The 70599-nt window shown below is 48.3% G+C and overlaps 1 protein-coding gene and 1 pseudogene across 1 annotated transcript; both read left to right on the top strand.

The window, feature by feature from the left end:
* Positions 1 to 2329, top strand: part of LOC101124314 (POU domain, class 5, transcription factor 1-like) — a 2373-nt pseudogene extending 44 nt beyond the window's left edge.
* Positions 2330 to 25534: 23205 nt separating this feature from the next.
* Positions 25535 to 56597, top strand: RPN1 (ribophorin I). The gene is made up of 10 exons (XM_004036256.5): positions 25535 to 26408; positions 32000 to 32064; positions 38614 to 38920; positions 44413 to 44622; positions 46432 to 46624; positions 49742 to 49841; positions 50559 to 50697; positions 50917 to 51036; positions 54152 to 54397; positions 55969 to 56597. Exons 1-10 carry the CDS (start codon positions 26148 to 26150, stop codon positions 56149 to 56151), a joined length of 1824 nt encoding a protein of 607 aa, XP_004036304.1. The 5' UTR covers positions 25535 to 26147; the 3' UTR covers positions 56152 to 56597.
* Positions 56598 to 70599: the final 14002 nt, after the last annotated feature.

Raw genomic sequence — 70599 nt, 5'->3', positions numbered from 1 at the left:
AGGTGGTGGAGGTAATGGGTCAGCGGGGCGGGAGCTGGACTTGGCTAAGCTTCCAAGGCAGGAATTGGGCCGGGTGTTGGGCCAGGCTCTGAGATGTGGGGGTTTCTCCCGTGCCCCCCACTGCATGAGTTCCGTGGGCAGATGGTATACTGTGGGTCTCCGGTTGGAGTGGGGCTAGTGCCCCAAGGTGGCTTGAAGACCTCTCAGCCTGAGGGCGAGGCAGGAGCCGGGTGGAGAGCAACTGTGAGGGGCCTCCCTGGAGCCTTGCACTGCCCCAGCTGGTGCCATGAAGCTAGAGAAGGAGAAGCTGGAGCAAAACCTCAACGAGTCCCAGGACATCAAAGCTCTGTAATTTGCCAAGCTCCTGAAGCAGAAGAAGATCACCCTGGGATATATCCAGGCCCGTGTGGGGCTCACCCTGGGGGCTCTTTTTTTAAATGTTTGTTTATTTATTTATTTATTTATTTATTTATTTATTTATTTATTTTTGAGACAGGGTCTCACTCTGTCGCCCAGGCTGGAGTGCAGTGGCGTGACCTTTGCTCACCGCAACCTCTTGTTGTGCCCAGGGGTGTTAGAGAGAATGCCGCACTTTGAGACTAATTAAGAGTCCTTTATTAAGCCGGCGGCCAAAGAGACGGCTAACGCTCAAAATTCTCTTGGCCCCGAGAAAGGGGGTTGATTAACTTTTATACCTAGGTTTAGGAAGGGGAGGGGAACTCAAATGCAATAATTCTACAGAAGTAAAAACATGCAAGAATAAAAAAAAATGGTTACAAAGAGATAAACAATTTAAAAGACAAATGGTTACAAGAAGAGCAACGGTACCAGATGCAAGGCTTTAAATCTTTCATTATAATTAGATATGGGGGTATGCTGGACAGGAACTCAAGGCTTTATGTTGTTATCTCTTTGAGAAAAATCCTGGGAGCTTCATACATTGTTGGTGCTAGTACCTTATCAGTTAATTGGGCTACTTTGAAATGCTGAGGATCTGCTTACACAGGTTAACTTCTTGCGGAAGGGGGTTGGGTAAGGAGCCCTTAGTGTCTTGTAAATTAAGGGGTCAATTGGAGTTTGTCTGGCTTTCCCACCTAGAGAGAGTCTTATTTACATGAGAAGCAAGGCTAGGTGATTAAAGAGACAAGCAGGATAAAATTCAAAGTAACGAGTTAGAGTAAAAACAAGGTTAGGTGTTTCACTCTGCCTCCCGGGTTCAAGCGATTCTCGTGCCTCAGCCTCCCAAGTAGCTGGGATTACATGCATGTGCCACTATGCCCAGCTAATTTTTGTATTTTTAGTAGAGACGGGGTTTCTCCATGTTACAGGCCAGGCTGGTCTTGAACTTCTGACTTCCCACCTTGGCCTCCCAAAGTGCTAGGATTACAGAAGTGAGCCACCACGCCCAGCCTCTGGGGGTTCTATTTGGGAAGGTGTTCAGCCAAATGACCATCAGCTGCTTTGAGGCTCTGCAGCTCAGTTTCAAGAACATGTGTAAGCTGCCTCCCTTGCTGCAGAGGTGGGTGGAGGAAGCAGCCAACAATGAAGATCTTCAGGAGATATGCAAAGCAGAGACCCTCAGGCAGGCCGAAAGAACAAGAACACGGGCCAATCGCGGTGGCTCACACCTGTAATCCCAGCACTTTGGGAGGCCGAGGCGGGAGGATCACGAAGTCAGGAGATCGAGACCATCCTGGCTGACAAAGTGAAACCCTGTCTCTACTAAAAATACAAAAAAAAATTAGCTGGGTGTGGTCACGGGCGCCTGTAGTCCCAGCTACTCAGGAGGCTGAGGCGGGAGAATTGCTTGAACCCGGAAGGCGGAGCTTGCAGTGAGCAGAGATCGTGCCACTGCACTCCAGCCTGGGCGACAGAGCGAGACTCCATCTCAAAAAAAAAAAAAAAAAGAGCAAGAACCGAGTGAGAGGCAAGCTGGAGAACTTGTTCCTGCAGTGCCTGAAACCCACACTACAGCAGATTAGCCACATTGCCCAGCAGATCAGCCACATCAGCCAGTGCGCCCACAAACCCACACTGCAGCAGATCTCCAGGTTAGGCTGGAGAGGATGTGGCCCCAGTGTGGTTCTGTAACTGGCGCCAGAAGGGTAAGTGATGAAGCAATGACTATGCACTACGAGAGGATTTTCAGGCTGCTGGGTCTCCCTTATCAGGGGGCCAGTGTTCTTTCCTCCAGCCCCAGGGCCCCATTTTGATACCCCAGGCTATGGGAGCCCGCACTTCACTATGCTGTGAGGGGAAGCCTTTACCCCGTCTCTGTTGCCACTTGGCCCTGCCATGAATTGAAACTGAGGTGCCTGCCCTTCTAGGAATGGGGGACAGAGGAAGGGAAGAAGCTAGGGGAGGAGAACCTGGAGTTTGTGCCAGGGCTTTTGGGCTTAAGTTCTTCATTCACTAAGGAAGGAATTGGGCACACAAAGGGTGGGGGCAGGGGGTTTTGGGACAACTGGTTGGAGGGGAGGTGAAGTTCAATGATGCTTTTGATTTTAATCCCTACATCATGTATCACTTTGTTCTTAAAGAAACCTGGGACACAGTAAAAAATAAATAAAATAAGGCCGGGCGTGGTGGCTCACGCCTGTAATCCCAGCACTTTGGGAGGCCGAGGTGGGCAGATCACGAGGTCAAAAGATTGAGATCATTCTGGCCAATATGGTGAAACCCCATCTCTACTAAAAATAGAAAAATTAGCTGGGCGTGGTGCCACGTGCCTGTAGTCCCAGCTACTCAGGAGGCTGCGACAGGAGAATCACTTGAACCCAGGAAGCGGAGGTTGAGTGAGCCAAGATTGTGCCACTGCACTCCAGCGCGGTGGCTCATGCCTGTAATCCCAGCACTTTGGGAGGCCAAGGCGGGAAGATCACCTGAGGCCAGGAGTTCGAGACCAGCCTGGCCAACATGGTGAAACCCTATCTCTACAAAAAATACAAAATATTGGCCGAGTATAATGGTGCAAGCCTGTAGGCCCAGCTACTAAGGAGGCTGAGGCAGGAGAATTGCTTGAACCCGGGAGGCGGAGGTTGCGGTGAGCCGAGATCACACCATTGCACTCCAGCCTGGGCAACAAGAGCTAGACTCTGTCTCAAAAAAAAAAAAAAAAAAAAAAGTGATGCCCTCTTAGAAGCCAGAGACCACTAGGCTGCCTTAGGTGGGGTGAATAGGCCCAGGTCAGAAATGGAGCAGGTCGAAACTCCTGTGCTGATCAGTAGTGGGATAGTGCCTATGAATCACCACTGCACTCCAGCCTGGGCAACATAGTGAGATTCTGTCTCAAAACAAAAGTTAGCTAGCTGGGCACAGTGGCTTATGCCTATAATCCCAGCATTTTGGGAGGCTGAGGCAGGAGGATCACTTGAGCCTAGGAGTTTGAGACCAACCTGGGCAACATGGTGAAACCCCATCTCTACAAAAAATACAAAAATTAGCTGGGCACAGTGGCTCACGCCTGTAATCCCAGCACTTTGGGAGACCGAGGTGGGCGGATCACTTGAGGTCAGGAGTTCGAGACTAGCTTGGCAAACGTGGTGAAACCTCATCTCTACTAAAAATACAAAAATTAGCTGGACGTGGTGGCATGTGTCTGTAATCCCAGCTACTCAGGAGGCTGAGGCAGGAGAATCGCTTGAACCTGGGAGGCGGAGGTTGCAGTGAGCTTAGATCACACCACTGCATCCAGCCTTGGTGACAGAGCAAGACTCTGTCTCAAAAACAAACAAACAAACAAACAACAACAACAACAAAATATATATATATATATATATATATATGTATATATGTAGCTGGGTGTGGTGGGTATATATGTAGCTGGGTGGGACTCCCCTGTAGTCCCAGCTACTGGGGAGGCTGAGGTGGGAGGATCTTGTGAGCCCGGAAGCTGGAGGTTGCAATGAGTGCCCCTGCACTCCAGCCTGGGTGACAGAGCGAGACCTTGTCTCAAAAAAAAAAAAAGTGCGCTAAAGACCTTAATAGACACCTTAGCAAAGAAGGTCTACAGACAGCAAATCAAGCAGAAGAAAAGATCCTTCCTATCATCTATCATCAGGGGAATGCAAATTAAAACAATGAGATACCACTGGACACCTATCAGAATGGCCCAAGTGCTGACGAGGATGTGGAGCAACATTAACTCTCATTCGTTGTTGATGGGAATGTAAAATGGCACAGCCACTTTGGAAGACAGTTTGGCAGTTTCATACTAAACTAAACATACCCTTACCATACAATTCATACAATTGTACTCCTTGGTATTCACCCAAAGGAGTTGAAAATTTGTGTCACACAAAAACCTGCACATGGATGTGTATTCATTTATTCATAATTGCCAAAACTTGGAAGCAACCGATGTCTTTCAGTAGGTGAATGGATAAGTTCCTGTGGAAAATCCAATGTAATGTTATTTAGTGCTAAAACCAAAAGACATAGAAGCATTTTTTTTTTTTTTTTAGACAGGGTCTTGCTCTGTCACCCAAGCTGGAGTGCAGTGGTGCCATCACATCTCACTGCAGCCTCAACCTCCTGGACACAAGCAGTCCTTCTGGTTCAACCTCCCAAGTAGCTGGGACTACAGATTTGCCACCATGCCCACATAATTTAAAAAAAATTTTTTTTGGTAGAACCTGGGCCTCACTATCTTGCCCAGGTTAGTCTTGAACTCCTGGGTTCAAGAAATCTCCCCACCTCAGTCTCCCAAAGTGCTGGCATTACAAGCGTGGACCACCACTCCTGACCAAGGAAACTTAAGTGCACATTACTAAGTGAAAGAAGACGATCTGAAAAGCCTACATACTGTATTATTCCAACTATATGACATTCTGGAAATGGCATAAATTATGGGGACAGTAAAAAGATCAGTGGGCCGGGCATGGTGGCTCACGCCTGTAATCCTAGCACTTTGGGAGGCCAAGGTGGGTGGATCACCTGAGGTCAGGAGTTTGAGACCAGCCTGGCCAACATGGCAAAACTCCATCTCTAGTAAAAATACAAAAATTAGCTGGTCGTGGTGGCACACACCTGTAATCCCAGTTACTCGAGAGGCTGAAGAAGGAGAATCCCTTGAACCCAGGTGGTGGAGGCTGCAGTGAGCCGAGATCGCACCACTGCTCTCCGGCCTGTGGGACAGGAGGGAGACTATCTCAAAAAAAAAAAAAAAAAAAAAAAAGATCAGTGGGTTCCGGGGGCTAAAGCGAGGTGAGGTGGAAGAATGGATGAATAGGCAGAACACAGAGGACTTTTAGGGCAGTGAAAATACTGTGTAATGCTAAAATGGTGGACGATGTATGTCATTATACATTTGTCCAAACCCATAGACTGTCCAACACCAGGACTGAGCCTCATGCAAACTATGGACTCTGAGTGATCAATGATATGCCCGGGTGGGGTCATCCACTGTGACAAATGCACCACTCTGCTGGGGATATGGACAGTGGGGAAGGCTGTGCATACGTGGGGGCAGGAGGCATATGAGAACTCTCTGTACCTTCTGTTCAGTTTTACTGTGAATCTAATACTGCTCTTAAAAAATAAAGGCTTTAAAATGCAAATGTTAGCTTTACAGTCACATGATGTGGAGGAAGCCAGTCATATCACGTGAGTAAAATGACATGACAGTATGAGGGAAGAGGTGGAGGGGAAATATGATTGGGAGAGTACGCAAGTCACAGCCACCTCTGACATGGGCAGGCAGAAGGAGATATACACGCAGCACATACACAGTGAGCTCAGAGGTCATCATGTTTGGCCAGGGGTGGTGGCTCATGCCTGTAATCCCAGCACTTTGGGAGGCTGAGGCGGGTGGATCACCTGAGGTCAGGAGATAGAGACCATCCTGGCCAACATAGTGAAACCCTGTCTCTACTAAAAAAAAAAACAAAAAGCCGGGCGTGGTGGCAGCCGCCTGTAATCCTAGCAACTTGGGAGGCTGAGGCATGAGAATCCCTTCAACCCGGGAGGCAGAGGTTGCAGTGAGCCGAGATCACACCACTGCACTTCAGCCTGGTGAAAGAGTGAGACTTTGTCTCAAAAAAAAAAAAAAAAAGAATGAAAAAAAGAAGAGATCATCATGTTCTGAGTTATTGGTAAAAATAGAAATAAAACCCATTTATGTAATTTTAAGGTTCTTTTTTTTTTTTTTTTTTTGAGATGGAGTTTTGCTCTGTTGCCCAGGCTGGAGTATAGTGGCGCAATCTCAGCTCGCTACAACCTCTGCCTCCCGGGTTCAAGCAATCCTCCTGCCTCAGCCTCCTGAGTAGCTGGGACTACAGGCATATGCCACCACGCCTGGCTAATTTTTTGTATTTTTAGTAGAGACGGGGATTCACCATGTTGCCCAGGCTGGTCTTGAACTCCTGACCTCAGGTGATCAGCCCGCCTCAGCCTCCCAAAGTGCTGGGATTACAGGTGTGAGCCACTGCGCCAGGCTCAATGGAAAACGTTTTTCTAAAAAGAAGTGTTCTTATTTGAAGAAAAATAGCCGGGCGCAGTGGCTCAAGCCTGTAATCCCAGCACTTTGGGAGGCTGAGGCGGGCGGATCACGAGGTCAGGAGATCGAGACCATCCTGGCTAACACGGTGAAACCCCGTCTCTACTAAAAATATAAAAAAAAATTAGCCGGGTGTGGTGGCGGGCGCCTGTAGTCCCAGCTACTCGGGAGGCTGAGGCAGGAGAATGGCATGAACCCAGGAGGTGGAGGTTGCAGTGAGCCAAGATCGCGCCACTGCACTCCAGCCTGGGCGACAGAGCAAGACTCTATCTCAAAATAAATAAATAAATAAATAAAAAATAATTTTTGTCTAATTCAAAGGTTATTTAAAGATTATTTATGAAATGAAGTAAAAGAAATGAGTAAATAAGGGACATATAAAGAAAGTATGAACCAAAAAGTATTTGAGACAAGTCTCAATCAATTTAGAAGTTTATTTTGCAAAGCTTAAGGACACAGGAGACAGGTCTGTGTATTTCTCCAAAGATGAGTTTGGATTCCAAGTCTGGCATACTTTAAGTGTTACATCAGGAGTGTCTAACAACAAAGCCTGATATTTCCATAAGTGTCCTCCTGTCATCCACTGGTGTCCTTTAGCTTCTAGGACTCCTTGTACTTGGTGTGGGGTTAAAACCTCCAGATGTTGTCCTAAAGCCAGTTTATTGGTTTCATCTACTAAAAGAGCAGTTGCTGCAACTGTCCTGAAGCATCCAGGCCTGATAAGAAAGGTGTGTGAGGAAACCAAAGTCCCTGAAGAACAGCTTAGATGATAGGTAAAATGCTGTCTATGGGCTTGTCCATCTACCCTGTGATCATACAGTTTTGAGGTGACAGAGGCCCATTATAATGGGCCAAAACAGAATAAGCAGCCCAGAAGGAAGTTAATATTCTTACCTGCCAAAGTCAAGGGTTCCCGAGGCTCCTCCAGAGATATGGCTAGTTGTCTGATGGGAGCTGTGGCGGAAGGTCTTGGCCCTGTCACTCCTGGACTTGCCTGGCTATTTCGTGGTTCCTTTCTTTCTTTCTCTCTCTCTCTCTTTCCTTTCTTCCTTCCTTCCTTCCTTCCTTCCCTCCCTCCCTCCCTCCCTCCTTCCCTCCTTGCTTTCTTTTCTTTTCTTTTCTTTCTCAGACAGAGTCTCACTCTGTTGCCCAGGCTGGAGTGCAGTGGCACCATCTCAGCTCACTGCAACCTCCGCCTCCCAGTTTCAAGAGATTCTCCTAACTCAGCCTCCCGAGTAGCCAGGATTACAGGCATGTGTCACTATGCCCGGCTACTTTTTGTGTTTTTAGTAGAGAGGTGGTTTTGCCATGTTGGCCAGGCTGGTCTCGAACTCTTGACCTCAGGTGATCCACCCACCTTGGCCTCCCAAAGTGCTGGGATTACAGGCATGAGCCACCGTGCCTGGCCTTGCCTGGCTATTTCAGCCATCATTGGTTCGGGCGTGGATGGCTCCTTCCAGTGCGCTGGGCAGTCCCTCTTCCAATGGCCAGTTTTCTTACGGTGTGCACGCTGATTCATGCCCAAGACACAGTGACTGGAGCACCCAGCTTTGGGCTTCCTGCCTTTCTGCTTCCCTTGTTCAGTCCAAGAGCAAGGAAAGCAATCCCATGTGGGAGGTGAGCTTAAGGCTGCAGCCAAGAGCTACACCTTGTGGGAGGTCCTTCTTGCTCTTTCTGCTTCCTCTGCTTTGTCCCTGTTATTAAAAACTAAAAATGCCAGCCTGGGTGCGGTGGCTCACACCTGTAATCCCAGTACTTTGGGAGGCCGAGGTGGGCAGATCACGAGGTCAGGAGATCGAGACCATTCTGGCTAAAATGGTGAAACCCTGTCTCTAGTAAAAATACAAAAAATTAGCTGGGCATGGTAGCGGGCACCTGTAATCCCAGCTACTCAGGAGGCTGAGGCAGGAGAATGGCGTGAACCCAGGAGGCAGAGCTTGCTGTGAGCTGAGATCGTGCCACTGCACTCCAGCCTGGGCAACAGAGCAAGGCTCCATCTCAAAAAAGCCCACAAAAAACAAAAAACTAAAAATGCCATATCCAAAAGCTGTTCCATAGGAATTTGGGGACCCATAGCTGCTTTTTGTAGTTTCCTACGGGTGTCAGGGGCAGAATGGGTTATAAAATGTACTCCGAAAAGGGTTTGTCCTTCCCTTGAGGCAGGATCAGTGTTACTGTAGTTTCTGATAGCCTCAATGAAACGCCTTTGAAACAAAACTGGATTCTCATCTTTACCCTGAGAAACTTCCTTAACCTTTTCAGAGTTAACAGGCTTTTTCATACCTTTCTTCATCCCTTTCAACAAACAAGTGACCATATGATCTTTCCTCCCCAAGTCCTCACTGCCCCTTTGATAGTTCCACTCTGGATCTTGATCTGGAACTGCTATACCTCCTGCCTGATATATGTAATGGTTTGGGTTGTGAGCCAATACCTCGTCTGCATGGGTCCTAGCTGTCCCCAAAATGTGTTGTTTCTCTTCCACTGTACAACACAGAGACAAAAAGACATGCAGATCCTGCCAAGTTAAACTATAGGTTGGAGTTAATTTCTCCAACTCATCTATGAATTGTCCTGGATCTTCAGAGAAAAGACCGAACTTCTCTTTGCGTAGAGCCAAATCAGACATAGAAAAGGGAACATGTACTCTCACAGTGCCTTCTTCCTCATTTGCCACCTCTCTAAGTGGATAAAGGTTTCCCATTGGAGGTTGATAGGAGGCTCCAATATAAGTGGTACTTGCTGGACTAAGTTCCTCAGGGAGTGGTGGGTACAGAGTGGGACTAGACGGGTAAGAAGGAGGGGATGAAGCGTTCTCAATAGAGTTTTCAGGTGGACTAGAGGGAGAAATGACCGACACATCCGAACCTTCATAGCTGACAGAAGGAGGTTCTGCTCCATCCAAAAATGCCTGCTGTCCCTTTGTGGTCACCAGAAATATGTTACAGGACAGGGGTCCCCATCCAGGCCCCAAGAGAGGGTTCTTGGATCTTGTGAAAGAAAGAATTCAGGGCGAGTCCATAGTGCAAAGTAAAAGCAAGTTTATTAAGCAAGTAAAGTAGTGAGCCCGGTGTGGTGGCTCACACCTATAATCCCAGCACTTTGGGAGGCCGAGGCGGGCAGATCACCTGAGGTCGGGAGTTCGAAACCAGCCTGACCAATGTGGAGAAACCCCGTCTCTACTAAAAATACAAAATTAGCTGGGCGTGGTGGTGCATGCCTGTAATCCCAGCTACTTGGGAGGCTGAGGCAGGAGAATCGCTTGAACCCGGGAGGCGGAGATTGCGGTGACCCGAGGAAGTCCAGCCATTGCAGTCCAGCCTGGGCAAGAAGAATGAAACTTCGTCTCAAAAAAAAGTAAAGTAGTGAAAGAACAGCTACACCATAGACAGAGTAGGACATTCCCGAAAGTAAGAGGAGGAATGCATCCACCCTAGGTGCAATGCTTGTATATATGTGGGGAGATGTGCTCTGCTACAAGGGTTTGTTATAAAAGATTAATTTTTTAAATTACTATATTTTGCAAAAATCGATACTATTATTGATTTGCTTTAAAGCAAAATTAGGAACTATGTCTTTGTTCTCCAGATATTGGGATATCTGGACACTCTCAAGTCTGGGTCTGTTTAGTAAACTTTTTTTTTTTTTTGAGATGGGATCTCGCTCTGTCACCCAGTCTGGAGTGCAATGGCGTGATCACGGCTCACTGCAACCTCTGCCTCCCTGGTTCAAGCAATTCTCCTGCCTCAGTCTCCTGAGTAACTGGGATTACAGGGGCACAGCACCCCACCCGGCTAATTTTTGTATTTTTAGTAGAGATGGGGTTTCACCATGTTGGTCAGGCTGGTCTCGAACTCCTGACCTTGTGATCTGCCCGCCTCAGCCTCCCAAAGTGCTGGGATTACAGGCGTGAGCCACCACACCTGGCCCCCCCCCCCTTTTTTTTTTTTTGAGAAGGAGTATTGCTCTGTCTCCCAGGCTGGAGTGCAGTGGCGTGATCTCAGTTCACTGCAACCTCCGCCTTCTGGGTTCAAGCAATTCTCCTGCCTCAGTCTCTTGAGTAGCTGGGATTACAGGCACGCGCCACCCGCCCAGCTAATTTTTGTATTTGAGTGGAGACGGGGTTTCATCATGTTGGCCAGGCTGGGTCTCGAACTCCTGACCTTGTGATCCGCCCGGGCTAGTAATGCCTAATTTTCTGAGAATGCAGCCCAGCAAGTTCCAGCCGCATTTTCCTAGCCCTCACTTAAAATGGAGTCACTCCATCCTGGCTAACACGGTGAAACCCTGTCTCTACTAAAAATGCAAAAAATTAGCCGGGCGTGGTGCCGGGCGCCTGTAGTCCCAGCTACTCGGGAGGCTGAGGCAGGGGAACTGCGTGAACCCGGGAGGCGGAGCTTGCAATGAGCCGAGATCGCGGCACTGCACTCCAGAACAGAGCGAGACTCCGTCTCAAAAAAAAAAAAAAAAAAAAAAAAAAATGGAGTCACTCTGGCACTCTGGGCCGGGCGCGGTGGCTCAGGCCTGTAATCCCAGCACTCTGCAAGGCCAAGGTGGGCGGATCACCTGAGGTTGGGAATTTGAGACCAGCCTGACCAACATGGAGAAACCCCGCCTCTACAAAAAATAAAAAATCAGCTGGGCGTGGCGGTGCATGCCTGCAATCCCAGCTACTAGGGAGGCTGAGGCAGGAGAATAGCTTTAACCCAGGAGGCAGAGGTTGTGGTGAGCCGAGATTGTGCCATTGCACTCCAGCCTGGGCAACAAGAGCACAAGTGTGCCTCAAAAACAAACAAACAAACAAAAAACCGGAGTCACTCTTGTTCGAACGCCTCCAACACTATCATTAAGTAAAGGAGAATTTATAATAAAGGAAAATTTACATCCTGTCTTTAAGTGGTAAAGGAAGGGCGAGGATAGAAAGACCTTTTTTCTTTGTCCTGCTCTAGGCAAACAGGGAAGGCAGAGAGCTCCCCCACATGTTTCTTATCTTTAATTCAACATCCTTTATGTTTTGGGGAAAAATATTCTGGCTTCCTTCAATGACCGTGCTAATAATGTCTGTTTTGTAGTCTTTTTCTGATAAATCCAAATTCATAGGCAATTTCCTCCTTTTTTGTTTTCTTCTGGTGGATCATGAATACATTTCTGTTTCTTCGTATACCTTGTACTTTGTTGGAAATTGGACATTTTGGACAATATGCTGTAGGGATTCTGGATCTTGACCCTCCTCCCCTTTAGGGTTTAATTATTTGCTTTTGTATTTGTTTAGTGACTTACTGAATTTTTTTTTTTTTTTTTTTTTTTCTGAGAGTCTCTCTCTGTCCCCCAGGCTGGAGTTCAGTGGCACAATCTTAGCTTACTGCAACCTCCATCTCCCCGGTTTCTCCTGCCTTCTCCTGCCTCAGGCTCCCAAGTTGCTGGGATTACAGGTGCCTGCCACTGCATCTGGCTAATTTTTGTAGTTTTAGTAGAGACGGGGTTTCACCATGTTGGCCAGGCTGGTCTCGAACTCCTGACCTCAGGTGATCCACCCGCCTTGGTCTCCCAAAGTACTGGGATCACAGGCATGAGCCACTGCGCCCAGCTGACTTACTGGATTTTTTTTTTTTTTTTTTTTTTGAGACGGAGTCTCACTCTGTCCCCCAGGCTGGAGTGCAGTGGCGTGATCTCGGCTCACTGCAACCTCTGCTCCTGGGTTCACGCCATTCTCCTGCCTCAGCCTCCCAAGTAGCTGGGACTACAGGCGCCCGCCACCACGCCCGGCTGATTTTTTTTGTATTTTTAGTAGAGATGGGATTTCACCATGTTAGCCAGGATGGTATCCATCTCCTGACCTCGTGATCTGCCCGCCTTGGCCTCCCAAAGTGCTGGGATTACAGGCGTGAGCCACCGCACCTGCTCTGACTTACTGGATTCTTTTAGTGAAGCCTGTCTTTTCTCTCACAGAGTAAATCCTCTTTCTTTCTTTTCTTTCTTTTCTTTCTTTTTTTGACAGAGTGTTGCTCTAGTTGCCCAGGCTGGAGTGCAATGGTGCGATCTCAGCTCACCACAACCTCCACCTCCCAGGTTCAAGCGATTCTTCCTTCTCAGCCTTCCCAAGTAGCTGGGATTATAGGCATGTGCCACCAAGCCTGGCTCATTTTGTATTTTTAGTAGAGATAGGGTTTCTCCATATGGGTCAGGCTGGTCTCCAACTCCTGACCTCAGGTGATCCTCCCACCTCAGCCTCCCAAAGTGCTGGGATTACAGGCATGAACCACCGCGCCCGGCCACTTTCTTTTTTCTTTCCTTCTTTCTCTTTTTCTTTCTTTCTTTCTTTTTTTTTTTTTTTTGACAGTCTTTGTTCTGTCGCCCAGGCTGTAGTGCAATGGTGTGATCTCGGTTCACTGCAATCTCTTTCTCCTGGGTTCAAGCAATTCTCATGCCTCAGCCTCCTGAGTAGCTGGAATTACAGGTGACTGCCACCATGTCCAGCTAATTTTCGTATTTTTGGTAGAGACGCCATGTTGGCTAGGCTGGTCTCGAACTCCTGACCTCAGGTGACACCTTGGCCTCCCAAAGTGCTGGGATTACAGGTATGAGCCACCGTGCTCGGCCAATCCTCCTTGTTTCTTAAGGAGGTACAGCTATGGGTAAATCCATAGCTGTCTTGGGATGACAGTTGCCTTGATAGAGGTGTTGTCCTGTCTTTCCCTGACAGCATCCTGCAGTTTATTTAATTAAGTTAAATTAAGCAGCTGATTGCTTAAGAGTTTTCAACAATGAGGGGGGCAGGGCATAAATTGCTCTTCAAAGTAATCCAATCAAATGTGCTCCTTTGAAGGAATAGTTTCTGATCTCAATGTTTTGCATTTGTCCTAATCCTAGGAGGCCTCTTCTCACCTGTCTTATTCACCATTCCCTCTTATAAACTAGCGGTTCTCCAGTTCTGCCTTTCACTTTAACCTTCATTGTTTAATTGCTTTTCATTGAGAGCAACCATGATCTTGCAAATGGGAGGAGATTAGAAGCTACCTGTTTTACTGCCTGCTTCTCTCCCCAGGCAAAATCTCAGAGAACAGGGTAAAGACAATGGCAAGTTCTTGCTGAGTGACACCTGGACGCTAGGACCTAAGCACTCAGTGGGTGGGGAAGTGTGGGAGAAGCCAAATTCCTCTCCACTGGCCTCTCTTGAAATGCAAAGTACCGGGACAAGGGTGACCAGGGCTCCAGTCTCCTCAGTGCACCATGCCTAAGGTAGCACCTTTGTCCTGCAAGTTGGGACTGAATAGCAGAAGAGAAACTGCTACTCTCAGCTGTACTTGCCTACTATCTTAGATTAAACAACAGGTAGCTGGAGGCAGGATGAGAAACGCTGACCTTTTCCTCATCCCAAAGATAAAGCCTTCTTTTTTATTTTTATTTTTTATTTTGAGACGGAGTCTCACTCTGTCGCCCAGGCTGGAGTGCAGTGGCAGGATCTCATCTGACTGCAACCTCCGCCTCCCAGGTTCAAGCTATTCTTCTGCCTCAGCCTCCTGGGTAGCTGGGACTACAGGAGTGCGCAACCAGGCCCAGCTAATTTTCATATTTTTAGTAGAGACGGGGTTTCACCATTGTTGGGAACAAGCCCCCCAAAATCTGGCCATAAACTGGCCCCAAAACTGGCCATAAACAAAATCTCTGCAGCACTGTGACATGTTCATAATGGCCCTAACGCCCGCACTGGAGGGTTGTGGGTTTACGGGAATGAGGGCAAGGAACACCTGGCCTGCCCAGGGCAGAAAACCGCTTAAAGGCATTCCTAAACCACAAACAGTAGCATGAGCAATCTGTGCCTTAAGGACATGCTCCTGCTGCAGTTAACTAGCCCAACCTATTCCTTTAATTCAGCCCATCTCTTTGTTTCCCATAAGGGATACTTTTAGTTAATTTAATATCTATAGAAACAATGCTAATGACTGGCTTGCTGTTAATAAATACGTGGGTAAATCTCTGTTCCGGCCTCTCAGCTCTGAAGGCTGTGAGACCCCTGATTTCCCACTTCACACCTCTATATTTCTGTGTGTGTGTCTTTAATTCCTCTAGCGCTGCTGGGTTAGGGTCTCCCCCACCGAGCTGGTCTCAGCACACCATATTGGCCAGGCTGGTCTCAAACTCTTGACCTCATGATCCACCTGCCTCGGCCTCCCAAAGTGCTGGGATTACAGGCGTGAGCCACTGCACCTGGCCAGATAAAGCCTTCTGACTAAGAGCTGCAGGGAGAGGGAGCCCTGTCTGGCAGCAGCAATCTGCGGCAGATTCTCTGCCTTGCTGATCTGATAGGGAGGAGAGTGGTGGCAGTCTTGGTTCAGATACCTGAGATGCTTGCTTTTCCTACAGAATATTCATAGATTTTATTGAATAAGTGTTTCTGCATTTTCCTGTTGCCCTTATGACAATTTCTAGAGTTTTTGTTTGTTTGTTTGTTTGTTTTTGAGACAGGATCTGCAGCCTTGACCTCCCAGGCTCAGGCAATCCTCCTGCCTCAGCCTCTTGAGTAGCTGGGACCACAGGTGCATGCTACCATGCCCAGTTATTTTTTAAATTATCTGTAGAGACGGGGTCTCCCCATATTGTCCTGGCTGGTCTTAAATTCCTCGGCTCAAGCAATTCTTCCACCTGAGCCTCCCAAAGTGGTGGGATTATAGGTATGAGCCACTGTGACCAGCTCGTTTCTAGAGGTTTTAAGTAGTTGGGTCTTTATAGTTTTCACAAGTCTTACTGGAGAATAGGTCATGGAGCTCCTCATGCTTTCATGCTGGAATTTGGTATTCTACTCATGTCTGGTCTGGTTTTTTTTTGTTTTTTGTTTTTTTTTGAGATGGAGTCTCACTCTGTTGCCCAGGCTAGAGTGTAGTGGTACAATCTCAGCTCACTGCAATCTCTGCCTCCCAGGTTCAAGCGATTCTCCTGCCTCAGTCTCCCGAGTAGCTGGAATTACAGGCATGTGCCACCATGCCTGGCTAATTTTTTGTATTTGTAGTAGAAATGGGGTTTTACCATGTTGCCCAGTCTGGTCATCAATTCCTGACCTCAGGTGATCTACCTGCCTTGGCCTCCCAAAGTGCTGGGATTACAGGTGTGAGCCAATGCCTAGCGTGTTATAGTCTTTTTGTTAAAGTCCTGAAAACATTGATTTTTACCATTTCTGCCAGTATTCTTATGGCATTAGTGGATGTAAACCAAAAATAAAATTCTAAGCCCCCCAACCACCTGAATGGATTCCTCCTCTTGGCCAAGGGCATTCCAAAATAAACCTGAAACATTATTTCAGACCATCATGGGAATGGGTGGTGGGACAGGCCACATTATACCTTCCTCTCGTTGAAATTCAGGCACAGCTGACCAGCATTAACATTAAAACAGAGACCTTGAGACGGAGAGAGCAGACTCTGTAGCAATAAGATACCAACATGACAGATTGCAGTCACAAAATAAATAAAAAGGCCGAGCGTGGTGGCTCATGTCTGTAATCCCAGCACTTTGGGAGGCTGAGGCATGTGGATCACCTGAGGTTAGGAGTTCGAGACCAGCTTGACCAACATGGTGAAACTCCATCTCTACTAAAAATACAAAAAATTAGCCAGGCGTGGTGGTGCATGTCTGTAATCCCAGCTACTTGGGAGGCTGAGACAGGAGAATTGCTTGAACCCAGGAGTCGGAGGTTGCAGTGAGCCAAGCTTGTGCCACTGCACTCCAGCCTGGGCAACAGAGTGAGACTCTGTCTCAAAAAAAAAAAAATAAATAAATAAATAAAAATATTTTATCCCAAAATATATTGCTTCGACATATTTTGAAATGGGCCTGCAAAACTGTCTGTTTAAGTCTGATAAAAACATTTACAATCTATTCTCTTTGAAGCCTGCATAATAGAACCTGAATTTCATCTGCATAATAAGAACCCCTTATTTTAACCACAGACACTCCCTTCTATTGATTCCAAGGCTTTAGATAAACTCTCAACCAATAACCAATCAGAAAATCTTTGAGTCCACCGATAACCTGGAACGCCCCCCCTTCCTGCTTTGAGTCATCCCACCTTTCCAGATGGAACCAATGTACATCTTTTGTTTTTTTTTTTTGAGACAGAGTCTCACCCTGTTGCCCAGGCTGGAGTGCAATGGTGCAATTTTCGCTCACTGCAACCTCTGCCTCCCAGATTCAAACGATTCTCCTGCCTCAGCCTCCCGAGTAGCTGGGATTACAAGTGCCCACCACGACGCTCATCTAATTTTTGTTTTATTAGTAGAGACGGGGTTTCACCATGTTGGCCAGGCCGGTCTCGAACTCCTGACCTGGTGATCCACCCGCTGCAGCCTCCCAGAGTGCTGGGATTACAGGCGTGAGCCACCACGCATGGTGGAACCAATGTACATCTTACATATATTGACTGATGTCTAAAATGTGTAAAACCAAGCTGTAACCCTACCACCTTGGCACAGGATCTCCTCTCGCTGTGTCACAGGCCATGGTCAATCACATTTGACTCATATTTCAAATATTTTACAAAGTTTCACACTTTTTGTTGACTTGGAGGACAGAATTTTTTAGAGGTCCTGACTTTCCCATTCCTACTGATATTGTCTTACCCATATAATACTCACAGAAGTCTTTACCTTTCTTTTCATCTAGGATGTTTTCGCTTTTTGGTATTATAGGCAACACTTCTGCGTATATTTTTGTCTATGTAGCTGGGGGTACATGTGCTCACATTTCTCTAGGGTATATGTTTAGGAATGACATTGGTAGGCCGCAGGGTTTGCATATCTTTTTTTTTTTTTTGAGACAGAGTCTCGTTCTGTAGCCCAGGCTGGAGTGCAGCAGCATGATCTCGGCTCACTGCAAGCTCCACCTCCCGGGTTCACGCCATTCTCCTGCCTCAGCCTCCCAAGTAGCTGGGACTACAGGTGCCCACCACTGCGCGCGGCTAATTTTTTGAATTTTTAGTAGAGATGGGGTTTCACCATGGTCTTGATCTCCTGACCTCGTGATCCGCCTGCCTCGGCCTCCCAAAGTGCTGGGATTACAGGCGTGAGCCACTGTGCCCGGCCGGCTTTGCATATCTTTAGCGGACTATTCCAAACCGTTCCTGAGTGATGATACCTATTTATCTCAGGGAATGAGAGTCCCCTTGATCCTCAACCTCAGCAACAGTTGGTACTATGAAACCAAAATTTTTGCCCATTGTGCAGAGATATTAACTTGTAATAAAGAAAAAGTTTTGGCCAGGCACGGTGGCTCACTCCTGTAATCCCGAAACTTTGGGAGGCCAAGGCAGGCAGATCACCCGAGGTCAGGAGTTTGAGACCCGTCTGGCCAACGTGGAGAAACCCCGTCTCTACTAAAAATACGAAAATTAGCCATGCATGGTGGCAGGCGCTTGTAATCCCAGCTACTTGGGAGGCTGAGGCAGGAGAATTGCTTGAGCCCAGGAGGCGGAGGCTGCTGTGAGCCGAGATCATGCCACTGCACTCCAGCCTGAAAGATAGAGTGAGACTCTGCCTCCAAAAAAAAAGAAAAAAGAAAAAGTTTTGCTAGTTGATGAGCATATATTAGTATCTTATTATGGTTTTAATATGCATTTCCCTAATTATTCTTATTATTATTTTTGAGACAGAGTCTTGCTTTGTTGCCCAGGTTGGAGTGCGGTGGTACTATCTCAGCTTGCCACAACCTCTGCCTCCTGAGTTCAAGCAATTCTCGTGCCTCAGCCTCCCGAGTTGCTGGGATTACAGGCGCATGCCACCACACCTGGCTAATTTTTGTATTTTTTGTAGAGACAGGGTTTTACCATGTTAGCCAGGCTGGTCTCAAACTCCTGACCTCGGATGATCTACCTGCCTCAGCCTCCCAAGGTGTTGGAATTACAGACGTGAGCCATCGTGCCTGGCCTGCATTTCCCTAATTATTAATGACATTATATGTCCTATAACCCCACTGGCCATTTGTATACTCTTCTTTTTTTTTTTGTTTTTTGAGACAGAGTCTCGCTCTGTCACCCAGGCTGGGGTGCAGTGACGCAATCTCGGCTCACTGCAACATCGGCCACGTGGGTTCAAGCAATTCTCTGCCTCGGCCTCCCAACTAGCTGGGATTACCGGTGCCTGCCACTACGCCCGGCTAATTTGTTTTGTATTTTGGCCAGGCTGATCTTGAACTCCTGACCTCATGATCCATCCGCCTCAGCCTCCCAAAGTGCTGGGATTACAGGCATGAGCCACTGCGCCCTGCTGTATATTCTTCTTTTAGAAGTACGGCGTCAATTCTTCTGCTCATTTTTCTATTATCTTTTTCTTAATAAGTTGTCTTTTTGTGTATATTTTGGGTATGAGTCTTCTGCCTGTTAGATGTATTTCAATTATCTTCTCCCACTCTGAAGCTTTCTTTCTACTCTGTTAATGGTATCTTTTTCTCTAATTTTGAATTTCTGATATATAGGAATTGAAAAAATAATAGAGAGAATTCTTGCCTGATCTAGGAGTGTCTGCGCAGCTGCCAATTTGCATCTGGCATCTTTCACCCAGCATTCCCTTATGTGAACATCTTACAAAATAATAAAGAATTGGGTGGACATCCTTTTTTCTTTTTTTTTTTTTTTGAGACGGAGTCTCACTCTGTCGCCCAGGCTGGAGTGCAGTGGCACGATCTCGGTTCACTGAAAGCTCCGCCTCCCAGGTTCACGCCATTCTCCTGCCTCAGCCTCCAGAGCCTGGGACTACAGGTGCCCCCCACAATGCCCGGCTAATTTTTTGTGTTTTTAGTAGGGACGGGGTTTCACTGTGTTAGCCAGGATGGTCTCGATCTCCTGACCTCGTGATCTGCCCGCCTCGGCCTCCCAAAGTGCTGGGATTACAGGCATGAGCCACTGCGCCCGGCCTTTTTTTTTTTTTTTTTTTTGAGACGGAGTTGCCACCTCCTCCTACCGGGTTCAAGCGATTCTCCTGCTTCAGCCTCCCCAGTAGCTGGGATTACAGGCATGTGCCACCACGCCCGGGACATGTTGGTCTCCATGTTGGTCAGGCTGGTCTGCAACTCCCGACCTCAGGTGATCCGCCCGCCTTGGGCCTCCGAAAATATTGGGATTACAGGCATAAGTGACCGCGCCTGGCACCCCCTCTTTTTTTTTGTTTTTTTTTAGATGGAGTCTTGCTCTTGTCGCCCAGGCTGGAGTATGATGGCATGATCTCAGCTCACTGCAATCAATGCCTCACGTTATCAGTGTCTGTGAAGGAGAAAGCAGAGAGAAGCAATAGGGCAACTGATGGGCTTGAGAACAGCAGAACCCCAAAACACACAACTGGGACTCCCTAGCGAGCACAGCAGGCCAATGTGAGGAGTGGCTGAAACTCGGAGCAGTTGTGCCCTGCCTAATGGTGAGTGAAACAGGCCTGCAGAAGGTCTACGAGTCTGCAGCAGTCTAGTCCCTGAGAGCAGAACTCCCCTTCTGTGACAGTGCCCTACAATGAGGAGAAACTACTCAACAGAATCAAAATTGAGCATGACAGGGACAATGGAGCTCAAAAACCGAGCAGGGGAAAGCTTAGAAAGCAAGCCACATGTTTTTGCAGTATACTACATGGAAACAGCAGAGATCTGGGAAGGTACAAAGGCCATCCTAAACCATCCCTCCTTTGGAAAGGTCACATTAAAAATGATAAACAGACAGTGGTTCATGCCTGTAATCCCAGCACTTTGGGAGGCAGAGGTGGGCAGATCACCTGAGGTGAGGAGTTCGAGACCAGCCTCGCCAACATGGTGAAACCCTGTCTCTACTAAATTTTTTTTTGTATTTTTAGTAGAGATGGGGTTTCCCCGTGTTAGCCAGGATGGTCTCGATCTCCTGACCTCGTGATCCCCCTGCCTCGGCCTCCCAAAGTGCTGGGATTACACGTGTGAACCACGGCGCCCGGCTCGTTTTTTCGTTTAAAACTTTTCTGGGCTGGGCGTGGTGGCTCACGCCTGTAATCCCAGCACTTTGGGAGGCCGAGGCAGGCAGATCACGAGGTCAGGAGATCGAGACCATCCTGGCCAACATGGTGAAACCCCGTCTCTACTAAAACTACAAAAATTAGCCGGGGATGGTGGCACAGGGCTGTAATTCCAGCTACTTGGGAGGCTGAGGTAGGAGAATCGCTGGAACCCGGGAAGCAGTGGTTACAGTGAACCAAGATCATGACATTGCACTCTAGCCTGGGCAACAAGAGCGAAGCTCCTTCTCAAAAAAAAAAAAAAAAAGGATCAACACAAAAGAGTAAGGGTATCCCTCACTGTTAGAATAAGTTATATAAGAAAAATGGGATGAAAAAGAGAACATCTCTATAAGAAAATGAAAACATGCCAGCAAGACGCCCATAAAAACGAACCAGGAGACTGCTCCTGCTATTCCAAAACAAGCTAAACGTATTAAGAAAATGACACAAGTCATGCAAGAACAATGTAAACAGTAATTAGAAAAATTCAGAAAAAAGATAGAAATCAGGAAGAAATTTAGAAATAAAAGAAGTATTTTAGGAATTAAGGCTAAGCTAGATGGATTAGAGTGAATAACAACAGACAATAATGCTTTAAGATAAATAGAAGGTAAAACGAAGAAAAGCAGCTTTAATTGTTTTTTAGAGACAGGGTCTTGCTTTGTCACCCAGGCTAGAGGGCAGTATGCACAATCATAGGTCTGTGCAGCCAGGAACCCAACTTCCTGGGCTCAAGTGTTACTCCTGCTTCAGCCTCCCCAGTAGCTGAGACTACAGGTGTGAGCCAGATAATTTTTCACTTTAAAAAATTTTTTTGTAGAGACTTGTTTTCACCATGTTGCCCAGGTTGGTCTCAAACTCCTGAGCTCAAGCAATCCTCCTGATTCAGCCTCCCAGAAAAGTTTTTTTAATTTATTTTTTATTTTATTTTTTTTATTTTTATTTTTTGAGATGGAGTCTCGCTATGTCACCAGGCTGGAGTGCTGTGGCGTGATCTTGGCTCACTGCAACTTCTGTCTCCTGGGTTCAAATGATTCTCCTGCCTCAACCTCCCAGGTAGCTGGAATTACAGGTGTGTGCCACCATACCTGGCTAATCTTTTGTATTTTTAGTAGACACGGGGTTTCACCATGTTGGCCTGGCTGGTCTTGAACTCCTGACCTCAGGTGATCTGCCTGCCACAGCCTCCCAAAGTTTTGGGATTACAGGCGTGAGCCATGGCGTCCAGCCTTCTTTTTTCTTTTTTTTTTTTTTGAGACAAAGTCTCACTTTGTCATCCAGGGTGGAGTGCAGTGTCATGATCACAGCTCACTGCAGCTACGACCTCCCAGGCCCAAGTGATCCTCCCACTTCAGCCTCTTGAGTAGCTGGGACTACAGGGGCATGCCACCACACTAGGCTAATTTAAAATATTTTTTGTAAAGATAGAATGTTGCTATGTTGTCCAGACTGGTCTCAAACTCCTGGGGTCAAGCAATCCTCCTGCCTTGGCCTTCCAAAGTGCTGTGATTACAAGCATGAGCCACCATGCCCAGCCTTGTTGGTTTTGTTTTTCGAGACAGGGTCTTGCTGTCACCCAGGCTGGAGCGGCATGAACATAGCTTACTGAAGCCTTGATCTCTGGGGCTCCAGTGATCCTCCTGCTTCAGCCTCTCAAGTAGCTGAGACTACAGGTGTCAGAGGCATGTGAATGACAACAACGCCATCCTGAATAGGAACTGGGTAAAACGAGGCTGAAACCTATGAGCTGCATTCCCATACAGTTAAGGCATTCTAAGTCACAGCATGTCAGGAATTGGTGGGTTCTTGGTCTCACTGACTTCAAGAATGAAACCACGGACCCTCGCAGTGAGTGTTAACAGTTCTTAAAGGTGGCGTGTCTGGAGTTTGCTCCTTCTGATATTTGGATGTGTTCGGAGTTTCTTTCTTCTGGTGGGGTTCGTGGTCTCGCTGGCTCGGGAGTGAAGCGGAGGACCTTCGCGGTGAGTGTTAACAGCTCTTAAGGCGGCGCGTCTGGAGTTGTTCCTTCCTCCCGGTGGGTTTGTGGTCTCGCTGGTTTCACGAGTGAAGCGGCAGACCTTCGTGGTGTGTGTTACAGCTCATAAAAGCAGTGTGGACCCAAAGAGTGAACAGCAGCAAGATTTATTGCCAAGAGGGAAAGAACAAAGTATTCACAGTGTGGAATGAGACCCCAGCGGGTTGCCACAGCTGGCTCTGGCAGCCTGCCTTTATTCTCTTATCTGGCCCCACCCACATCCTGCTGATTGGTTCATTTTACAGAGAGGGGAGAGGTCTGTTTTGACAGTGTGCTGATTGGTGTCTTTATAATCCCTGAGCTAGACACAAAGGTTCTCCACGTCCCCACTAGATTAGCTAGATACAGAGTGTCCACACAAAAGTTCTCCAAGTCCCCACCAGAGTAGTTAGATACAGAGTGTCAATTGGTGCATTCACAAACCCTGAGCTAGACACAGGGTGCTGATTGGTGTGTTTACAAACCCTGAGCTAGATACAGAGTGCCGATTGGTGTATTTACAATCCCTTAGCTAGACGTAAAGGTTCTCCAAGTCCCCAACAGTCTCAGGAGCCCCGCTGGCTTCACCCAGTGAATCCTGCACCCGGGCGGCAGGTGGAGCTGCCTGCCAGTCCCCGGCCGTGCGCCTGCACTCCTCAGCCCTTGTGTGGTCGATGGGACTGGGCGCCTTGAAGCAGGGGGCGGCGCTCGTCGGGGAGGCTGGGGCCGCACAGGAGCCCACGGAGGAGGGGGAGGCTCAGGCATGGCGGGCTGCAAGTCCCGAGCCCTGCCCTGCGGGGAGGCAGCTAAGGCCCGGCGAGAAATCGAGTGCAGCGCCCGTGGGCCGGCACTGCTGGGGGACCCAGCACACCCTCCGCAGCCGCTGGCCGGGGTGCTAAGCCCCTCATTGCCCAGGGCTGGCAGGGCCGGCCGGCCGGCCGCTCCAAGTGCGGGGTCCGCCAAGCCCAGGCCCACCCAGAACTCCTGCTGGCCCGCAAGCGCCGTGCGCAGCCCCGGTTCCCGCTCGCGCCTCTCCCTCCACACCTCCCTGCAAGCTGAAGAAGCCGGCTCCGGCCTTGGCCAGCCCAGAAGGGGGCTCCCACAGTGCAGCGGTGGGCTGAAGGGCTCCTCAAGCGCGGCCAGAGTGGGCGCCAAGGCCGAGGAGGCGCCGAGAGCGAGCGAGGGCGCACGCTGTCACCTCTCAACAGGATGAGATAGGAGGTCGGCGCAAAATACTGGTCATAAAGACCTTACTGATAAAACAGGTTGCAGTAAAGGAGCCGGCCAAAACCCACCAAAACCAAAATGGCAATGAGTCCTCACTACTACACTCCCATCAGCACCATGACAGTTTGCAAATGCCATGGCAACGTCAGGAAGTTATCCTATATGGTCTAAAAAGGGGAGGCATGAATAATCCACCCCTTGTATAGCATATCATCAAGAAATAACCATAAAGATGGGCAACCAGCAGTCCTCGGGCTGCTCTGTCAATGGAGTAGCCATTCTTTTATTCTTTTACTTTCTTAATAAACTTGCTGGCTGGGGGCGGTGGCTCATGCCTGTAATCCCAGCACTTTGGGAGGCTGAGGCAGGTGGGTCACGAGGTCAGGAGTGCAAGACCAGCCTGGCCAAGATGTTGAAACCCTGTCTCTACTAAAAATACAAAAATTAGCTGGGCGTGGTGGCGGGCGCCTGTAATTGCAGCTACTTGGGAGGCTAAGGCAGAGAATTGCTTGAGCCCGGGAGGCACAGGTTGCTGTGAGCCAAGACTGTGCCACTGCAGTCCAGCATGGGCAACAGAGCGAGACTCCATCTCAAATAAATAAATAAATAAATAAATAAATAAATAAATAAATAAATAAAATAAAAAATAATAAACTTGCTTTCACTTTGCACTGCGGACTCATCCTGAATTCTTTCTTGTGTGAGATCCAGGAACCCTCTCTTGGGGTCAGGATCCAGACCCCTTTCCTGTAACACAGGCACTTGTCACCAGACCCGGCTGATTTTTGATTTTTTGTAGAGATGGGGTTTTACCCTGTTGCCCGGTCTAGTTTTGAACTCCTTGGCTCAAGGGATCCTCCCTATTCGGCCTCTCAAAGTGCTGGGATTGGTGGCATAAGCCACTGTGCCTGGCCTTGTCTGATATTTATGACTAGATTGAGGTAATGGATTTTCAATAATTTTGTGGCAATACCACAGAAGTGATGTGCCTTTCTCAATGGATCCTATCAGTAGATACCTAATGTTACTATATTTTATATGTGGTGATGTTAACTTTGATCACTTGTTTAAAGTGGTGCCTGCCAGGATTCTCCACTGTAAACTATTTTTTTCTTTGTAATTACTAAACATTTTATTTTTATTTTTTAATTTCCTTTTGAGAGGGAGTCTTGCCCAGTCGCCCAGGCTGGAGTGCAGTGGCACGATCCTGGCTCACTGCATCTCCTGCCTCCCGGGTTCAAATGATTCTGGTGCCTCAGCCTCCGGAGTAGCTGGGATTACAGGCATGCGCCACCACACCCGGCTAATTTTATTTTATTTATTTATTTATTTATTTTGAGACGGAGTCTCACCCTGTCGCCTAGGCTGGAGTGCAATGGCGCGATCTTAGCTCACTGCAACCTCCGCCTCTGGGGTTCAAGCGATTCTCCTGCCTCAGCCACCCCAAGTAGCTGGAATTACAGGCGCCTGCCACCACGCCCGGCTAATTTTTTGTATCTTTAGTATAGACGGGGTTTCACCATGTTGGCCAGGCTGGTCTCGAACCCCTGACCTCAGGTGATCCGCCCGCCTCGGCCTCCTAAAGCGCTGGAATTACAGGCGTGAGTCACCGTGCCCAGCCTAATTACTAAACATTTTAGTAGAGATGTTTTGAAACTTTGCATATATCCTGTTTCGGCTTCAAGTTCTGCCTACTAATTTTAGCATTCATCGGTGGATGTTGGGGAAGGCCGACTTTTACTTTCTCAGTCTGAGCAAAATTTCACTGTTTTAAGGAGCAAAACGAGCAGAATTATTGGACAGGAAGAATGGTAGGAGAGAGTAGAGACCTAGGCAAGGGCCACTCCTGTAAAAATTAGGTAAGTGAAAACTAGTAATAATAAGTACACTCGCGGCTGGGCGCAGTGGCTCACGCTTGTAATCCAGCACTTCGGGAGGCCGAGGTGGGCGGATCACGAGGTCAGGAGATGGAGGCCACAGTGAAACCCCGTCTCTACTAAAAATATAAAAAAAAATTAGCCGGGCGTGGTGGCGGGAGCCTGTAGTCCCAGCCACCCGGGAGGCTGAGGCAGGAGAATGGCGTGAACCCGGGAGGCGGACCTTGCAGTGAGCTGAGATCGTGCCACTGCACTCCAGCCTGGGCGACAGAGCGAGACTCTGGCTCAAAAAAAAAAAAAAAAAAAAAAAAAAAAGTACACTCGCACTACGAACAGAAGGATATCCCTATCAGCTCTGAAAGAGATTTGCAATCAGGCGCCGGGTCGGCTTCCCGGTTGCCCCGGAGACAGGGTCCTTCCTTGTTCGGCGCCGCCATCTTGTGTCACCAGCCCGTGCCCAATGAACGGCTGCTCAGTGGCGGGAGGGCGGGCTACCGCGCCGGGGCTTTACCCGCCCTGGCGCTCTGCTCTTCCCGGTCATGGAGGCGCCAGCCGCCCGCTTGTTTCTGCTCCTGTTGCTTGGGACTTGGGCCCCGGCGCCGGGCAGCGCCTCCTCCGAGGCACCGCCGCTGATCAATGAGGATGTGAAGCGCACAGTGGACCTAAGCAGCCACCTGGCTAAGGTGACGGCCGAGGTGGTCCTGGCGCACCTGGGCGGCGGCTCCACGTCCCGAGCTACCTCTTTCCTCCTGGCTTTGGAGCCTGAGCTCGAGGCCCGGCTGGCGCACCTGGGCGTGCAGGTGAGTGTGGGCCACCCCTCGCCGCCGCTCCCGGGACCCTTCCCGCCTCCCTTCCTGGCGGTCCCCCGACTCCGCCTGCGCCCCTCTAGGCCTCAGGAAATGCGGAGACCCGGGCAGCGGGCGGGGCGCAGGGGGTCCGTGGGATTGCCTCGGGGCCCGCTAGGAGTCCTGGGTGGCCAGGGGCCCCGGCGCCTCCGCTGCCCCCGCTGCCCCCGCTGCCCCCGGTGCGCGCCCGCCCTCCTGCCTGGGCCACGTCAGCACCGGCCTGCCCCCGCGCGGGTCGCTGCTCACGTGGGCAGCTGCTGGGATCCGCGGCCGACCCGCCTCGGAGCTTGCCCCTGTTTGGGCCGTTCTCGGCACCGCTCGGGAGACCTCCGGCCGGTAGAACGCACCTCCCTTCCGTAAGGCGAGCGCGGCAGCCCCTCGGCCCAGTGCCAGCGGGCGCCAGACTTCATTTCTCACGGCCCGACGAGGTGGCTCAAGTAGAGGACAAATAAATGAATTAAAGTGAATTTCATTCTCTTAATTCAGTATCTGATCCGTTGTAGGTGCTTCTTTCTAGACATAGAGAACCATCAGAAATGTAACAGGTTTCGCATTTTTAAGTTGGTAATCACTTGAAATCCCTATGAATGTTATGCATTTCTTAAGGTTGCTAATGAACGCTTTCTAAATGTTAAAACTCTTTTTAAAGTTAGTTTTAAAACTCCTGCACGTAATATAAGTTCTCTTATGCTGTACAGAAAAGGAAAGTCCAATTTTCTCCCTTCCCCCTGCTGCTTCTCATTCTTACACCTCGGCAATAAATGGCTGTGTTTGGCTTAAACGTTTCCAGGTATTTCAGTGATCACCAAAGAAAATGTTGGGTTTGGGAGTAAAGGGAATATACATACACAGAGGTTTGGTTTTTATTACTATTGTTGTTAAACAATTTCATTAAATGATTACCTAATTATTTGTTGAGAGAATAGTCATTATAGTGTCACATTTCTTCTAAGCACACTGCGTTCTCTGACTGAATATGGAGCTATAAAGATGGGTTTATAGAGATTACGTTTCTGAAATGACTCCTATTTTCTTTCATGCCTTGTCCATGATGAAATAAAGTTTTACTCAAAGGCTTGTGGAAAGATAGATCAAAACTTCATGTAAATTTGCCTTGCCACCTTTGAATGTCTTGAATGTTAAATCCCGTTCTTTATAGAAGCCAGTTGTGATTTAATGAGCTTGTTACAGTATAAGTGGACCACAGCAGGATCTCGGCTATCCTGCCATCATGCCTGCGAGCTAGGTTAATGTACTTATTTTATCTTGTTTTTATTTTTTCTCCCAAATTTATTGAGGTATAATTGGTATACAAAAAACTGCCTATTATTAATATATTCAAAATACGTATACACTGGTGTAACCATTACCACAATCCGGGTAATAAACATATCTGTCACCTCCAGAAGTTTCCTTTTGTCCTTTAGTTTGTTTGTTTCTGTGGTAAGATACTTTCTTACTGGGACTCTACTGTGTGTCAGATATTATGGTGGGTATTTTAAAGATATTCTCATTTAGCCCTCATAGCAACCATTTAAGGTATAAATCCTCATATAGCAGGCAAGGAGGCTGTAGTCTGTCAGGTTAAGTTATCTAGCCCCTTACATGCGGTCTTACAGTGCAGAGTAAGTCAGGGCTCCAGCTTATTCCGTAATTTGTGTGTTCTCACACTGTATAATGTTGCCTCTTCTGGCTTTTATGGCTGTGAGATAGGATTGTATTGGGTATAAGACTTGCAGTCACATTAACAGATTTATTTAAAATCATTTTCAATTTTGTAGTCCAAGACACCAGTTAAATGGATATATGTGCTATTTTGTACTCCTATCCCAGTGGGAAACAACTGGATGATAAACTTAACAAGGAGATGTATATTTTCCAACAGTTGTGTTGGAAACTGATGAGGTTGCTGAAATGTTTTTCAGTGGGTTCTTTTCTTTTTCTTTTTTTTTTTTTGTGACGGAGTTTCACTCTCGTTGCCCAGGCTGGAGTGCAATGGCGCTATCTTGGCTCACTGCAACCTCTGCCTCCTGGGTTCAAGCGATTCTCCGTCTCTCCTCTGGAGTAACTGGGATTACAGGCGCATGCCACCACGCCTGGCTAATTTTTGTATTTTTTTTTTGATGCAGAGTCTTGCTCTGTCGCCAGGCTGGAGTGCGGTGGTGCAATCTCGGCTCACTGCAACCTCTGCTTCCCAGGTTCAAGTGATTCTCCTGCCTCAGCCTCCGGAGTAGCTGGGACTACAGGCGCGTGCTGCCACGCCCAGCTAATTGTTGTATTTTTTTCTGTAGAGACCGGGTTTCACGCATGTTGGCCAGGATGGTCTTGATCTCTTGACCTCGTGATCCGCCCACCTCGGCCTCCCAAAGTGCTGAGATTACAGGTGTGAGCCACTGCGCCCGGCCAATTTTTGTATTTTTAGTAGAGACAGGGTTTCATCATATTGGTCAGGCTGCTCTCGAACTCCTGACCTCAGGTGATCTACCTGCCTCGGCCTCCCAAAGTGCTGGGATTGCAGGCGTGAGCCACCATTCCTGGCCTTCAGTGGGTTATTTTCAAACCCTTGTAGAATTTTAGGAGCTAGCAGAAGGGACCATGGTGGTTACTGACTAGGAGCCAGTGGTTGCTTCTCTTTTTACCACCAAGGACCCATCTAATGATTTTTCCTCTCTTTTGGATCCTGTATCTGAAATATTTTGGCATGCTAATATTTTATTAAGTAACTCAATATTTTTCAATAAAACAAATAAGTCTGTATAACTGAACACAATGAGAGTTCCTGATACACACACATATACTAGAATGTTCCTTTTTTTTTTTTTTTTTTCTTGAGGCAAGTTCTCGATCTGTTCCCCCAGGGTAGACCACAGTGGCCCAGTCAGAGCTCACTGCAGCCTCGAATTTCTGGGCTCAAGCTATCCTCCCACCTAGCCCCCTGAGTAGCTAGGACTACATGTGCGCACCACTACGCCTGGCTAATTAAGAGCAATTTTTTGTTTTTTCAGAGGTGGGGTCTTGCTGTGTTGCCCAGGCTGGTCTTCAACACCTAGCCTCAAGCAGTCCTCCCAAAGTGTTGGGATTACAGGTGTGAGCCACTGCACTTGGCCTGGCTGGAATATTCCCACTGTGATAAGATTCTAGTCAAAGTAATGAAACTTGTTGTTTGTATTAGACTGTACAGCTTTATTGAGGATGATTGTATGATTGTTTTTAGGCTTTTTGATATATTTTAAAAGTTCTCCAATACAGCTTTTTGTATCCTACTGGGAATCACTACTTCAGTCCTAAAAGATAGTCTAATTTTTGTTTTTTTCAGTTGAGGGTGGGTTGACAGAGAGATCAGTGGGATATGTATACCCTTCTCCCTTGCAGTCTGCTCCACAGTCTTATGATTGGAGATAACTACTCTTTCTCAGAAAACCCCTGCAGCCTGCTGGAGTGAACATCCTTTTCCTGGTTATGTATCTTGTTGCTGTGAGGGTACCCCAAACAGTGGTCATTGGCTCCTCCCCGAGGGTATTTTGCCACTGTTAACCATTTTTTTTTTTTTTTTGAGAGGAAGTCCCACTCTGTTGCCCAGGCTGGAGTGCAGTGGCACGATCTCAGCTCACTGCAACCTCTGCCTCCCAGGTTCAAGTGATTCTTCTGCCTCAGCCTCCCAAGTAGCTGGCCTTAAAGGTGCCCACCACCACACCCAGCTAATTTTTTTATTTTAGTAGAGATGGGGTTTCACCATGTTGGCCAGCTGCTCTCAAACTCCTGACCTCAGGTGATCTGCCCGCCTTGGCCTCTCAAAATGCTGGGATTACAGGTGTGAGCCACCGTGCCCGGCCAACTTTTTTTTTTATGAGATGAAGTTTCACTCTTGTCGCCCAGGCTGGAGTGCAGTGGCATGGTCACGGCTCACTGCAACCTCCGCCTCCTGGGTTCAAGCAATTCTCCTGCCTCAGCCTCCCAAGTAGCTGGATTACAGGCACCTGCCACCACGCCCAGCTAATTGTTGTATTTTTTAGTAGAGACGAAGTTTCACTATATTGGCCAGGCTGGTCTCGAACTCCTGACCTCAGGTGATCCACCCCCCTCCGCCTGTCAAAGTGCTGGGATTACAGGCGTGAGCCACCATGCCTGCCCAGTTTTAACTTTTATATTAGTGAAGAAACAGTTTTAGGCTGGGCGTGGCATCTCGTGCCTGTAATCTGTGGGAGGATCGCTTGAGCCCAAGAGTTCAAAACCAGTCTGGGCAACATAGGGAGACCTTGTCTCTACAAAAATAAAAACCCATGAGACTTTTTTTTTTTTTTTTTTTGAGACGGAGTCTCACTCTGTCGCCCAGGCTGGAGTGCAATGGCACGATCTCAGCTCACTGCAACCTCTGTCTCCCAGGTTCACGAAATTCTCCTGCCTCAGCCTCCACACGCCACCACACCTGGCTAATTTTTTGTATTTTTAGTACAGATGGGGTTTCACTATATTGGCCAGACTGGTCTTGAACTCCTGACCTCGTGATCCTCCCGCCTTGGCCTCCCAAAGTGCTGGGATTACAGGTGTGAGCCACTGCTCCCAGCCCTGAGACTTTTCTATTACATCACTAAATACATTTCTTTGAGTATGCTTATTTGAATGTAAATGAGAAAAGCATCAAGAAAGAGGCCTTTGAGAAGTATATTTGGAAGTGTAATCTTTTTGTGTATGTGTGTATTTCTTTTTTTGAGACAGAGTCTCGCTCTGTCACCCAGGCTAGAGTGCAGTGGTGGTGCAATCTCGGCTCACTGCAACCTCTGCCTCCCAGGTTCAAGTGATTCTTCTGCCTCAGCCTCCCTAGTAGCTGGGACAACAGGCGAGCGCCGCCACGCCTGGTTAATTTTTGTATTTTTCGTAGAGACGGGGTTTCACCATACTGGCCAGGCTGGTCTCAAACTCCTGACCTGGTGATCCTCCCGCCTCAGCCTCCCAAAGTGTTGGGATTACAGGTGTGAGCTACCACACCCAGCTGTGTGTATTTCATCATTCAGGAAAATGTTACGCATTTATAGCGGTTTTATGCCACTTTTTTTTTTTTAGATGGAATTTTGCTCTTGTTATGCAGGCTGGAGTGTGATGGCGTCATCTCAGCTGGCTGCAACCTCTGCCTCCCGGGTTCAAGCAGTTCTCCTGCCTCAGCCTCCCGAGTAGCTGGGATTACAGGCATGTGCCACCATGCCTAGCTAATTTGTATTTTTAGTAGAGATGGGGTTTCTCCATGTTGGTCAGGCTGGTCTCGAACTCCTGACCTCAGGTGATCCGCCCCGCCTTGGCCTCCCAAAGTGCTGGGATTACGGGTGTGAGCCCCTGCGCCTGGCCATATGCCACTTTGTAAAAGTAAGTCTTTGACAATATTCTTGTGTTTCAGAGAAAAACAAATTGTTACTGAAAAGAAAATTCAATCTCTAAAAAGTTCTGGTAGTTTGACTGCTTTAATGGGGATGTTCTAAAGCACTTGGTTAATTATTGACTCAAAATTTAGAAGCCAAAAGACATGAATAATAAACTGTCTTTTTCTGTTGTAGGTAAAGGGAGAAGATGAGGAAGAGAACAATTTGGAAGTACGTGAAACCAAAATTAAGGGTAGAAGGTAAGCTGACAAACAATATACCTTGTCTCTTGTTAAAGGTTATGTCAGGGTTGGGGTCATATGGGATCATAAACTAAGAGAGTTGCTTAGGAAGTGCCTGCTTTATTACAGGGTTTTTTTTTTTTTTTTTTTTTTGTAGAGAGGAGGTCTAGCTATGTTGCCCAGGCTGGTCTTGGACTCCTGAGCTCAAGCCATCCTTCTACCTTGGCCTCTCAAAGTGCTGGGATTACAGGTGTGAACCACTGCATCTGTCCTAGAGGATTTTTTTTTTTTTTTCTTGAGACAGGGTCTGTTGCCCAGGCTGCATTACTGTGGTGCCATGTTGACTCACTGCAACCTCCACCTCCAGGGCTCAAACCGTCCTTCTCCCTCAGCCTCCCAAATAGGTGGGACTAGAGGTGTGTACCACCACACTCGGCTAATATGTGTGTGTGTATATGTATGTATTTTTAGTAGACACCGGGTTTTGCCATGTCACCCAGGCTGGTCTTGAACTCCTGTCCTCAAGCAGTTCTTTGCCTCCCAGAGTCCTAGGATTATAGGCGTGAGTCCATTACGCCCCACCGAGGATGTTTTAATTAATGTATGTGATAATAAGCAACATGCTGTAATATATTCTGGACTCATTTATGACTTCTCATTACTAATGCTGAAATTGGATTCCCCTAAGCAGTGGCAGTTTGTTTTATAGGAAGAAAGTAGTTACTTTCTATATCAGATCAGTTCTCCCTCCTGGTTCCACAGAGCTTTATGTGAGAACTCCAAGCTGTTTGCCTCAGCAAGTATTCTCCTATCTATGGTTGGCTACCATTCTGCTTCCATGGGGCAGACAACCTTCCCCCTGGATACCTCACTCCTAAGCCTTCAGGGCATTCAAAGTGGTAACTTCTTTGAAGGCCTACTGTGAAGTCTGTGAAGGCTGGGTGGGGTTAAACTTGCCTAGTTGTTTGCTCAGACCTCAGCACCTAGCGTGGAGCCTGGAACTTATTAGTTATTATTATTATTATTTTTTGGAGACAGTGCCTGTTGCCCAGGCTGGAGTGCGGTGGTGCGATGGTTCAAGTGATTCTCTTGCCTCAGGCTCCCGAGTATCTGGGATTACAGGCGTGTGCCACCATGCCCGGCTAATTTTTGTATTTTTTTTTTTTTTTTTTTTTTGAGAGAGTTTTGCTCTCTTTGCCTGGGCTGGAGTGCAATGGCGCAATCTTGGCTCACTGCAACCTCCTCCTCCCGGGTTCAAGTGATTCTCCTGCGCAGCCTCCCGAGTAGCTGTGATTACAGGCATGCACCACCACACCTGGCTAATTTTTGTATTTTTAATAGAGATGGGGTTTCACCATATTGGTCAGGCTGGTCTTGAACTCCTGACCTCAGGTGATCTGCCCGCCTCGGCCTCCCAAAATGCTGGGATTACAAGCGTGAGCCACCGTGCCCCACAAGTTTTGTGTTTTTAGTGGAGACGGGTTTCCCCATGTTGGCCAGGCTGGTCTCGAACTTCTGACTTCAGGTGATCTGCCTGCCTCAGCCTCCCAAAGTGCGGGGATTACAGGTGTGAGCCACCACTCCTGGCCCCATAGTTTCAGTTACTGTGTGATCCTACCTAATCTTTGTTTTTTTTTTTTTTTGGAGATGGAGTCTTGGTCTTGTTGCCCAGACTGGAGTGCAGTGGCGTGATCTCGGCTCACTGCAACCTCAGCCTCCTAGGTTCAAGCGATTCTTCTGCCTCAGGCTCCTGAGTAACTGAGATTATAGGCGTCCGCTACCACACCTGGCTAATTTTTGTATTTTTAGTAGAGATGGGATTTCTCCATATTGGCCAGACTGTTCTCCAACTCCTGACCTCAGGTGATCTGCCTGTCTCGGCCTCCCAAAGTGCTGGGATTACAGGTGTGAGCCACTGCGCCTGACCCCTTTTTTTCTTGTATGTGAGTATATCTTTTCTTTTCTTTTCTTTTTTTTTTGTGAGATGGAGTCTTGGTCTGTCGCCCAGGCTGGAATGCAGTGGTGCGATCTTGGCTCACTGCAACCTCTGCCTCCCAGGCTCAAGTGATTCTACTGTCTCAGCCTCCCGAGTAGCTGGGATTACAGGTGTTCACCACCACACCCAGCTAATTTTTTTGTATTTTTAGTAGAGATAGGGTTTCACTATGTTGGCCAGGCTGGTTTTGAATTCCTGACCTCAGGTGATACACCTGCCTTGGCCTCCCAGAGTGCTAGGATTACAGGTATCAGCCACTACCTGGCCACCTTTTCTGTTTTCTGTGTTATCTTCATAGTTGTCTTTCTTTGGTTGTTAAGTTTAATCCTTGAATTACTTTGAGTTCATGTACAGCAACATCCTCTCAGGAGCCACATTTTAATGCGTGGTGATTATCTCGATTTTTCTTGGTGATTATCTTGATTTTCCACTGAGTGTATGAAGTAGGCATCTCACCAGCCCCGAGGCTGTAAGATCTGAGAGTTAGCTTTAAATAAGTCGCGATTAAAATTGCTTTCTCTTGCTTTAAGAGACTCCTCTCCCTCTCTGAGGCTGAGTACCCTGTCTGTGTTTATTGGCTCTAGCTGCTGGCCTGTAGCGTCTTGGATAGGCAAGGTAACTTAGTTATTAGGACTGTGGTTTTTGCATCTTTACTGCCTGGGATCAAATCCTAGCTCTGTTACGTTTACTAGCATTTTCCTCAGTTTCCTCATCAGTAAAATAATAGTGTTTACCTGATATGATCATGGCTAAGAGTCACTAAATTGGCCAGGCGTGGTGGCTCACGCCTGTAATCCCAGCACTTTGGGAGGCCGAGGCAGGCAGATCACCTGAGGTTGGGAGTTCGAGACCAGCCTGACCAACATGGAGAAACCCCATCTCTACTAAAAATACAAAAAAGTTAGCCAGGAGTGGTGGTGCATGCCTGTAACCCCAGCTACTCGGGAGGCTGAGGCAGGAGAACCACTTGAACCGGGAGGCAGAGGTGCCGGTGAGCCGAGATTGTGCCATTGCCAGCCTGGGCAACAAAAGCAAAACTCCATCTCAAAAAAAAAAAAAAAAAGATTCACTAAGTCAATATATATAATGTACTTGGAGCCTTAGTAAGCACTTAATAAATTTTGAATTAATCACAAAGAAGGCTAATGGAATGGAAGGAACATTTCAGGCAGAGATATCTGTAAAGATACGGAGGGTTGACATTTCATGGTGTGTTTAGTTAACTGGGCTTTCAGAGTGGCTCTTGCTCAGAGGAAGGTGAAGCTGTGTAGGGTGGGTTGAGTTCAGTTTAAGGACTGCTCTGTACCATTATTAAAGGCGTGGGCTTTATCCTTAAAGCCTACAGTTGGGAACATTAAAAAATTTTTTTTCATAGCTTACCATTTTATTCATTTCTAGTTTTATGTGCATACATTATATGAATTTGTCTTTATCACCTCTTCCTGCCACAGAAACTGACCTATATGGGGTTCTCAGTAAATCAGTTTGAGTACATGAGTAAAAAACCAAGTCATTCACACAATGTTCTCCCATTAGATCCAGCTAGAGAAGAGCTACAGGAAAAAAAAAACAAAAGACCTGCTCCATGTACATCAGTTTAGACAGTTCTGTGTTGTCTAGCCTTTTATTGATTGAAAAACCTTCATTAGCTGGTGCTTCCACATTTCGGTAAGACTTGATGTTCCTAATGATCTTGGAGTGCTGAAAGGTTCTGATTTGTCTTCTGAATTATCAAAGCAAAATTAAATTATGTGGCAGCATTTAACAACTTGTAAAATGAATGTGGGAATGTTGATTTGAGATTGTGTAGATGGGCTGGGGGGAAGGGAGATTAGGAGATTAATAGGAAGAGATGCAGTAGTCTAGGCACATGGTATTGGTTTGAATGGAGGAGGAGGCAAAGGAAGGGATGGGTCTGAGAGGAATTTCTGAGGCAGGATTGCCCAGGTATTGGGGACAGGGCAGAGTGAGGCATCAGAAAATGCCTGGGTTTCTAGCTTAGAGTTGATCAGATGGCAGTGGTATTAAGAGAGATCAAGACTTGGGATCATGAATGATAAGGTTTTGTTGAATTGCATGTGGGGTGGTCAGTGGAGCTGTCTAGTAAACATTTGATTTTAGAATTCAGGACAGAGAGTGGGATGAGAAGCACATTTGGGACTTGAAACTAAGAATTGGTTAAGACTGTCCTGAGGAGAAGATGCCGCTACTTATATTTTGAGTAGTGAACGTCACAGTTGTAATATGAAATATAATGGTGTGACTGATAAAGACATGCAAGTTTTGTGTTCTATAAAGTCATATCAGGAAGAGTGATCCATGTTCTCACCTTTGAGGACAAACTCATTGAAGCTTATTAATTCAGTTTTTCACTAGTGGTTTCTACGTCTTCTAAAAATTGTTCTCCTGGCTTGGAAAACTGATTCAGTTTAGAATTAGTACCCTGTGAATTTTAAGTTTCCAGGCCATCTGTTTTTCTTTTTTTTCCTTTTTTTTTTTTTTTTTGAGACGGATTCTCGCTCCGTCACCCAGGCTGGAGTGCAGTGGCACAGTCTCGGCTCACTGCAACCTCCGCCTCCCAGGTTCAAGCAATTCTCCTGTCTCAGCCTCCCGAGTATCTGGGACTACAGGCGCCTGCCACCACGCCCGGCTAATTTTTGTACTTTTAGTAGAGACAGGGTTTCACCTTGTTGGTAAGGCTGGTCAGCCATCTGTTTTTCTTTAAAATATTAGTAGCTTTATTTTTTTCTTGATATGAGGATGATACAAGCTCCTTATAAGACAAATTAGGGCCTGGCGCAGTGGCTCATGCCTGTAATCCCAGCACTTTGGGAGCCCGAGGCGGGTGTATCACCTGAGGTCAGGAGTTCAGACCATCCTGGCCAACGTGGCGAAATCCCCTCTGTACTAAAAACACAAAAATTAGCTGGGCGTGGTGGCGGACGCCTGTAATCCCAGCTACTGGGGAGGCTCAGGTAGGAGAATCACTTGAACCCAGCAGGCGGAGGTTGCAGTGAGCCAAGATTGTGCCATTTCACTCCAGCCTGGGCTACAAGAGTAAGACTCCGTCTCAAAAAAAAAAATAATAAAAAATAAAATAAAATTGGAAAAGACAAACTAAACTTATTCTACAACCTTGAGACAGTTACCATTAACATTTTGTTGAACATTCCTTGAAATACTATTCTTTACATTCATTCATTTTTTTTTTTTTTTTTTTTCTTGAGACGGAATCTCACTCTGTCGCCCAGGCTGGAGTGCAGTGGCACGATCTCGGCGCACTGCAAGCTCCGCCTTCTGGATTCACATCATTCTCCTGCCCCAGCCTCCTGAGTAGCTGGGACTACAGGTGCCCGCCACAATGCCCGGCTGTTTTTTTTTGTATTTTTAGTAGAGATGGGCTTTCACTGTGTTAGCCAGGATGGTCTTGATCTCCTGACCTCGTGATCCACCCATCTCGGCCTCCCAAAGTGCTGGGATTACAGGCGTAAGCCACCCTCCCCGGGTCTATGTATGTTTTTAAATGGAGTTATTCTTTGTCATTTGTAAACAGATTTTCGTTATTTACATTGTACATGGAAATCTTTCCATGTTAATATAGATATGTAGGTTAGCCGTATTTCTAATGACTGCCAATATTCTATTGTGTGAAGCCATATTTCTAACGACTGTCAATATTCTGTTGTGTGGTTCTATTAAAATTTTTTTTTTTGAGATGGAGTCTCTCTCTGTCACCCAGGCTGGAGTGTAGTGGCGCTATCTTGGCTCACTGCAACCTCCGCCTCCCGGGTTCAAGTGATCCTCCCACTTCAACCTCCCAAGTAGCTGGGACTACAGGTGTGCACCACCACGCCCAGCTAATTTTTGTATTTTTAATAGAGACAGGGTTTTGCCATGTTGGCCAGGCTGGTCTGGAACTCCTGACCTCAGGAAATTCACCTGACTTGGCCTCCCAAAGTGCTGGGATTACAGGCATGAGCCACTGCACCCAGCCAAGAGATCACCTTTAATATAGTAATTTAAGTCTTTTATTAACAGGACGTGGTGGCAGGTGCCAGTAGTCCCAGCTACTCGGGAGGCTGAGGCAATAGAATCTCTTGAACCTGGGAGGTGGAGGTTGCAGTGAGCTGAGATCGTGCCACTGCACTCCAGCCTGGGCGACAGAGCAACACTCTGTCTCAAAAAAAGAAAAAAATAATTTAAGTCTTCTAAGACAGATATCTAGCTGTTTCTCTCAGGGCTGTTTATAAATAGCAAGAGTGTAAAACAGTGTAAATGTTCAACAATGGAACAAAAGTTAAAAACATTCTAATAGGTAATCCCAGCTATTAGGGAGGTTGAGGCAGGAGAATCGCTTGAACCCAAGAGGTGGAGGTTGCGGTGAGCCGAGATCGCACCATTGCACTCCAGCCTGAGTGATAGAGTGAGACTCCATCTCAAAAAGGAAAAGGTGATCTCTTAAAGATAATTGCTTTTGTCTTTGGTTCAAAATTTTGTTGTGACTTTGAACTGCTACTACTGTTTTCAGTATCCTCAGTCTCTCTTACTTCTCTTGCCTTGTTCTTCTTTAGTGGGAGATTCTTCACAGTCAAGCTCCCAGTTGCTCTTGATCCTGGGGCCAAGATTTCAGTCATTGTGGAAACAGTCTACACCCATGTGCTTCAGCCGTATCCAACCCAGATCACCCAGTCAGAGAAACAGTTTGTCGTGTTTGAGGGGAACCATTATTTCTACTCTCCCTATCCAACGAAGACACAAACCATGCGTGTGAAGCTTGCCTCTCGAAATGTGGAGAGCTACACCAAGCTGGGGAACCCCACGCGCTCTGAGGACCTACTGGATTATGGGCCTTTCAGAGATGTGCCTGCCTATAGTCAGGTAAGCTCAGGTGGAGTCCAGCCCATCCCTGTCTGCTTCAGAGAATGTCTTGCAGAGTGACTACTGGTTGATAGGCTTGGGTGGTGTGGGGTGGATGAAATCTGCAGTCATTTCTAAGGTCATCCCAAAAGTGTTTAACCTGCAGTGAAATGACTCTATGGGGGTCTGGTTTCTCCTTGGGGGATCACAGGTAGAGGCTAGGGGTAGCATTTGGAGAAGTGGAATGGGTGTTGGGGGAGATGGAAGCAAGGCATTCCACGCAGAGGCAGTAAGAGGGACAAAGGCTTCGAGATGGTATGGCTGGGCAGATACTGGGGTAGCAAAGCTGTCGGAGTGGTTGAGGGCCTTCCTTGAATGTTGGGCCTTGGTTGGAACTTGAAGAGAGAGGGAGCAATTAAGGCTTACAAAGATTTTGTTACTATGGCAAATCGCAAACATGCCAAAGTACAAAGACTAGTATAAACTCCCACACACGTCACTTAGATTCAGTGGTTATCAGGTTACCATAATTAACCCACCTCTTTTTTTCTTTGGTGGAGTACTTAAAAAAAATTTTTTTTTAAGAGACAGGATCCTGCTCTGTTGCCCAGCCTGGAGTACAGTGGCATAATCATAGCTCACTGTAACCTCAAACTCCTGGGCTCAGTCCATCCTCCCAGTTCAGCCTCCCATGTAGCTGGAGTGACAGGTGTGCGTCACCATGCCCAGTTAATTTTTTATTTTTGTTGTAGAGACGGGATCTTGCTTTGTTGCCCAGGCTAGTCTCAAACTCCTGGGCCCAAGTGATCTTCCTGCCTTGGTCTCCCAAAGTGCTGGGATTACAGGCATGAGCCATGGTCCCTGGCCTTCTTGCTAGAGGATTTTAAAGCAAATCTCAGCAGTCATGTCTTTTTACCTACTTCTATACCATCTCTAAAAAATATGGGTATTTTAGACGTTTAAGATTTCTTTGCACTGGGTGCAGTGGCTCATGCCTATAATCCTAGCACTTTGGGAGGCCAATATGGGAGGATTGTTTGTGCCCAGGAATTCAAGACCAGTCTGGGCAACATAGTGAGACCTCATTTTTACAAAAAATAATAAGCTGGGCATGGTGACACACTCCTGTAGTCTCAGCTACTTGGGAGGCTGAGGCAGGAGGATTACTTGAGCCCAGGAGGTTAATGCTGCAGTTAGCTATGATTATACCACTCCACTCTAAAAAAAAGATGTCTTTGCATCTCTCTGTGTGTTTAGAATATGTGTCACCAAGGATGTGCAATCAAAATACTTTGTTCTAATGCTACTTGAAATAATTGTTTCTTTGTTTTTTTGTCTTTATTTTATTTTATTTTTTTTGAGAAGGAGTCTTGATCTGTCATTCAGACTGGAGTGCAGTGGGGCGATCTCAGTTCACCGCAACCTCTGCCTCCTGGGTTCAAGCAATTCTCCTACCTCAGCCTCCTGAGTAGCTGGGATTACAGGTGCTCGCTACTACACCTGGCTAATTTTTGTATTTTTTGTAGAGACGGGGTTTCTCCATGTTGGCCAGGCTGGTCTTGAACTCCTGAGCTCAGGTGATCCGCCTGCCTCGGCCTCCCAAAGTGCTGTGATTGCAGGTGTGAGTCACTGCACCCAGCCTGTGTTTTATGTTTCAAATGTCAGTTTGATACATAGTTAGGGCTGTTCGTTTTGGGTTGTTTTAAACTTTTAAGAACTTTTTATTAACGTAATTTTTTGAATATGAAAACAACATGATTTCGTAGTCAAAATCATATATAACAAGTTATGTGTAACAAAATCATATATAACAAGTTGTATGTAACAAAATCATATATAACAAGTTGTATGTAACAAAATTATATATAACAAGTTTTATATAACAAGTTAAAAGGCCAGGTGCATATTTATATATGTATATATGGCCTTATATATATAAGTGCACTTAATATATTTATATATATATATTTATATATATACACACGTATATATATAAGGCCAGGTGTACCATTTTGTTTTTTATATATACACGTGTGTGTGTGTGTGTGTGTGTGTGTATATATATATCTCTCAAGTTATAGGGCCAGGCGCACTGGCTCACGCCTGTAATCCCAGCACTTTGGGAGGCTGAGGCGGGCAGATCACTTGAAGCTAGGAGTTCAAGACCAGCCTGGCCAACATGGTGAAACCCCATCTCTACTAAAAATACAAAAATTAGCTGGATGTAGTTGGACTCAACTCTAGTCCCACCTACTAGGGAGGTTGAGGCACGAGAACTGCTTGAACCCAGGAGGTAGGGGTTGCGGTAGCCAAGGTTGTGCCACTGCACTCCAGCCTGGGCAACAGAGCAAGACTCTGTCTCCAAAAAAAAAAAAGTTATAGTCAGATAATTCTTGCTTCCAATTTTCCCATTCATTTGTTCTCCTTGGTAACCATTTATGTTAGCTTTAGGTTTATTCTTCTAGTGTTTCCTTCTAAATGTATGAGGATTTGTAGTAAACATACTTATATTCCTCCATGTCTCAAAACATAGCTCCCTATGTATATTGTTGCACGGTGGGGTTGTTTTTGGGGAGAGATAGGGTCTCTCTGCTTCCTGTTGTGGTTGCAGAGTGCCCAGGGCCCACGTGCCCACTGTGAAGATGACAGCCTTGCCACTCTGAGCTGTGCTTTCTCTAACTGCACGATTTCTTTTACTTACTTAAAACTGAGTGAGAGTTCATGTTGGGACACTGATTTGATTTTCCTCTACGCAGGCTTTTAAAAATATAAATATTTTGGGTTTTCCACTTTCCTCCATTTTAAGTTAATAGAACGTTCATGAGAGGCTGGGCGCGGTGGCTCAGGTCTGTAACCCTGGCACTTTAGGAGGCCAAGGTTGGCGGATCACGAGGTCAGGAGTTCGAGACCAGCCTGGCCAACATGGTGAAACCCCGTCTCTACTAAAGATAAAAAAATTAGCCGAGCATGGTGGCGTGCACCTGTAATTCTAACTACTTGAGAGGCCGAGGCAGGAGAATCACTTGAACCTGGGAGGTGGAAGTTGCGGTGAGCCAAGATCGCGTCATTGCACTCCAATCTGGGCGACAGGGTGAGAGTTTGTCTCCAAAAAAAAAAAGAAAAAAAAAATGGTTCATGGAGACCATTTGGCAAAAAGGAAGATTTGAGGTCAGTTCACAACCACTATCGACACTATGGACATTTTAGTACCTGAGTCGTGTCTAAGCATAGGGCTTTTTAATGTACTTATTATGCTTAATGTCATATTATGTATAAAGTATTGTGTAATACCTTTGTCACTTAGAATATTCTCTAAACATTTTACATATTACTACATTACCTTTGTCAACCTTTTTTTTTTTTTCTTGAGACAGGGTCTTACTCTCGCCCAGGCTGGAGTGTAGTGGTGCAATCTCAGCTCACTGCAACCTCTGCCTCTTGAGTTTAAGTGATTCTCCCACCTCAGCCTCCCCAGTAGCTCGGACTGGCTAATTTTTGTATTTTTTGTTAGAGACAGGGTTTCACCATGTTGGCCAGGCTGGTCTCAAACTCCTGACCTCAAGTGATCTACCCACTTTGGCCTCCCAAAGTGCTGGGATTACAAGTGTAAGCCACTGTGCCTGGCTGGCCTGTAAACAGTTTTTTTGTTTTGTTGTTTTTGTTTTTGTTTGTTTGTTTTTTTTTTTTGAGAGACAGTCTCGCTCTGTTTCCCAGGCTGGAGTGCAGTGGCACAATCTCGGCTCACTGCAGCCTCCACCTCCCGGGTTCAAGCGATTCTCCTACCTCAGCCTCCTTAGTATCTGGGACTACAGGCGCCCATCACCACACCTGGCTAATTTTTCTATTTTTAGTAGAGATGGGGTTTCACCATATTGGCCAGGCTGGTTTCAAACTTCTGACCTTGTGATCTGCTCGCCTTGGCCTCCCAAAGTTTCACTGCGCCCAGCCTGTAAACCGTTTTTAAGTGGCTAACTCACTGATTTGATGTCCTAGAGCTTATTTGCCAAGTTTCTATAGTTAAACAGTTTTTTCTATTTAATATTATAATATACATCTCTGCATATTATACAAAAGTTATGTATTTTTGTATTCTCAGGATTTTCTGAAGTAATGTTTTTCAAATTGAAGGATATGAACATTTTAAAATCTCTTGCTGGTTGGGCACAGTGGCTTTTGCTTGTAATCCCAGCACTTTGGGAGGTCAAGGTGGGTAGATTGCTTGAGACCAGCTTGGGGAACATGGTGAAATTCCATGTCTACAAAAAATACAAAAAATTAGCTGGGCGTGGTGGCATGCACCTGGAATCCCAGCCACTCATGGGGCTTGAGGTGGGAGGATTGCTTGAGCCCAGGAGGTTGAGACTGCATTGAGCCAAGATTGTGCCACTGTACTCCAGCCTGGGTGACAGAGTGAGACCGTTTATAATTAAAAAAAAAAAAAGAAAAAAAAAAGAAAAACCTCTTGCTGTATTTTGCCAAGTAGTTTTTCAAAAGATTTAATCAATTTTTTAGGATTCCAGTGTGTGAAACTGCCGGTTTCCTTATGCCCTTGCTTGTACTGGCATTAAATGCTATCAAATATGATTATGAGTGAATTGTACTTTTAAAAATCTAGTCATAGAATGAGTGAATAAACTAGCGAATAAACTAGTTGTAAGAGCTAACAAAATAGATCTTGTCCTTTTCATGGACTTTTGGGAAGCAAGGTGTGTTGGGCCTTATTGGGAGGTAGTATTTACCACATAGAAGAGTGAAATCAGGCTGGGCACGATGGCTGGCTGGGCACGGTGGCTCATGCCTGTAATCCCAGCACTTTGGTAGGCCAAGGTGGGCGGATCACCTGAGGTCAGGGGTTCGAGACCAGCTTGGCCAACATGGTGAAACCCCATCTCTACTAAAAATACAAAAATTAGCCAGATGTGGTGGCACACGCCTGTAATCCCAGCTACTAGGGAGGCTGAGGCAGGAGAATCGCTTGAACCCAGGAGGCGGAGGTTGCAGTGAGCTGAGGTTGTACCATTGTACTCCAGCCTGGGTGACAGAGCAAGACTCTGTCTCAAAAAGAAAGAAAAAAAAGTGAAGTCAGAACTTAGCAGACCTTGTATTGCCACTTAGGTTTATGACCTTGAACAAGATATTGGAAACTGCCAGGCCTTGAGATTTTTATTTGTCAAATGGGGATAAGTAGTTCTTATTTCATCATATTGTCTTGAGAATGAGATGAGATAATGCACTTATTTAGAACTCTTACAAAACTGCCTAATACAATCAGCTCCAGACACATTATTTTTTTGTGTCCTATTTTTTGAGTTAATAATATATCATGAATATTTATTCCCATATGTTAGCAAGAAGTCCTAGTAAACATAATTTTAAAATGTTGCATACGTTAGATACATCATAATTTACCCATTCTGTTGCTGATATATAGGTTGTCTCCAATCAATTTGATTTAAACTAATGGTGCTTTCTCTGTTGCCAAAACTTTGAACTATTTGTTTCCTTCCTTCCAGGATACTTTTAAAGTACATTATGAGAACAACAGCCCTTTCCTGACTATCACCAGCATGACCCGAGTCATTGAAGTCTCTCACTGGGGTAATATTGCCGTGGAAGAAAATGTGGACTTAAAGCACACAGGAGCTGTGCTTAAGGGGCCTTTCTCACGCTATGATTACCAGAGACAGCCAGATAGTGGAATATCCTCCATCCGTTCTTTTAAGGTATGGAATGTTCAACTTGGACATTGTGAGAAATGAGGACTTTATCACAGCTACCTATTCTTTGCTTTTCGAAACTAGCTAAATATTTAGGCAGTTGTTTAGGGTTGACTGATGTTCATCTTGTTGATTGGCAGTGTTAGAAACCAACAGAATCTTAAAAAATACCCCCCCATATATATAAATAAGCCATTTTCTTTTTTTTATTTGAGACAGAGTCTCACTCTGCCACCCAGGCTGGAGCATAGTGGCGTGATCTCTGCTCATTGCAGCCTCCGCCTCCTGGGTTCAAGTGATTCTTCTGCCTCAGACTCCTGAATAGCTGGGATTACACGCATGCACCACTACACCTGGCTAATTTTTGTATTTTTAGTAGAGACAGGGTTTCACCATGTTGGCCAGGCTGGTCTTGAACTCCTGGCCTCAAGTGATCCACCTGCCTTGGCTTCTCTTTCTTTTTTTTTTTTTTTCTTGAGACGGAGTTTTGCTCTTGTTGCCCAGGCTGGAGGGCAATGGCGCGATCTCGGCTCACCACAACCTCCGCCTCCCAGGTTCAAGCAATTCTCCCGCCTCAGCTTCCCGAGTAGCTGGGATTACAGGCATGCACCACCAAGCCTGGCTAATTTTTTTTTGTATTTTTAGTAGAGACAGGGTTTCTCCATGTTGGTCAGGCTGGTCTTGAACTCCTGACCTCAGGTGATCCGTCCACCTCGGCCTCCCAGAGTGCTGGGATTACAGGCATGAGCCACCGCGCCTGGCCGCCTTGGCCTCTCAAAGTGCTGGGATTACAGGCGTGAGCCACCATGCCCAGCCTAAATGATATTTTTTTTTTTTTTTTTGGAGACAGAGTCTTGCTCTATTGCCCAGGCTGGAGTGCAGTGGCACGATCTCGGCTCATGGCAAGCTCTGCCTCCTGGGTTCATGCTATTCTCCTGCCTCAGCCTCCCGAGTAGCTGGGACTACAGGCGCCCGCCACCATGCCCAGCTAATTTTTTGTTTTTAGTAGAGATGGGGTTTCACCATGTTAGCCAGGATGGTCTCGATCTTCTGACCTTGTGATCTGCCCGCCTCGGCCTCCCAAAGTGCTGGGATTACAGGCGTGAGCCACCGTGCCCGGCCTAAACCATATTTTTTAAGTGAAGATTTGAATAGAAAAAGGAAAAGCATATTCATAGTACTGCGCCACCCAAACACAGCTGACATTTTGATCTATTTCTTTGTTCTTTTGTAGTGTTTTTAAAAAACATTTTATCATATTGCATATACAGTTTTTAAATCTTTTTTGTCCCATAAATGAAATCTTATAAACTTTTTTTTTTTTTTTACTTACGTATGATAGAAGGGGTCAGTATGTGAACAAAGGTATTATACCTTCCTCCCATGATCAAAATACACTGACAGATTTGGAAGATACAATAAAGCATATCAGGTAGAAAAACCCTTTCTGTAACCCTACCACCTAGTAATTTGATGAAATTTCTTCCGTCTTCTATCTTTAGTTTTCTTCTCTGCAAAATAACTTGCAAGATTATTTTTACCTTTGTATTAAGTCTTCAGTGTTCACAAAGGTATTTGCATTTCCCTTAATTATTTACTGTTTAGAAGAATTTGGGTAGTTAGCACCCTTGATTGAGAAGTCGAGGCAAACCTTTGTGGGGAAAGTTAGACTTTTTTAGGTTGTTTATGTTTGGGGACTATTTTAATTAAGTAGTACCATGTGAGGATCTTGGTGCAGGAAGTCTTCTGTGTTTAGGATCATTTCCTCTCAGCTGGTTCCTGGAGTTTTAGAAGGGCATATCCACTCTCTTGCAGACCATCCTTCCTGCTGCTGCCCAGGATGTTTATTACCGGGATGAGATTGGCAATGTTTCCACCAGCCACCTCCTTATTTTGGATGACTCTGTAGAGATGGAAATCCGGCCTCGCTTCCCTCTCTTTGGCGGGTGGAAGACCCATTACATCGTTGGCTACAACCTCCCAAGCTATGAGTACCTCTATAATTTGGGTCAGTTTTCAACAGTAAGGGAGAAACTAACCTTTTCTTTAATTTCGTGAATTTTTTTTCTTTCAATTATCAGTCTTTATAGATGGGGTGTGTTCATTTGTCATTCTGAGGAAGGCTGGTTTATCAGGAACAACTTTTTATAAGTGGGTATGAGTTACTATTGTAAAAGTAATACATGCATTTGATAGTCAATCCAAACAGTATGTAAAAGTCTTCTTCTTACTTGCAGTTCTGTCATCAGATGGAACCGCTGAAATTCCTTTAAATAGTTTTTGAGTTATTTAAAAAATGAAAATTCAGAGAATAATAAAAAACACTTTTATATGAACACCCAGAACTAATGATTGAAAACATTTTGTCATATTTTCTTCAAGTCTTTCTTTTTTTTGAGACGGAGTCTCACTCTTGCCACCCAGGCTGGAGTGGAATGGTGCGATTTTGGCTCACTGCAACCTCCACCTCCCGGTTCAAGCGATTCTCCTGCCTCAGCCTCGTGAGTAGCTGGGATTATAGGTGCCTGCCACCACGCTCAGCTAATTTTTTGTATTTCTAGTAGAGACGGGGTTTCACCATGTTGGCCAGGTTGGTCTTGAACTGACCTCAGGTGATCCACAGGCCTCGGCCTCCCAAAGTGCTAGGATTATAGGCGACAGCCGCCATGCCTGGCCAAGTCTTTTTTTTAAACCTTTTTACTGAAAAATAAGATACAGAAAACCATACAAAAAATGTATAGCTCAGTGAATTATTATGAGGAAGACCTTGTGCCGCTCCCCACCCACTCCCGTCAAGAAATCAAAATTTGCTAGCTACTCACAAAGTGTTCTATGTACCTCTTCCTTCTCAAAGTCACTGCCCCGACTTCGAGTAATCACTTTCTTGAATATCTTTGTAGTTTTATCACCCAAGTGTATATCTCTACATACTATACCTTAGTTTTGCCCTTTTCAATCTATTCAATTTGCCTTATCTATTAATCTGCAGTTAATACCTACATCTGTTTTTCTTGGCTTGATCTCCGCTCACTGCAACCTCTGCCTCCTAGGTTCAAGCGATTCTCTTGCCTCAGCCTCCCGAGTAGCTGAGACTACAGGCACCCGCCATCATGCCTGGTTATTTTTTGTATTTTTAGTAGAGATGGGGTTTAACTACGTTGGTCAGGCAGGTTTTGAACTCCTGACCTCAAGTGATCTGCTCGCCTTGGCCTCCCAAAGTGCTGGGATTATAGGTGTAAGCCACTGTGCCAGGCCTGTTTTTTGATTTAAAACTTTTCTGGGAGGCTGAGGTGGGAGGATTGCTTGCGCTCAGGAGTTTGAGACCAGCCGGGGCAACATGGTGAAAACGGGTCTCTACAAAAAAATTTTTAAAAATGAAAAATTATCTGGCTCACACCTGTAGTCTCAGCTACTCGGGAGGCTGAGGCAGGAGTAACACTTGAGCCCAGGAAGTTGCCCTCTAGCCTGGGTGACAGAGCAAGACCCTGTCTCTAAAAAATAATTAAAGTTGCTTTTCTTTGCATTTATGTTAAAGCATTATTGTTTGTTGTTATTCACTCTAATCCATCTTAATTAGTCTTAATTCCTAAAATGCCTCTTTTATTTCTAAATTTTTTTCCTGATTTCTATCATTTTTCTGAATTTTTCTTTTTTCTTTTTTTTCTGTCTCACTCTGTCGCCCAGGCTGGAGTGCAGTGGAGCGATCTCAGTTCACTGTAACCTCCCAGGCTGGAGTGCATTGGCGCGATCTCAGCTCATTGCAACCTCCGCCTCCTGGGTTCAAGAGATTCTCCTGCCTCAGCTTCTGGAGTAGCTGGGACTACAGGCGTGCGCCACTACGCCCAGCTAATTTTTTATTTTTAGTAGAGATGGGGTTTCACTATATTGGCCAGGCTGGTCTTGAACTCCTGACCTCAGGTGATCCACCTGCCTCAGCCTCCCAAAGTGCTGGGATTACAGGAGTGAGCCACCGCGCCCGGCCTGAATTTTTCTAATTATTGTTTACATTGTTCTTGCATGACTTACATGATTTTATTAATACCTTTAGCTTGTTTTGGAATAGCAGGAGCAGTCTCCTGGTTCATTTTTATGGGCGTCTTGCTGGCATGTTTTCATTTTCTTACAGGGGTGTTCTTGTTTTCATCCCATTTTTCTTATATAACTTAATCTTTTTTTTTTTTTTTTTTGAGATGGAGTCTCGCACTGTTTCCCAGGCTGGAGTACGGTGGCACAATCTCAGCTCACTGCAACCTCCACCTCCTGGGTTCAAGTGATTTTCTTACCTCAGCTTCCCAAGTTGCTGGGATTACAGGCATGTGCCACCACACCCGGCTAATTTTTATAGTTTTAGTAGAGATGGGGTTTCACCATGTTGGCCAGGCTGGTCTTGAACTCCTGACCTCAGGTGATGTGCCTGCCTCTGCCTCCCAAAGTACTGGGATTACAGGCATGAGCCACTGTCTGTTGATCATTTTTAATATGACCTTTCCGAAGGAGGGATGGTTTAGAGTGGCTTTTGTACCTTCCCAGATCTCTGCTATTTTAGTGCAAAAACATGTGGCTTGCTTTCTGAGCTTTCCTCTGTGCGGTTTTTGAGTTCCATTGTCCCTATCATGCTCATTTTTGATTGTGTTGAGCAGTTTCTCCTCACTGTAGGGCACTGTCCCAGAAGGGGAGTTCTGCTGTCAGGGACTAGACTGCTGCAGACTCGTAGACCTTCTGCAGGCTCATTTCACTCACCATTAGGCAGGGCACAACTGCTCCGAGTTTCAGCCACTCCTCACACTGGCCTGCTGTGCTCTCTAGGGAATCCCGGTTGTGTGTTTTGGGGTTCTGCTGTTCTCAAGCCCATCAGTTGCCCTGTTTCTTCTCTCCGCGTTCTCCTTCACGGACACTGATAACGTGAAGGTCTTGTGGCTGTCGGTGTTTTGACCCCCATCCCTGTCTCTGTGTTGTGGGGTTCAGTAGAGATACTTTGTTGCCTGGTTTTGTTGTAAACATGGTCCGTGGGTTTTTGGTTTTGCTGTCTACTTGCTCTGTCTTTATGTGAGCCCCTGTACTTCTTTCTCTCCTGCCCATTTGATCCGTTTTCCACATCATTGCTTATGCTTGCTTGATCCTTCAGGTGACCAGTATGCACTGAAGATGAGGTTTGTGGACCATGTGTTTGATGAACAAGTGATAGATTCTCTGACTGTGAAGATCATCCTGCCTGAAGGAGCCAAGTGAGTGTGACTGTTCCTCTCCTTTGCACCCGATTTCTCTGGTTGTACCCTTGTGGTACCCTAAGGAGAGCCTATGTTCTAGGGGCATAGTCTTTGTGTCACTTTTCTCTAGATTTACTTTATCAGGGAACATCTACTTGGCCTCTCTTGAGTCACATGTCCACTCTGACTGCCAGAATGAGAGACCCCTTGATTTTCTTCCTGTGGAGAATGTTCCATAGTGGAAGAGTAGTTCCTCATGCAAATCCAGGCTGTGCTGTTTACCAGGAGAAGGGACAGTGGGCCTGGGCAGACAAAAGCAGGACATGTCCCCTGCCCTGTAAGAAGCTCTTATTCATGTGAAGAGAAAGAACATTCAGAACAGCTCGTGAGGCATCTGTTCAAGCCTCCCAGGGACTCACTGGGTAGGATGTACAGGAGAGCTGTGTCAACTTTGTGACTCCAAGGAGTGGGGCCAGTACCGGTGAGAACTTGGGAGTGGAGGATTCAGAGGGACAGTTGTTGCCTCAGCAGACAAGGGCTTTAAAACAAAGGGCTTTCTGGCACTGGCTCCCCTGTCTCAAGAGAGTGGGTGTTCTCCATAGCTGGGAAGGGAGCAGAGTGGAGGAGTGTGAATTTAGTGATCTTGAAAGGCCCCTTAGCCTTGGAATTCTCTGATCCTAAATCTGGTTTATCGATGTAGTTGGTTGGAGGCTATATTTTATTCCCATCTTCCAGGAACATTGAAATTGATAGTCCCTATGAAATCAGCCGTGCCCCAGATGAGCTGCACTACACCTATCTGGACACATTTGGCCGCCCTGTGATTGTTGCCTACAAGAAAAATCTGGTAGAACAGCACATTCAGGACATTGTGGTGAGTGGCTCCACTGTTTGCCTTCCATGGTGTCTTCCCCAGACAGTGGGCTCTGGGGCCAAGAACTCACCCCCTGTCCCTCCTTGGGCTGGAGTCATTTGAGCTCATGGCGTCTTCTGGTCTTGGGGTGGGGCAGCAGGTCGAGTGGGCCAGCCTGTGTGAGTCTAGGCTCCCGTGTCCCTACAGCCCCAATGAAGCCTGTCTTCTTGCTTCTCCCAGGTCCACTACACATTCAACAAGGTGCTCATGCTGCAGGAGCCCCTGCTGGTGGTGGCGGCCTTCTACATCCTGTTCTTCACCGTTATCATCTATGTTCGGCTGGACTTCTCCATCACCAAGGTACCGTCTCAGCCTTCTTCCTGCTTGTCATTTGTGTCCTTGGTAATATTTCACCAGCTTGAGCACTGATCCTCACAGTGAGCCCAGGGCAGGACGCCATGGCCAAAAGACCCCTGCCTGTGCTCATCCTTGCCGGAAGGGTACTTTGTTTTTGTTGCTTGTGGTCACCAGCACAGGAGGTTAAGTCCCTGCTTCTGTCTTGCTTTGGCTCTGGAGACAGAGTAACTTGGATGCTCAGTTGAGGTAGGAAAAACATGAAAAGATTGGTGCTTATTTAGCTGTTTTGCTTCTTGTTTTTCAGTGGAACTTGGAGGTGGAAATCCCCTCTTAGTCCCCTCTCCCTCCCCACCTCCCCCTTGGTGATTCCCTGTTGGGAGCAGAAACCACTGACCTGGCCCCGTCAGCACCGTTCTCCCCACCCCCACTCTCTGCTCCCTGACAGGCTCCGTGGCTCCTTGGTCCTCCCCAGGCTGCACTGCTGTTATCCTCAGGTCATCCTCTTGCTCTTTTCTTCCTTCCTTCCTCCATTTCTTATTCTCTCATTGTTCCTTGGGGCTCTTGGCGCCATGCCCCAGGGTAGGCACTAGTACCAGGCACTTATTGTAGTCAGGTGGGTGAGGCCTGGTGGAGGAGATGAGCACAGCTGGTGCTTGAGGACTGTGGGAATGTGATGACAGGCACAGCGTGTGCTTTTTTTTTTGAGATGGAGTCTCGCTCTGTTGCCATGCTGGAGTGCAGTGGCGCGATCTCCATTCACTGCAACCTCTGCCTCCCGAGTTCGAGCGATTCTTCTGCCTCAGCCTCCTGTGTAGCTGGGACCACAGGTGCGCACCAAGGGTGTGCTTCTAGTGGGGCAACCTGGGAGGCCCCAAGGCTACCCTGAGGAGGTGACAGGCAAAGAAGGTGGGGAAGGGCATTCAGTTGGAGGGGCTGATGTTTGTGAGACAGCAGGGAGGGGTTTTGGTAGGACCTGTGAGCAAAGATGTTGATCCAGCCGAACTGTGTGGGTCCACTTATATGCAGATTTTTTTCTTTTCGTTTTCTTTTTTTTTTTTTTTTTCCTGAGACGGAGTCTTGCTCTGTTGCCCAGGCTGGAGTGCAGTGGTGCGCTCTCAGCTTGCTGCAACCTCCGCCTCCTGGGTTCGAGCAATTCTCCTGCCTTGGCCTCTCGAATAGCTGGGACTACAGGTACATGCCACCACGCCCGGCTAATTTTTTGTATTTTTAGTAGAGACGGGGTTTCACCGTGTTAGGATGGTCTCAATCTCCTGACCTCATGATCCACCCGCCTCGGCCTCCCAAAGTGCTGGGATTACAGGCATGAGACACCGTGCCTGGTCAGATTTTTATAATCAATGCAGATTTTTATAATCAATACAGTGTTTGAGGGATCTGAAACCAAATATGTGGAGGGCTGACTTTTTGTATACTTGGGTTCCACAGGGCTGACTACAGGACTTGGGTATGTGCAGATAGTTGGAGATGGGGGGGGCGGGGGCTCAAGGAATAACTGTGTGTGTGTGTGTGTGTGTAATTATTTCTGCTGAATCATTGGAGGTTAAGTTGCAGACGTTGTGCCCCTTTACCCTTGAATAGTTGAGCATGTGTGTAGCCTGAGAGCAAGGGTATTCTCTTACATAATCACAATACAATGATCAAATTCAGGAAATGTAATGTTGCCAAAAATCTGGTAGAACAGCACGTTCAGAACTTTGTGGTGTGTTCTGCCTTCTGTGCCTTCTTCCTCAAAGAATGGGTAATGTAATTGTCCATTAGTTAGTTAATACTATTAACTGGCCAGTTAATTAGTACTATTGACCAACATCCAGTCCATAATTTTGCTGACTGTCCCCCGATCAATCACAGCTCACTGCAGCCTCGAACTCCTGGGCTCAAGCCATCCTCCCACCTCATCCTCCCAAGTAGTTTGGGACTACAGGAGCATACCATCATGCCCAGCTAATTAAAAAAATGTTGTTTTTTTTCTCGAGACAGAGTCTCACTCTGTTACCCACGCTGGAGTGCAGTGGCACGATCAGGGCTCACTGCAGCCTCGACCTCCTGGGCTAAAGAGATCCTACCATCTCAGCTCCCTGAGTAGCTGGGACTACAAGCATGCACCACCATGCCCGGCTAATTTGCTGTATTTTTATTAGAGATGGGGTTTTGCCATGTTGGCTAGGCTGGTCTCGAACTCCTGGACTCAAGCAATCTCCCTGCCTCGGCCTCCTACAATGTTGGGATTACAGGTGTGAGCCACTGCACCTGGCCAAAATATTTTTTTGTAGAGACGGAGTCTCATTATGTTATCCAGGCTGGTCTTGAACGCCTGACCTCAAGTGATCCTCCTGCCTCAGCTGCCCAAAGTGTGGGGATTATAGGTGTGACCCACCATTCCTGGTCCTTTCTTTGTGTTTAATAACCTTGACATTTGTGGTGTAGAGACCAGTTTTATAGAATGTCCCTTAATTTTGGTTTATCTAATGTTTCCTGCTGATTAAATGGGCAAGACTGCTGTAATGTATATGCAGGGCACACTGACATTATCATCCTTGTTCACATCTATCTGTCTGCCTTACTGGACTGTGAAGTGAAATGTCTGCTTCATCTTTTTTTTTTTTTTTTTTTGAGATGGAGTTTCGCTCTGTCGCCCAGGCTGGAGTGCAGTGGTGCCATCTCGGCTCACTGCAACCTCCGCCTCCTGGGTTCAGGTGATTCTCCTGCCTCAGCCTCCTGAGTAGCTGAGATTACAGGTGCCCGCCACCATGCCCGGCTAATTTTTTTTTCTATTTTTAGTAGAGATGGGATGTCACCATATTGGTCAGGCTGGTCTTGAACTCCTGACCTCGTGATCTGCCCACCTTGGCCTCCCAAAGTGCTGGGATTACAGGCATGAGCCACCAGGCCCGGCTGGTCTGCTCATCTTTATGGCCCTAGTTTTGCCCGTTGCTGAACGTGGTCCAGATTAGGTATCAGTAGGGGTTTGACTCTGACTTTCCAAGAAGGTGGCATTTCATTTTTGGATGGCTGGTGGTGGCAGATGTTCTTTGGGAGATAAGGTCAGAGTGGACCCAAGCCTGGATGTTGTCACACATGGTGCCTCTCCTTCCTTCAGGATCCAGCTGCAGAAGCCAGGATGAAGGTAGCCTGCATCACAGAGCAGGTCTTGACCCTGGTCAACAAGAGAATAGGCCTTTACCGTCACTTTGACGAGACCGTCAATAGGTACAAGCAATCCCGGGACATCTCCACCCTCAACAGTGGCAAGAAGAGCCTGGAGACTGAACACAAGGCCTTGACCAGTGAGATTGCACTGCTGCAGTCCAGGCTGAAGACAGAGGGCTCTGATCTGTGCGACAGAGTAAGTGTCGGACATCACAGAGTTGCTTGGCTTGGGGCCCTCCATGCCTCACTGCTCTGTCTAGGGCAGACACTGGGCAGCTCTCTTGCTTACCTGCATGCTTGTGGGATGAGACTGCATCTGGCCATAGCTTTTCATGTGGTGCCAGTCCTTGTGGAGGAAAAAGGGATTTTTGGGGTCCTGGTGTGAGCTGGGTGTGGAGAAAGCTCTGCTAGCCTCGTCAGCACTGCGTGCCCTTGTGGCCAGTATTGAGAGTAGCTGCATCCTCTCCTGGAGGCCAGACTGTTCTAGGTCCCAGGCTGCTTATGTTGTGGTAAAATGAACCTAGACTTTAGAATCGATAGGTTTGAATACAGGCTCTGATTCAGAGTTTGTAAACCTGGCCAAGTCACCTAACTTCTGTGCCTCAGTTTCCTCATCTATAAAATGGGAATGCTGTTAGCCCCTCATAGGGGTTCTGAGTGTGAAATGAGTTAATGCATGCAAAATATTCAGAACCCTGCCCTGATACAAGCTATGTAAAGGAGTTATCTGTAAATGAGGACAGTAACCTTTTCGCAGAGGTGCCCCTCAGAGTCACTGACTCCCCTGTCCACTCCCTGGCATTCCCTCTCCTCACTCTGTGTGAATTTCCTCATAGCACCTACCACTTTTTTTGTTGTTTGTTTTTGAGACAGGGTTTCACTCTGTCGCCCATGCTGGAGTGTAGTGGCGCAATCTGCGCTCACTGCAAGCCCCACCTCCAGGCTCAAGCGATCTTTCCACCTCAAGTAGCTGGGATCACAGGTGCACACCACCATGCCTGGCTAATTTTTTGTAGAGATGGGGTTTCGCCATGTTGCCCAGGCTGGTCTTGAACTCCTGAGCTCAAGTGTTCTGCCTGCCTTGGCCTCCAAAGTACTGGAATTACAGATGTGAGCCACCGTGCCTGGCCCACGCCTACCACTTTCTGAAACAATTTATTCTTCTACTTAAGTGTTAATTATATGTCAGCATCTGCGGACAAGATCCCTTATCTGTCCTTAGTGCTGTTTTCTGGAACCTAGAATTGTGCCACGCGCCATGGCTCACTAAACATTTGTTGAATGTTGAATGAATGTGACTATACCAGTCCTCAATGTGACGTACAGTAGGTGACAATGCCTGTCACCCCCCCTTCCCTTGCCATTGATCTTTTGCCTAATTGAATCCCTGGAACTGATTTGACAAGCTGCAGGGAGAGAAGTGATGTTCATAGAGGAGCTGCTATGTGCCAGGGGGCATGATAGGTGCTGCCAAGTAGTTTCATACTCAGTCCTCAGAGTCCTAGAATGGAGATGAGGCCCAGGGATGGTGCAGGGCTTGTTCACAAGGGCGTAAGAATGGGGCTTGTGGGTGGTGAAGTTGACATTTGAAGCCAGGCCTATCTTCCTCCATAGCCAGCCCTGCTGCCCTGGGACACTGTGCTGTTGGCTGCATTTGTGGCTGATACCTGTGGAGCTCTGGGGTCTGTAGGCCTGGGAGATGGTGGGGCCTGCTGAGTGGGGTGGGAGGACAGCTCACAAGTCCTGCCCTGCTCTTGCCTCGGCCAGGTGAGCGAAATGCAGAAGCTGGATGCACAGGTCAAGGAGCTGGTGCTGAAGTCGGCGGTGGAGGCTGAGCGCCTGGTGGCTGGCAAGCTCAAGAAAGACACGTACATTGAGAATGAGAAGCTCATCTCAGGAAAGCGCCAGGAGCTGGTCACCAAGATCGACCACATCCTGGATGCCCTGTAGCCCCTGCCCGCATCCTCCAGGGGGCCCAGGGTGCCTGCACTTTGCCGTGGCAGGCAGAGTGGGTGGTAGTGGGAGGTTGTGCATGGAGGCCAGTAAAAGCTGACATCTGTAAAAGGCCTTCAAGGAAGAGAAACCAGGCCCTGCGTCAGGCAGTGTGAGCTTGCCGTTTGTCCTTAACTCTTTTTTTTTTTTTAAAAAAGAAAACTTTAAAAAAACTCCCATTAAAAACAAAACATCTTTGTGTTTTGAACAAAGGAATTTTCAATATTTGATTGGTATTCTGTTCTGAAGTCTAGGATATTTTTTCAGCCTATAAAGCCCCCTGTTTTATGCCCTTCTAATTCTGATGTTTGGGTATTGTGTTAGTGCATGTGTTTTTTGTTTTTGTTTTTTTTTTTTAAAGCGTGTGTGAACAAATGGAAATAAAGCAGGGACTGTGAACATTTGTTTTTGGTCTGTTGAAGATCTCTCATAATTTAATTCTTAATTTTGGGAATAGTGCTTTTATCAAGTGCTTTTTATTCATTAAATAATGGATTTGCTTCTCAGCAGGTTTGCACAGCAAGCATTTACATTTTACATATTAGAACACTGAGGTATTCTAGTACCAGAGTGTTGAAAGTGGTGCCAGAGTGTTGAAAGAGTTGACGTGGCTTAGGTCACAGAATGGAGTAGTGGAGTGAGGCCTCCATTTTTGTAGTTTTTGCATCCTTCCTGTGAGTCATGTTTTACTCAGCATCAAGGAAAGAGTGATGAGCAAAGCAGAGATGGTTTCTCTCAAGAGGCAAGGGACTGAAAGGTCATGTGGGGAATCGACAGTGCCAGTGAGTGCCAGGCTTTCTGCCCCTCTTTCCTCTCTGCAGGAGTTCACTCCCTGTCTCCACCTAATGAATTCCTGCTCAGCCTCAGGCTGTGTTACTTAAGGTTACTGTGTCAGGGAGCCATCCGTGGCCTGCCACACTCGGTCAAGTCCTGTGGTACCCTCTCGTTTTCCTTTGTACCTCTTCTCTACCTCATATACCACAGTTGGAATGTGTGTGATTACTGAACTAGCTTCAATAGGGCAGGGGTTTTATCTTTTATGCTCATCTTTATGTTAACAGCTAGGTGTTCAGACCAATCTATGACACGTAGTTGGGTTATTGAATGTTTGCATGAGTGGCTTACAAACAGCTTAAATATTGGCAGGTGGGTTGAGGGATTACTGGGGAAGTCTGTAGAAGACCAGTTGTGAGGAACTGATGCTGAATTCTGTTTCAGACATGGCAAAATGGAGGTGCTCGGGACATCCAAGTGGGAATGTCCCTGGGCAGGTGGATATTCAGGCCTGGAATTCTAAGGTCTGGTGTGCAAGTGGTAAATGTGGGGCTGCCGGGCCTAGACATGGTTATGGAAAAGGTGAGAAGGAGGCTGTGGGAGGGGACAGTGCCTAGGAAGGGTATAGAATAAGAAGAGATCCAGAACTGAATATTAAGACGACAAAGTAATAGTGGCCACCTGGGTTGACAAAGACCAGGACTCTCCTTACCTGGGACGAGAAAGACCAGGACTGTGGTGTCATGAAGCCAAGTGGAAAAATGTTTCCAGGAGTGAACCATCTGAGGCTGAAGAGACCGAGCAGTGCCTTTTGGCTGTAGGAGTGGATCACTGAAGCCTTTTACCCATTGGTGACTTGAGAACTGTGTTGGTGTGGGGATGGGAATTGGACGGAAGTGAGACTTAACTTTGAGTCCTGACAAAGCATTTTGCAAACAGGCTGGGAAAGGGATGAGTGAGGGCCTTCAGGAGGCTGTGCTGCTTGAATGTTCTACTCTCAGGTGGGGGACACCAAGTGTGTTGAATGCCATTGGGAAAGATCCAGTTGAAAATGAGAAGTGGAACGTAGGGATTAGGAGATTGTGCAGGGGGAAAATGGGGGATCCAAGGACAGTGGAAGGATGGGAGGAGCAAGAAGGAAGACCCTCCAGAGTCGTGCTCTGCAGTCGGATCCCTGGATGGAAATCCCAGGCCTGCCGCTCTCTGTGACCTCAGGCAAGTCTTTCCGTGCAAAATGGAGTAGGGCTGTTACCTGCTTCCTAGGATGGCTGTGTGGGTCACATGCTGTCATAATGCAAGGTGGCGTATAGCAAATGCTTGTTAAACAGCGACGGTCTCGCCGAGCTCTGGCCTGAGCCGGGGGCAGAGGGTTGGTCCTGTCCTGGGGGTTGGAAGCCGTGGAGGCCACGTTTAATCAGTGTTCACAGTGGTGTGCCCGTGGACCTGGCCTCACGCACGCCCGGCCTTGGGAGCCCCTGCGGGAGGGTGCATACCCTGACCTGCCCGAGAGGCGTCTGCCGCAGCCCCTGCTTTCCTAGGGAACCCCCGGGCGGCTGTGCCTCACGGAGGGGCCCTGCTTTACCGCGGCTGCATACCACCTCGGGCCATTTGGTCAGCTGCTTCACCAGCTCTCTTCATCCTCTTACTCTCCCTGAATCTTTTTCTCCGTTTTTTGGAGCAGTCAGAAAGCTTGGCCGAAATCAAGAGAACTCGCTGGGCCCGCGTGCAGATTGGTGGGCGCCCTCTGCTGGGCGGCGGGCCTCTCGCAGGCCTGAGGAGCGAGCTGCGCCTGCGCCCTGGTGTCCCTTCGTAACACTGCGGCACGTCACTAGGGGGCACCGGGGAGTATGGGCGAACACGCAGGCGCAGACGGCGGGCTCGGGCTAGAAAAGTCGCGCATGCGTGGGGCTGCTCCTAATTTAAAGGCAGCGCGGCTCCAACAGAACCAAAGCCAATTCTCCGGCTGTGGCGCCACCTACGGGTGTGGGCTCGTAAACGGCCACCTCTGGCCGGACTAGGACTGGGTCTGGGGTCGGCGGGCTCAGGACCACGGGGTTGCTGAGGGGCTTAGCCATGGGGACCCGGGCTCTCAGCTGCCCTGGAAAGCCACAGGGCTAGCTGGGCTGGCCAAGGCCGGTGGCTCCCCCAGCATCCTGTGGTGGGTGCATCCCTGGGCCCAGTGGGGCATCCGGCGCTGCCCTCCCCACCTACGGGCTTACATCCGTTGGTTGCTGGGACAGAGCGCCCTACGCCACGCGCAGTCCTGCGCTTCCCTCATCCTCGGTTTCCCCAGTAGTAAACAGGGCCTCAGTTTCCCCCTTGTAAATCTCAGGGAGGAGGTGAAGTGGGGCCCTAGGTGTAAAGCCAGGTTCAGGCTGGGCATCCCTTGGCTCAAGGTGACATGCCCCAGACACCTGACACCTCTCACTTAGTCTCAGACCCAGCGTACCTTCTCTGTGGCCCTCATGTGGCCGTATAGGAGTGGCCCACCCACTCCCACTCCCATTCAGATCCCCAGGCCACAGTGCCTTTTGTCCAGCCTTGGCCAAGATGCCTGACCCTAGTGGCCTGGCCCTGGCCGCTTCCATGGCTGCAGCTTTGGGATGTCCCTGTAGTCATAGGTGGCCTCATGGCAGTCCCCCAGCCTTGAACCTGGACCCTGGCTCAGGGAGGGGAAAACACGGCTGAAGAAGGGCTGGGTGTCACTTTCTCTCTTCCATTTGTCTTGGAGGCTGTCATGGGAGAAAACCCCAAAGGACCCAGTGCGCCCTCACAGTTTCACCACAAGTATCCTGACCGGGCGTCTGGTGCCGAGCTGATAGTGCAGGCCCCGGCCGCAGCCCCGCCGGAAGCCCATGCTGCCAGCGGTTGGGGGCCGCAGGCTCAGACAGGAAATGCCCCCGAGTGTACCCCAGGGCCCTCTGCAAAGGCCTGATGCTTTGGATGAGGCCTGGCGCCATTTTGAAGCTGGGCCTGACTCTGGGACTCTGGCCTGGTTCTGGGGCTGGTGGCCTGGGATCTGGGGACTGCTTTGTCACCTGCCTGGACAGGTGTGGGAGATGACAGGGAGGGAAGAGAGAACCTTCAAACTGGGCTAGACCTGAAGCGAAAGCTGAATGATGCAGCCTGTCCCCTACCATGGCCAACCCCTTCATGGTGCCCCCAGCCCAGCCCTTTAGGGTCTCAGCTTCCATCAGGCCCTTAGTTCCATATGTGGTGTGACAGGCCCAGGACTAAATGCAGGGGACACAGAAGGGAGCAGACAGCAGAAGTGCTGGGCATCAGGAAAGGCAGGTGGGAAGGGAGGGCCATCAGGAGGGGCCATCGCGGCATCTGAAGGATTTGCCTGTGGGGGTTGGTGGGGAGGGAGGAGCCCAGACTCCTTTTTTGACTTCCACTCGGGATAGAATCCAGAAAGATTTAAGACGAGTGTCTCAGTCTGTTAGGGCTGCTATAACAAAATACCATAGACTGGGTAGCTATAAATAGAAATTTGCTTCTTACAGTTCTGGAGGCTGGGAAGTCCAAGATCAAGGCACAGGCAGATTTGGTGTTGAGAGGTCCTGCTGCTTGGTTCAAAGATAGCACCTTCTTGTGTCCTCACATGGTGGCAGAGATGAGGGAACTCTTGGATGTATCTTATAAGGGCACTAATGTCCATTCATGAAGGCTCTACCCTCATGGCCTAATCACCTCACAAAGGTGCCACCCTCTAATGCTTCACATTGGGGGTTAGGTTTCAACATAAGAATTCTGGGGGGATGCAGACATTCAGTCTGTAGCAGTGGGAAGGACAGGAGCCTGTTCAAATGCTGATGGGAAGGAAGGAGGTAACAGGGACATAAAGGCTGAAGATCCAGGAGAGAAGGGGCCAGTGAATAGATCCCAGTAGAGCAGGATTGGGTGGGATTGAGGGCTTAAGGCAGCGATCTCATGGGAGAGCCCTGAGAGACTGTGCCTTCCTTAGCACTGAGGAGATCAGCAAAGACCTGTTCAAGCTTTGCCTCCTGGGCAGCCTTCCCTATTCTCCAGGTGGGCTGAGATATCCCTACCTTACACTACTGGACACTGCTTTCTGAAGTGGAATGGACTGTTTGCCTCCCTAGACTGGGTGCTCTATTTCAGCAGAGTTTAAACAGAGGCAGCACATCAATTCATTCAACAAATATCTTCAACTGAATGCAGTGGACTTTATAAATGTCCTCCCAACACTTTGGGAGGCTGAGTTGGGAGGATCATTTGAACCCAGGAGGTTGAGGCTGCAGTGAGCTATGATCACACCACTGCGCTCCAGCCTGGGTGACAGAGTGAAACCCTGTCTTGAAAACAAAAACAATTTTTGTATTTTTTGTAGAGACGGGGTTTTGCCGTGTTGCTCAGGCTGGTCTCGAACTCCTGGGCTGAAGTGATCCACCTGCCTTGGCCTCCTGAAGTGCTGAGATTATAGGCATGAACCACCATGCCTGGCCTATTTGCCATTTTTAAATAATGGATGAGGTTGGTCATTTTTCCTTGTGAATTTGCCTTCTTATGTGTGGTTTATGCATTGTTGAGGTTTTTGCCTTTTTCAAAGGTGAGTAGGAAAGCTAGTAACAGAAACATTGGTGCTCATTGTTATTTTTTTTTTCTTTCTTTTTTTCTTTTTGAGACAGAGTCTTGCTCAGCCACCCAGGCTGATCTTGCCCAGGTGTAGTGGCGTGATCTGGGCTCACTGCAACCACTGTCTCCCGGGTTCAAGGGATTCTCCCACCTCAGCCTCCCAAGTAGCTGGGATTACAGGCACCCACCATCATGCCTGACTAATTTTTGTATTTTTAGTAGAGACGGGGTTTCACCATGTTGGCCAGCCTGGTCTTGAACTCCTGACCTCAGGTGATCCGCCCACCTCGGCCTCCCAAAGTGCTGGGATTACAGGCATGAGCCATTGCATCCGGCCTCATTATGATTTCTAAAAGTCAGCAACTCAGAGGGTAGACAGGAGTGTTCAGGAAAGGGCGCTGCCCTGGGAGGGACAGGGACTGGAAGACCAGAGGGAGGGCTGCATGCGTATTTTTACAAATAAATGCAATCTGAATGGCTAAAAACAAACAAACAAACAAACTATACAAACACACACCAAAGAAAAATCCACTTTGTAGTGGGCACTGTTTTGGGCACCAGCAATATGATAGTGATAAATGCTATGAAGGAAATAAAATGGGTGATGTGATAAATGGATGTAGTCTGGAGGGTCAGGAGGGCATCCCTTGGAGGAGACTCCTGAGCTGAGACCCAGGACAGCTGAGAGCTGGGCAGGGTGGTGTAGCAGGGTGTGGGCTGGGTGGCCATAAATCCTTCAGCCTCTTTTCTCTTGGCCTCTTCCTCACCCCATCCAGGCCTCTGGTGGCTGCAGGACCTCCTGCCTGCAAGTCAGGTCTCATGCATACCTGCCCTCTAGAGCGCTCCAGCTTCTCAGCTTCCAGCTTCCAGCTTCCTCTCCCCTAGGCTTGGGTCCTGGTGCCTGCAATGGCCCCAGCACTCATGCCCCCTAGACTTTGCGTCAAGGAGCTGTCATACTCATGCCAAGCTCCTGATGGGTGTCTGACCCACTCAAGCCTCCGGGCTTTCTGTTTCTCTTCTCTGAGCCTCACATTGCTCACCTGGAGAATGAGGACCATAACGATATCAGGACTGGAAGGAGCTCAGAGGTATGCTGCCTGGGAAAGCCCCTGGCGCAGCACCGGCTCAAGGAGCAGGAGTCTCTTCCTTTGACAGATACCAGGGTGACAAGTATAACGCTTTGATTTGAACTGAGAGTAGCTGTTTACAAAGTGCTTTCTTTATAAATGTCCATTTATTTATTGGTTCAGACTGCAGATCGAGGTCTCAGCAGTCTGAACCACCTATTGGGTTGGAGCCCTAGGTGTGGAGGGAGAAGCCAGCCCTCGCTGAGACAGACAGACCTGGGACAGGTCCCTCTCTGCAGCTGGCACCTGTGTGAGCTTGGGCAAGTCCCTGACCTCTCTGGGCCTCAAGTCTTACTGCACAATGACAGATGTCCAAGGGCCTTCTAGCATTGATGAGCTGGGATTCTGGGGCCAGTTAGTGCAGGCAGAGTCCCAGAAGCAGCCTCAGTGGAGGGAGGGAGGAAGCACAGATTTTTGTTTTTATTTTATTTTTCCAAATTCCTGTTCCTCCACAGTGCTGGGATGAGGCAGGTATGAGGTCCCTACGGCGGGTCTCATGGTTGCCTTGTCAGTGAACGCTGGGGGTGCTGTGATGCAATGTGGATCCTCCCTGACCCCTGTGACCTGTGCTAGCAGGGTGGGGCCTTCTGTCTGTCTCCGTCTCATGTTTACCCTCCTGGGGGGTACGCAGAAGGCACATGGGCACGCACATGCAGCCCTTCCAATGCTCAGATGTGCGCATGCCACTCTCACACCTGTGAGTGTCACCGAGGCTCACAGACATGCACACACGAGTGAACACACGCAGGTGCACACACGGCACTAGGCAGATTCACACATGCCAGATACATGCACTCGCCATGTCCCTGGCCCTGGGCATACAGTCGGGAGTGGGCAGAGTCCCCGCCACAGGGACCTCGTGCAGCCCACAGAGATGCCTGCAGAGTGGAAATGATAAGGAGCCCGTTCACGCTCTGCCAGGTGTGGCTCTGGCTGCCACTCTCGCCACTGAGGGAACTTGCACAGCATGTGAGCGTGGCGTGCCAGTCTCAGAGCCTGTGTTCTCGCCCTCTGCACTACCCATCCTTTCTCACAGACTCTCCCCTTCATGCACAGGTGCACAGACTCCCAGAGGCATGCAGAGGCACACAGGCTGCTCTGGGGCACACGTGCGTGCAGAAACACTCTGCGTGGTGTGCTCACACGGTGAGTGCACCCTGCCGCTCTGTGCTACCATGCGCTGCTGCTCTGGAGAGCACCTGTCTGTTTTCTTTAAAAAATTTAAATATAGGCTAGGTGTGGTGGCTCACGCCTGTAATCCCAGCACTTTGGGAGGACAAGGCAGGCGGATCACGAGGTCAGGAGATCGAAACCATCCTGGCTAACATGGTGAAACCCTGTCTTTACTAAAAATACAAAAATTAGCGGGCGTGGTGGCATGCGCCTATAGTCCCAGCTACTTGGGAGGCTGAGGCAGGAGAATCGATTGAACGCAGGAGGTGGAGGTTGCAGCGAGCTGAGATTGCACCACTGCACTCCAGCCTGGGCGACAGAGCGAGACTCTGGAAAAAAAAAGAAAAAAATTATATACATATTTTTTAAATAGTAGAAATGGGGTCTTGCTATATTGTCTGGGTTGGTCTTGAACTCCTGGGCTTAAGCGATCCACCCACCTCAGCCTCTCAAAGTGCTGGAATTACAGGCATGAGCCACGACGCTGGCCACCTGTCACATTCCTAAGTCTCAGCTCCAGGTCCTGTCACTCTCCCCTCTGCCCCTTGGGGCCTGGCTTGAAGCCCTGAGGCCTGCCCACTTTCCTGACCACTTCTCTCCATCAGGATGGGGCCCCAGGCCTGGAGCTTGTGCATGGCACAAAGGCCTGGAGGAGAGGGAGTGGGGTCCAGGCACACAGGGAGTGCATGTTGGATGGACATGGACGAAGGCATGGCCACCCACCACCAGCACCCACAGCTCTACCCGAGAGCCCAGGGTTTCCCTCTCCACCAGTAGAGAGGTGTGGCCTGCAGCCGGTCCACTGGGCCAGGTGCTGGGAGCCCTGGGGGAGCAGGACCAGAGGATGGGGTGGGGGGATTTGTCAGAGATGGAGGCTGACCTGAGGAGGAGACCCTTCTGAATCTGACAGGGCTAGAGAGGGGTGATTTGGGGAGGGAGGCTTGGGCTGGAGGAATCCATACACACTCAGGGTGAGGGGGAAGGAGAGGCATTAGCTCCAGGAAGGCGTTATTTTGGGCTGTGACCCGTGTGTGTGTGTCTGTGTGTCTCTGTGTATGCACGTGTGTGTCTGTGTATATGTATATGTGTGTGTCCTTGCACATGTCATATGGCTGTGCAAGTGCATGTGTGTGTGCATGTGTGTGTGTGTGTGTTGTGTGTGGTGGGAGGCAGCCTGGGGCTGTCAGAAGAGGGCAGGAGGTGGGATCAGGCCTAGCTGGACCTGAACCCTGCTTGTACCAGCTGGGTGACTTTGAGGCAAGTCATTTAAGTTCTTTCTGCCTGTTTCCCCATTCAAAGAATGGATCAAATATTACTTACGTTGTGAAGATGACAAATATGTGTGTAAAATCCAGGCACACACGATGTGCTTAGGACACAGCAGTTATGATTTATTTGTGTGTTGTCTTTGTGGGGTGGGGGGAGGATTTGCAGCCTTTTAAGGACTTGGGAATTTCAGGTCTTGACAGAGCCAGTCTGGAAGGCCCATCTGGTGTGGCTGCTCTGAGGGACTGGGGACATTGCCCCCGTGTTTACAGAGACCCATAGTCAGACATCCATGGGCCAGGCACAGAGGCAACACAGCAGTCCTGCCCGCAGGGCCCCCAGCGGACAGGCAGAGGCACAGATAACACAGTGGCTGTCCCAGGGTCCACAGCTGGGTGTGGGGGGGCTTGAGGGTTAGAATTGGCCGGGCCCTGTGCGGGGCATTTGATTCTAGTTCATTCTATTTTTATCTTTTTCATCAGATCAGGGCACCATGCCCTCTGGGCTCACTGCGTCTTCCTGCTTCCCAGCCCCAATTTCCCTCCCCTTTCCCACCTCCAGTGCATCTTGTGTGAGACGCATGGGGACAGGTGCATGTACACCCTGGGGAATGTGTGGTGGGTTTTCATTTATCTGTGTCCATGTCGATCAAGAGCCCATGCTCATGCTGCCTGTCTTAGTCTGTTCAGGTTGTGATAACAAATAACAACAATCGGGGTACTTAGAACAACACACATTCCTTTCTCACAGTTCAGGAGGGTGGTAACTCTCATCTTGGAGCGGGCTCTGCAGAGGGCTGTCTTCCGGGATGCAGCCTGCCGGTGTCCTCACTGTGTCCTCGCAGGCAGAAGTTGGCGTGCCGAGCAAGGGCTCTGCTATCAGGGCTTGGAGCCCAATTATGAGCACTCCTCCTTCATGGCCTAGTCACCCCCAAAAGGCCCCACATCCTGATACCATCACTATGGAATTAGGACATCAACAGGTACATTTTGGGGGGATAAATGCATTCAGACCATGGCACTGGTTTCAGTTGTCATGTAAGTCACCACTCATATATCAAGGCTAACTCATGACCCTAGGTCTACATGGGGTCTGCCCTCTACCTCACAGCAGAGATGGACACCCACACCACCATCTTCCCCGTGTCTCACCACCTGCACCCCAATTATGGACACCCATGCCTCTGTCTTCCCTGCGTCTCTCAGCACTCTACAGCGAGTGACACACACACCTTCATCTTTATTCCATGCTTCATGTTGCAGTGGAGAGGCTGGGGATTGGGAGGAGGTGCTGCTGGGGTATGGGGAGTGAGATCTGTGCCGCAGTGGGGTGGGATTCAGGAGAAAACCAGGCAGTGTCCCACCAGTTCACTTGCTTGTAACACAGAAACCTCTTCAATGGAAATGGAACCCTGTCTAGAATGCCAGGCTCTCTGCTGACCATTCTCTCTGGTCAGAACTGGATCACTTTATTTGATGTAAATTGTATTTGATTTATTTTTTTCTTTTTTAAGAGATGAAGTCTCACTATGCTGCCCAGGCTGGTCTCAAACTCCTGGGCTCGAGTGGCCCTTCCGCCTCAGCATCCCAAAGTGCTGGGATTACACGTGTGAGCCACAGCACTGGCCATAAATTGTATTTGATTTTTACAGCTACCTGTATTTAGCCATGTGAAAGTGATTTTCCACTTATGTCAGAGATACAAAGTTTCGTTTAAGGATAAATTGTAAAAAAGAATATAGGCCTGGGTGGTGGCTCATGCTTTTAATTCCCATACTCAGCTTGAGTACCGGAACCAAGACTAGTCGAGGCAACATAGTGAACCTCATTTCTTAAAAAAAAAAAAAAAAAAAAATGGCTTGAGCGGAGTGGAGCTGGATTAGCTGGAAGCTCCACCTCGCAGAGGCCGGGAGCCGATGGCCAGGGTTGGGTTGCTGGATTTGACGCCACCTGGCTGTGTGACTGTGGAAAGGTGCTCAGCTGCTCTGAGCCTCCATTTTCCATTCATAAAACGGGGTCATATTAATTTCTAACAAGAGCGTGGTTGTTGGTGTGATCCTCAAATAAGCTGACAGCGGTCAGGTGGTGCCCATGGTCAGTACTGTGTAGGCCTGGCTTTAGGATGTGAATATGAACACGGGTGATAGGTGCGTCCTGCACATGCTGCAAGGTGGACCTGAATGCTGGCAAAACACTGATCTAGTTCAGCTCATGTTTCAGAGGGGAAATGGTCCCTTTTGCCTCATGCCACACTCCCCTGGCCCCAGTGGAACCCAGTGGCTATTAAGGGGCTGTCTGGGGTCAGTCCCAATGGGTGGCTTTAGAGTCAGACGGGTCTCTGAGCCTCAGGGCCTCATCCATAGCATGAGATAACCCCTTTAGGAGGCTGAGGGAGGTGGATCATGAGGTTAGGAGTTCGAGACCAGCCTGACCAACATGGTGAAACCTCTACTAAAAATACAAAAATTAGCCGGGCGTGGTGGTGCCTACCTGTAATCCCAGCTACTCAGGAGGCTGAGGCAGGAGAGTCGCTTGAACCTGGGAGGCGGAGGTTGCAGTGAGCCGAGATCGCGCTGCTGCACTCCAGCCTGGGCGACAGAGCGAGACTCCGTCCCAAAAAAAAAAAAAAAAAAAAAAGAATGAGATAACCCCATGCTCGGGGGGTGGTCATGGGACTATACCTGCAGAGCACACAGCACGCGCTCCATAAATGTTGGAGTCACAACACCCCATGTCCCATGTGCCAGCTGCCCAGCAGCAAGTCTGGCCTCCTCCTCCGGTTCTCCCGTGGACGTGTTCCATGGCCCTGAACAAAGTCACCGCTCCAGGGACAGCCTTGGTTTCTCCTTGGCAAAGTGGGGCTCTGGGCCCTGGCGAGAGCGCGGCTGTCCTGCCCCACGCCTGCGAGGCCGGCGGGGATTGGAACCCGCGGCCGCCAGAGGGCGCCCCCGCCTAGGCCACGCGCGCATCCCGGCTGGCAGAGGGGCCGGTCCTCAGCGCGGTGGCAGCCTGGGCGCCCGCCCGCAACTACTGGGCTGTGTGTCACCCTGCCTGCCTCAGTTTCCTCGGCTGTGGCGTGGGATTCTCCCCGGGATCGCCTCGCAGGGCTGCTGAGAGGCTCGATGAATGCCAGCGGTTGTTGCGGCGCTGCTGTTCCAAGCCGGGGGTGATGGGAACGCACGTCCTCACGCCCTGGCTGCTCCCGGCTGCCCCGCGGGCCGGCAGCTTCCCGTTCAGGAAACTCAGCCTCGGGAAGGGCAGCGAAAGGTCCCGCGGCTGCGACGAGCCCAGCGGGGCTTGGCGCCTGATGACCGGCTCCGGAACGGGCTGTTACCCCGCGTATCTCGGTCTCTGCAGCGGCCAAAGTCGCCCGCTGACCTGGAGCACCTGCAGGCCCTGGGCAGAGGACCCGTGGCCATTCCCGCAGCGCTGGCCTGGGAGCTCTGGCTTCTAATGGTGGCTCCGGGTCAGGTCCTGTGGGGTCCCAGGGACATTCCCAGGCCGAGGTTCCTGTTCAGAGGCCACCCTTTGGCACCAGAGTCATCCAGCATGGCCTGCGATTCAGGGCCAGAGGAAACAGCAGACACTGAGTGGCTGTCTGGCCCCAGCTTTGCAGAGCCTTTGCTTAGCCGGGAGTGTGGATGCCCGTTGGAGAGCCATGGCTTTTCCCAGCCTGTGTGGCAGCGTTGGGTGGGGCGGCCCCTCTCCTGGGCTGACCCTGAGCAAGGCAGTGAGGACCGGTGCAAACTCCTCACAGCCTGTGGGCAGTTCATTAGCTGTGGTTCTTAGGTGCTTCTCATACACACTCTCAGTAGGGCACAACTTCCACGCTTCCATTTACTTATTTAGAAATGTGGTTTGGCTATGTTGGTCAGGGTGGCCTCAAACTCCTGGGCTCGAGCCATCCTCCTGCCTCGGCCTTCTGAGTAGCTGGGACTACAGGCGTGTGCCATTACGCCCTGCTACACATCCCTGCTTTAACAGGTGAGCGAACGGGGCATGGATAGGGCAAATTCAAGGCTTCACGCCAAGTAATTGGGAGAACCTGGACTTGAACCCAGGTCTTCACCCCTCCCTGACATCAGGGAGATGGCCTTCCTGGAGCTGCAGCCAGATCCCACTGTCCCTGGCATTGTGCTGTGTCCAAGCCTGTGCTACACTCCCCACCCTAACCCCCGTCTCCGATTCTCCCCTCCTTCAAGGCTTAACACCTCCACAAATGCCACAAAACCTTCCCCAGTGATCCCCACAGCTACTGGTGTCCTGGGTCTTCAAAGTGTTCCTTCTTGTCTGCCTGGAAAAACTCCTATTCATTCTCTTTTTTTTGAGATGGAGTCTGGCTCTGTTGCCCAGGCTGGAGTGCAGTGGCACGATCTCGGCTTACTGCAAGCTCCACCTCCTGGGTTCACACCATTCTCCTGCCTCAGCCTCCCGAGTAGCTGGGACTACAGGCACCCGCCACCACGCCCGGCTAATTTTTTGTGTTTTTAGTAGAGACGGGGTTTCACCATGTTAGCCAGGATGGTCTCGATCTCCTGACCTCGTGATCTGCCTGCCTCGGCCTCCCTAAGTGCTGGGATTACAGGTGTGAGCCCCCGCGCCCCGCTGAAAAACTCCTATTCATTCTCTAAAACCCACCCCCAGGGTTACTCCTGGGAAAGCTTAAGTGCTACTTTCCTTCTCCCTCTCATAGACATGGTTACTGCCTTGCTGGGGTCTCTGTGCACTGGGGTTACAATGTTGTGATGGTATCACCACATCTGTTTATATCCAGATTCATTACAAAATGTTTCTGTGTTTTAAAAATTGTAAAAGTGGTGTGGGCCTATAGTCCCAGCTACTTGGGAGGCTGAGGAGGGAGGATCGCTCTAGCTCAGGAGTCTGAGGCAAGCCTGGGTGACATAGCAAGACCCTGTTTGTAACAACAAAGAAAGATTTTAAAAATTGTAAAAGGCCAGGCGTGGTGGCTCATGCCTGTAATCCGAGCACTTTGGGAAGCTGAGGTGGGCAGATCGCTCAAGCTCAGGAGTTCGAGGCCAGCCTGCCGAACATGATGAAACCCCATCTGTACTAAAAATGTAAAAATTAGCTGGGCACGGAGTTGAGTACTTGTAGTCTCAGCTACTCAGGGGACTGAAGTGGGAGGATTACTTGAGCCTAGGAGGTTGAGGTTGCAGTGAGCTGAGATCACACCACTGCACTCCAGCCTGGGTGACAGAGTGAGCCCTTATCTCAAAAAAAAAAAAAAAAAAAATCCAAATTGTAAGAGTTAACACATGCTCATACTAAGGATCCAGACAGATCAGAAGGGTATACAGAGGCAAGCAGAATCTCCGGCTTCCTACCAGCTTCTCTTCCAGAGAAACACAGTGTTAGCAATTTCTTGTGAATTCCTCTGGAAAGTCTCCATTCATGTACGGGATGTCACACTATATTGCTTTAATTATCCTTCTCTGTCCACTGCTCCA

Source organism: Gorilla gorilla, chromosome 2 (assembly GCF_029281585.2).
Source record: "Gorilla gorilla gorilla isolate KB3781 chromosome 2, NHGRI_mGorGor1-v2.1_pri, whole genome shotgun sequence".
NCBI lineage: Eukaryota > Metazoa > Chordata > Mammalia > Primates > Hominidae > Gorilla > Gorilla gorilla.
The sequence above is the reverse complement of the archived record's forward strand: the minus strand, read 5'-3'. Positions and strand labels throughout refer to the sequence as shown.

What these genes read in the sequence shown, in the direction of transcription:
- RPN1 (XM_004036256.5), top strand. Translation starts at nt 26,148, where the DNA reads ATGGAGGCGCCAGCCGCCCGCTTGTTTCTGCTCCTGTTGCTTGGGACT. An exon ending in TGGCGCACCTGGGCGTGCAG is followed by an intron (nt 26,409 to 31,999) that starts GTGAGTGTGGGC and finishes TTTCTGTTGTAG; the next exon opens with GTAAAGGGAGAAGATGAGGA. An exon ending in GCTCTGATCTGTGCGACAGA is followed by an intron (nt 54,398 to 55,968) that starts GTAAGTGTCGGA and finishes TGCCTCGGCCAG; the next exon opens with GTGAGCGAAATGCAGAAGCT.